This window comes from Apodemus sylvaticus, chromosome 2 (assembly GCF_947179515.1).
Source record: "Apodemus sylvaticus chromosome 2, mApoSyl1.1, whole genome shotgun sequence".
NCBI lineage: Eukaryota > Metazoa > Chordata > Mammalia > Rodentia > Muridae > Apodemus > Apodemus sylvaticus.
Genome location: NC_067473.1, coordinates 143,758,401 through 143,830,489, shown reverse-complemented (window position 1 = coordinate 143,830,489; position 72,089 = coordinate 143,758,401).

Here is a 72,089-nt window from a genome sequence, read left to right as displayed (position 1 = left end):
GGAAACAGTCAGAGCATTGGCTGTTCGAGTCCTGTAGGAGTCATGCATGAAGGGAAGGAGTCAAGAGCTTTAGCTATGTAGCCCAATAGTGTCCTGCTCCACAGTGCTTTGGATATACTGAGAAGTCCCCCGGATGGCTAGGTTTGGAAGGGAATGTTGGAAGCTGGCTTGTGTCATTCTATATCTGCAGTGTCTCTGGATAGTCAAATGGAGATGTTAGGCAGACAGCTGGATGATATACAAGTCTGAGTTCAGAAGCCTGGCCAACACTGAGATGTCAATCTGGTAGCTGTAGACCCACGGATTAGATTTAATGCCAACAGGCTGTTATAGATCATCAGGCATGAGTGCTAATATAAAGGATGAGAGTCCCATGACTGAGCTTTGGGGTACTTCACCATTATGAATTTAGAAAAAGATTCAGAACCTCATTAAAGAAGGAGGATAATAGGTCCTGTCAGTCAGGCAAAGATGTGTTTTTAGGAGTAAAGAGGACTCTCTCTCTCTCTCTCTCTCTCTCTCTCTCTCTCTTTCTCTCTCTCTCTCAATACTTTTTACTGCTCTTATATTAATAGCAATCTACATTCCTTTGCTTAGCAAAAATCATTGGCTTTTATCTCTGTGTTAGAAGATAGAAACTCAGATTTGTTTTTCTTGTGATGACTTACAGTTAGCAGCCATGTCTGGGTAAAGTAAGAGCCCAATTGCTGTTTGCAGTGTGGAAACTATTTGAAAATAAGCAATTTCAGATTCAGAAGGAATTTGTATTGAAGTCAGGCAGTGTATAAGCATCCTGCAGTGATGCAGGACTTTCTCTGATGGATGCACTCCTAATAGAAACCAGTGCAGTGTTCCTGCCCATTGTTCAGCAAATGGACCTTCTGAAATCATTATGCATTGCTGTACATTAAGAGGAACCCAGAGAAAGTAAATAATTGAGTGCTTATAATCTTTAGCCCCAAGCCTGACTTCCTTCTCTCTGGTTTGGAAAAGGTCATCAGATCCAATCACAATTGCCTTTCATGCTCATTAAATATTTCATCATCAATCAGTCAATTATTCTGTAAACATTGACACATGCCCTAGCCTGTATTCAGAGTGGACAGATGTGCTGTGGAGAGTTGGAAGTTCCTGGACTGAATTGCCACCCTCAGTGAGCTATTTCATTGCATCACATATTCTATAGTATCACATCTATAGATATTCCCCTTTTCTTGCCAGTGGCTGACACCACTAATTGATTTTATTCTGCCCTGAGAATTCTGGATGGGATCTAAAAATTTCTCTAGCATTCCATGGGCAATTGGAGTTCATACATGAACTGAGAGCTGGTTCCTAGTCCATCTTCAGGATTATTTAAAGTGGTTACAAAAAGTCAGCTTGAGCAAAGTGAAGCTGAGTTGTAAGAAGTGGAAGCCCACTGCCTTTCCCTGGTAGAAAGGAGGCTAGAGAAGAAGTGAGGAGGCCTGGGGGTCAAGTGTTTGTAGTGATAATATGATGTGGGTCAGGTCACTTTAATTTTAGGGCACTTTCCTTTTGGAGAGTCTTTGTGGACATAACATTTTACAACAATGCTCTCTCTGTATGTCAAGGGTTATTCTACATCCAGAAGCAAGTGCTTCCTCTCTCCAAATATCTGCTGTTAATCCGCTATTAAACACTTATTATATGACTGGCTGGTGTGCTGCTATGTCATCAAGCACACTAATCTTCCAAAAACAAGTATGTTAAGATATGCCCTAGATACTCTGCTGTTTAGGTGACTCCAAAGTCTACTTACAAAGTTGCTACATTATATAGAGGGTATTGCAGCTTCTTCCCCACTGTGTGTGTGTGTGTGTGTGTGTGTGTGTGTGTGTGTGTGTGTGTGTGTGTATGTTTGTTCAGGTACATATGTGTGGATATTTATGTGTGCATGTGCATGTGAAGGTCAGATAGCAACCTGGCTGCCATTCCTTGGGCTGTATCTATTATATGTATAGACATAGTTTCTTACTGTCATAGCTAATTCAGTTAGGCTACCTTGCCAGAAAGTTACAGGAATCTTTTACTTTCCAGTGCTGAGATTTCAAGTGTGCATCACCATGCCTGACATTTTAAATAAAGCTTTCTGAGGCTAGACCTCAGTCTCTCACATTTGTACAGCAAGTACTTTACTGAAAGAATCATCTCCTGAGCCTTAGTTTTTAAGTTCTTTTTGAGAAACCCCATTTCAGGGTGTCTCATGGGCTCCATCACCTTTGAGGTATCTCTGTCAGCATGGAGGGACCCAAGACACAGCCAGAGGACCTCAGAACTGGAGACCAGTCTGCCTTTTTATTTTTCTCTTTTCCTTGCATGTGACTAAGAAGGTCCTTTGAAATATCAGCATCAAGTCCTCAATCCCCAAGGAGAACACTTAAATTATAGATGATGCCAACTCAAATCCTGGCTTTACAAAACATAGCAATTAGGAAGCAATTCTTCAAGGCTGCTTTGAAAGCTGACAAGGATGTGTTAGTGAACTTATTCAGAATCCTTTCTCTAAAGCCCTGGGGAGGCATCTTTCTCTGGCCTGTGTGTGAAGGGCTTCTCTGGAGCACTGGTGTATGTTAGCCTCATGGACCCCATACATCTCAGAAGTCTCTCTGGATTTCTTGACATACTGACTCTTAGAAAATCCAGGGCAGAGTTAGTAGCATTGTCCGGAAGTACTCATGGACAGCTTACAAGGCCAAATTACTTTCTTATCCATGTTTCTTACACATTTTCTAGTCTTTTTAGTTTTAATTGATTTTTTTCCCTTTTACATGTATACTTTTAGAAGCCATCTTATATACCTTTCATAAGAGAATGAACCATCAGTAAAGACAAATGAGTCTCTTAAAAAAGGAACTCCCTACAAATAACTATAATGATCCCGGACTCCCTTAATTGGCTTTAAGACTCAAAGGAATGAGAATAATACTGCCTGTGACAGTTCTTTAAAGCTTGGTGGAAATGGGAACCTTAGTCTTGCTAGAGGTAGAAGGAAATGACATCTAACGACTTCCTGCTCAGCACAATGTAGAGCAGCCAAAGTAGACTGTGAGAGTCAACACTTCAAGATGAATGCAGGACAGTGAGGCAGGAGGAACGTACAATCTCAAGAAGAAGATTCCTTGGGACTACATCTCTTTTATGTCAAGAGTCAGTGATGGGTTTGTCAGAGCTTTTCATCATTAAGCATATGGGTATGTGTATATGTATGTGGGGGCGAGTTGTATGAGCTTATGTGTCTACAAGAGCATGTGCATGCATGTGCATTCATGTAGAGGTCAGAGGACACCTTTGGGTGCTGTTTCTCAGAGCACTGGCCATCTTGTTTTAAGATAGGGTCTTGTACTGACCTAAAGCTTACCAGTTAGTAGGCCCCAGGGGTCTGCTGGTCTTTTTTTCTCCAGTGCTTAGAGTCTAAAAATGTTCCACAATGCCTGGATATTGAGAAAAATACTTCAAAAAATACTTTTTGTATGTTCATATGATGTATTTGATCATACTCCTTGTTACCTCCTATCCCTAAGACCCTGAAGAGCCACCCATACTCTGCTTCCAACTCAATGTCTTTTTAAAAAAATTTTATCACCCACCGAGCCCAATTTGTGCTTCCCATATATTCATGGGTGTTGGGACAACCACTGGAGCATAGTGAATCAACCAGGGGCCATATGCTGATTCTTCATCATACAGTACTCATCAATTGTCAGTAGACTTTTATCAAGGGGTAAAGGCTTATGATGCATGTTAGCTGGACTTTTTTTTAATTTTAATTTATTTATTTTATTTTCTTTGTAGTTATGTAAATGGGTGTTCACAGGTTTAGATTTGTGTTCTAATAAAGTATGTAGGAGTTCCAGACCATTACAAAAATAAATTAAATTAATTTATGTATGCTGAACATAGCAATTTGTCTATTATATTGTTGTTCATAGGAAAGACGAAGAAGAGAATAAGGAAAATGTCAGTCATTATGAATAATGATTTAGGTGGTCTCATATCCCCAATTTAAGACAGTTCACATTTACTGCAAATAAATTATATGTAGTTTTATTCTTGACAGCAATATAATTAAAAATAAAAAATGAGCTGCTTTTGTACTTTGAACTCTATTATGTGTTTATCTTAAGTCTTTTTTTAATATTTTTATTTTCTATATTCTTTGTTTACATTCCAAATGATTTCTCCTTTCCCACATACCCCCTCCCCATATGTCCCATAAACCTTCTTCTCTCCACCCATTCTCCAATCACCTCTCTCCTTTTTCTGTATCCTGATATTCCCCTCCAACGGTAGATCAATCCTTTCCAGGATCAGGACCGTCTCCATACTTCTTCATGGGAGTCATTTGTTATGGGATTTGTGCCTTCGGTATTCAGAGCTTCTGGGCTAATTAATATTCACTTATAAGAGATTGCATTCCATGTGTATTCTTTTGTGATTGGGTTACCTCACTTAGGATAATATTTTCCAGATCAAACCACTTGCGTAAAAATTTTGTGAATTCATTGTTTCTAATTGCTGAGTAGTATTCCATTGTGTAAATATACCACATTTTCTGTATCCATTCCTATTTTGAGGGGCATCTGGGTTCTTTCCAGCTTCTGGTTATTATAAATAAGGCTGCTATGAACATAATGGAGCATGTGTCTTTATTGCATGCCAGGGAATCCTTTGGGTATATGCCCAGGAGAGGTATAGCAGGGTCCTCTGGAAGTGTCATGTCCAGTTTTCTGAGGAACCACCAAACTGATTTCCAAAGTGGTTGTACCATCTTACAGCCCCACCAGCCCTGGAGGACTGTTCCTCTTTCTCCACATCCTCGCCAACACCTGCTGTCTCCTGAGTTTTTGACCTTAGCCATTCGAACTGGTGTAAGGTGAAATCTCAGGGTTGTTTTGATTTGCATTTCCCTAATGACTAATGATGTTGAGCACTTCTTAAGGTGCCTCTCAGCCATCTGAATTTCTTCAGGTGAAAAATCTTTGTTTAGACCTGTACCCCATTTTTAATAGGGTTATTTGGTTCCCTGGGGTCTAACTTCTTGAGTTCTTTGTATATATTGGATATTAGCCCTCTATCAGATGTAGGGTTGGTGAATATCCTTTCCCAATTTGTTGGTTGCCGTTTTGTCCTTTTAACAGTGTCCTTTGCCTTACGGAAACTTTGTAATTTTATGAGGTCCCATTTGTCAATTCTTGATCTTAGAGCATAAGCTATTGGTGTTCTGTTCAGGAACTTTTCCCCTGTGCCCATGTCCTCAAGGGTTTTCCCCAGTTTCTTTTCTATTAGTTTCAGTGTGTCTGGTTTTACGTGGAGGTCCTTGATCCACTTGGAGTGGAGTTTAGTACATGGAGATAAGAATGGATCAATTTGCATTCTTCTGCATGCTGACCTCCAATTGAACCAGCACCATTTGTTGAAAAGGCTATCTTTTTTTCAACAGCATGTTTTCTGTTCCTTTGTCGAAGATCAAGTGACCATAGGTGTGTGGATTCATTTCTGGGTCTTCAATTCTATTCCATTGGTCCACTTCTCTGTTACTGTGCCAATACTATGCAGTTTTTAACACTATTGCTCTGTAATATTGCTTGAAGTCAGGGATACTGATTTCCCCAGAATTTCTTTTGTTGTTGAGAATAGTTTTAGCTATCCTGGGTTTTTTGTTATTCCAGATGAGTTTGAGAATTGCTTTTTCTAACTCTGTGAAGAACTGAGTTGGGATTTTGATGGGGATTGCTTTGAATCTGTAGATTGCTTTTGGCAAGATGACCATTTTAACTATATTAATCCTTCCAATCCATTAGCATGGCAGATTTTTCCATTTTCTGAGGTCTTCTTCGATTTCCTTCTTCAGAGATCTGAAGTTCTTGTCATATAGATCTTTCACTTGTTTGGTTAGAGTTACACCAAGATACTTTATATCATTTGTGGCTATTGTAAAGGGTGTCATTTCCCTAACTTCTTTCTCAGCGTGCTTATCCTTTGAGTATAGGAAGGCAACTGATTTGCTTGAGTTGATTTTATAACCAGCCACTTTGCTGAAGTTTATCAGCTGTAGGAGTTCTCTGGTGGAGGTTTTTGGGTCACTTAAGTAGACTATCCATTTTAGTGGGATTGCTTCAAGTTTCTCTCCATTTAGTTTGATGTTGGCTACAGGTTTGCTGTATATTGTTTTAATGATGTTTAGCTATGGGCCTTGAATTCCTGTTCTGTCCAAGCATGAAAGAATGCTAAATTTTGTCTAATGATTTTTCTGCATCTAATGAGACAATCATATGGTTTTTTTCTTTGAGTTTGTTTATGTAGTGGATTGCATTTATGGATTTCCTTATATTGAACCATCCCTGCATCCCTGGGATGAAGCCTATTTGATCATGGTGGATGATCGTTTTGATGTGTTCTTGGATTCGGTTGGCAAGAATTTTATTAAGTATTTTTGCATCAATATTCCTAAGGGAAATTGGCCTGAATTTCTCTTTCTTTGTTGGATCTTTGTGTGGTTTTGGTATCAGTGTAATTGTGGCTTCATAGAGCGAGTTAAGTAGAGATCCTTCTGTTTCTATTTTGTGGAATACTTTGAAGAGTATTGGTGTTAGGTCTTCTATGAAGGTCTGATAGAATTCTGCACTGAAGCCATCTGGTCCTGTGCTTTTTTTTGGTTGGGAGACTTTCTATGACCCTTTTTATTTCTTCAGGTGTTATGGGACCGTTTAGATGATCTATTTGATCCTGATTTAGTTTTGGTGTCAGATATCTGTCTAGGAAACTGTCCATTTCCTCCAGATTCTCCAGTTGTGTTGAGTATAGGCTTTTGTAGTAGGATCTAATGATTTTTTGAATTTCCTCAGTTTCTGTTGTTATATCTCCCTTTTCATTTCTAAGTTTGTTAATCTGTGTACTGTCTCTGTGCCCTTTGCTTAGTCTGGCTAAGGGTTTATCTATCTTGTTGATTTTCTCAAAGAACCAGCTCCTGGTTTTGTTGGTTCTTTGTATGGTTCTCTTTGTTTCTACTTGATTGATTTCAGCCCTGAGTTTGATGATTTACTGTCTTCTACTCCCCCCGGGTGAAATAGCTTCTTTTTGTTCCAGGGCTTTCAGGTGTGTCATTAAGTTGTTAGTGTATGCTCTCTCCATTTTCTTTTTGGAGGCACTCAGGTCTATGAGTTTTCCTCTTAGCACTGCTTTCATTGTGTCCCATAGATTTGGGTATGTTGTGTTTTCATTTTCATTGTGTTCTAAAAAGTCTTTAATTTCTTTCTTTATTTCTTCCTTGACCAAGGTATCATTGAGTAGAGTATTGTTCAGTTTCCACGTGTATGTGGGTTTTCTGTTGTTTCTGTTGCTATTGAAGACCACTTTTACTCCATAGTGATCAGATAGGAGGCATGGGATTAGTTCGATCTTCTTATATTTGTTGAGGTCTGTCTTGTGACCAATTATATGGTCGATTTTGGAGAAGGTACCATGAGGTGCTGAGAAAAAGGTATATTCTTTTGCTTTAGGATAAAATGTTCTATATATATCTGTTAAATCTAATTGGTCCAAAGCTTCAATTAGTTTCATTGTGTCCCTGTTCAGTTTCTGTTTTCCTGATTGGTCCATTGAGGAAAGTGCAGTGTTGAAGTCACCCACAATGATTGTGTTAGGTGCAATGTGTGTTTTGAGCTTTAGTAAAGTTTCTTTTATGAATGAGAGTGCCCTTGCATTTGGAGCATAGATGTTCAGGATTGAGAGTTCTTGTTGTATTTTTCCTTTGACCAGCAAGAAGTGTCCCTTAGAGTCTCTTTGATGTCTTTGGGTTGAAAGTCATTTTTATCTGATATTAGAATGGCTACTCCAGCTTGTTTCCTGAGACCATTTGCTTGTAAAATTGTCTTCCAGCCTTTTACTCTAAGGTAATGTTTGTCTTTGACCCTGAGGTGTGTTTCCTGTATGCAGCAAAATGTAGGGTCCTATTTCCTTATCCAGTCGGTTAGTCTATGTCTTTTTATTGGGGCATTGAGCCCATTGATGTTAAGAGATATTAAGGAATAGTGATTATTACTTCCTGTCATTTTTGATGTTATTTTTTAAAATTTGATTGGTTATCTTCTTTTGGGTTTGATGAAAGAAGGTTACTATCTTGCTTTTTCCAGTGTGAAGTTTCCCTCCTTGTATTGGTGTTTTCTTCCTATTATCCTTTGTGGGGCTAGGTTTGTGGATAGATATTGGGTAAACTTTGTTTTGTCATGTAATATCTTAGTTTCTCCATCTTTGGTGATTGAGAGTTTTGCTGGGTATAGTAGTTTTGGCTGGCATTTGTGTTTTCTTAGAGTCTGCATGAGATCTGCCCAGGATCTTCTAGCTTTCATAGTCTCAGGTGAGAAGTCTGGTGTGATTCTGATAGGTCTTCCTTTATATGTTATTTGGCCATTTTCTCTTATTGCCTTTAATATTCTTTCTTTGTTTAGTACATTTGGGGTTTTGATTATTATGTGACGGGAGGTATACCTGTTCTGGTTCAGTCTGTTTGGAGTTCTGTAGGTTTCTTGTATATTCATGGGCATCTCTTTCTTTAGGTTAGGGAAGTTTTCTTCCATAATTTTATTGAAGATATTTGCTGGCCCTTTAAGTTGTAAATCTTCACTCTAATCTATGCCTATAATCCTTAGGTTTGGTCTTCTCATTGTGTCCTGGATTTCCTGGATGTTTTGGGTTACAAGCTTTTTTCATTTTGCATTTTCTTTAACTGTTGAATCCATGGTTTCTATGGTATCTTCAGCATCTGAGCTTCTTTTTTCTATCTCTTGTATTCTGTTGTTGATATTTGCATCTATGTCCCCTGATTTCTTCCCAAGATTTTCTATCTCCAAAGTTGTCTCCCTTTGAGTTTTCTTAGTTGTTTCTACTTCTGATTTTAGATCCTGGATGGTTTTGCTTAGCTCCTTCACTTGCTTGTTTGTGTTTTCCTGTAATTCTTTAAGAGCTTTTTGTATTTCCTCTTTCATGACCTCAGCCTGGTGACCAAAGTTCTCCTGTATTTCTTTAAGTGATTTTTGCATTTCCTTCTTATTGGCTTTTGTATTGTCCTGAATTTCTTTCAATGATTTTTGTGTTTCCCTTTTAAGGGCTTCTAACTTTTGATCCATTTTCTCCTGAATTTCTTTAAGTATGTCCTTCATGTGTTCCTGTACCAGCATCATGGCCAGTGATTTTAAATCCAAATCTTGTTTTTCTGGTGTGATCTGGGGTTTCCAGGACATGCTGTTAAAGGAGAATTGGGTTCAGATTCTGCCATATTGCCTTGATTTCTGTTAGTGACGTTCCTGTGTTTGCCTTTTGCCATCTAGTTCTCACTGGTGTTAGTTGGTTTTGTTGTCAATGCTGGACTCACCAGTGCAAGCTGCCTCTTCCCAACTGGCCTCTGGTACACAGCTGACCTCCTGCACTGCCTGGAGACAGGGTGCTGTGGCCCAGGCTGTTCAGATCCCGAAGCAGAGTCCTGAAGGTTCCAGCCCGGGGCCTGCTGAACTCACCAGAGCACACTAACACCTCCCAGCTGGCCTCCAGTGCGCCCCTCTGGCCTCTTGCAGGGCCTGGAGATGTGGTGTTGTAGTCCAGGTTGTTCTGGATCCCGAAGCGGAGATCTGAAGGCTTCAGCTAGAGGCCTCAAGACTGTAACCTAAGCTCTGTGGGGCCGGACCCACCGGAGCAAGCTGTGTCCTCCCAGCCTGCCTCCGGGTGCACCTGGACATTTTTTTTTTTAAGAAAACATTGCTTTGTGTAACTCTGGCTGTCCTGGAACTCACTCTGTACAACAGGTTGGCCTCAAACTCAGAGATCACCTAGCTTCTGCCTCCTCAGTGCTGGGATTAAAGGTGCATACTGCCTAACAAGGATTGGTCTTATACAGCCATGTGATTTTGAGTGTAGCTGCTGTTTTTTTATGTTCAGAAGACACTGTTGTGCCCTAGTCCTCCCCAGTCTCCAGCTCTTATAGTCTTTCTGCCCCCTCTTCCATAACAATTCCTGAGCCTTGAGATGAGGAGAAGGAGAGATGTTCCATTTATTGTTGAACGTTTCACACAAATTTACTTTCTGCAGTTTGATCAGTTGTGAGTTTCTGTTAACAGCTCTTCATTTCATAAAGAAACTTGTCAGATAAAGCTTAATAATTGCCCTAATTTCTGGTATAGAGATATGAACTTAGAGCGCAGTTTGACAGTGATAGTAGGTTTATTCCTGGAACCCATGATTAGCCAGATTTACCAACACTATAGATGCATTTCTTCCTTGAAGCTGACCTTAAATCCAATAAGATAGTAATTGGTTAGTCTCATAAAATTGTGCCAATACTGTTGGAACGAGTGTTTATTGCCGGGCTGATCCTTATTGTTCAGGGATTTTGTGTGGGTTCTGGGGATCAATTAAAATTAGGTCCCTATGCTTGCATGGCAAGAATTTTTATCAATAGAGCAATCTCACAAGTCCTATATTTTATTTTTGAATCTTTATCATGAATGTGGGGGATTTTATCCTTATTTTACTGATAAGGAAACTGGTGTTCAGAGAGCTTAGAGAAGAGACAAGAGAATATGGTTGATGGATGTTTTGGTTGGCTTCCTGATGCTATCTTTATGGATAGCTATTTGAATCACCTGCAGTTTTCAAACTTAACATCCCTCTTAAGATCTGCATGTCGCATTAGCTGTGATAAAATACCATGGCCAAAGCAACTTATAAAAGAGAAAAGTAGATTGTTTACTTGGGTGTATAGTCTGAGAGAGATGGAGTCTGTGAAAACAGAGCAAAGGCATTGAAGTAGGAGTCTGGAGCAAAACTCCCATCTTAATTTATAAGCAGGAGGCAGAGGGCATACACTTAGAATGACTTGAGTCTTTTGGAACCTCAAAGCCTGCCCCTAGTGACACACCACCTCCAATGAAGCCATACTTCCTAATCCTTCCAAAATAATTCTACTAACTGGGGACCAAGGATTCAAACATATGAGCTTCTGGGGGGGCATTCTCATTCAAACCCCTACAGATGTGGAATGTCCTCTGTGGGCACATGTGTTTTTAACACTTGGTCCCCAGGTGCATTGCTGTTTTGGGTGGTTAGAGAAACTTCTAAAGGTAGAGCCTAGCTAGAGAAATGGCTTTCTGTGTGATATGCCTTGGGGATTATAGCCTAGACACAATTCCTGTTCGGTATCTGCCTCTTTGCCTCTGTCTGCTGAAATCTGAGCAAACAGCTGTCCTGCTTCCACTGCTCCAGAGCTTCCATGCATATCCTTCTATGATGGACTGTATCCCCACCAGGGAATAAGGTGAAATAAACATCTTTCCCTCAAGTTGTTTCTGATGAGTTTTATGGTGACAGTAACACAATTTACATCTAGGAAGCTACAGCTTTCCGGCTGATGTTGCTGTCTTGCTCTAGCACTTACTTCAGCTTATTCTTCACACCAGGGCAAGAGGGACAGGAAACTTAATTGTGTACACATGAATTGCTTACATAAGACACTTCACAATAGCTTACTTTATATTTTATGAATAACTGGAAGCGAGACACTCAAAGAATGCTAACACAAAATAACAATAAGGAGATGGGGATGCTAATTTCCCTGATGTGATTTGTGTAGATTATGCTCATTTATTAAAATATAGCACTCAACCCTATAAATATTTATAGTGATTTGATGTTAATAAAAGTTATTAAAAAGGCTTGGGAGATGTAAAAATTAACTGCACTAATGATCATTACACATTACGTGAATGTTTTGAATTATCTTTGCCATTTATAATCTCAGAATTTAGGAGGCTACGATAGGAGTATTGGCACAAGTTCTAGGCCATTCTATGCTATATAGTAATTACAAGCTAGGTAAGAATACAGTGTGAGATTCTGTCTTAATAAAATCTCCAAATAGTCCCTCCAAAAATCATTGTATCGTACTCCAAAAATATATATAATTAAAATAATATTTTTGAGACAGTTTTGTGTGACTCTCAATGTAGTCTTGATCTTGTTAGGTAGCTAAGAATGGCCCTAAACTTGCCTCTAGATTCCATGTGCTGGGATTACAGTTGTGCACAGCCACACCCAATTGATTAAAAAATAAAAAATTACAAAAAACATAGAATGATTTGATGGATGGTTTCTTTATGTGTTTAAAGGTGGACTTTTGCTGATAACTTCTTCAATCTCATTGCTGGTTACATTTGTGTTTTCTCTTACCCTCTACTATGGTGAATAATATACACTAACATTTTCTAGAGAGTTTGTTAAAATCCAAAATCCAAAATACTGCACCTTACAGATTCTGAGTTAGAGGGTTTTCCCAGGTTTAATGTTCCATTGCAACATTGGTCAAATGTTGCTCATCTCAACAAGACAACAGCCTGGTGGAGACTTCCATAATTGAGATTCAGATTTAATGAGTCACCCAGTGTTGTGGTTTGAATTAAAATGGCCACTATAGGCTCATATATTTTAATTCTTGGTTCCCAATTGGTAGTGCTTTTTAGGAAGGATTAGAAGGTGTTGCCTTGTTGGAGGAAGTATGTCACTGGGCATGGGTTTTGAGGTTTCAAACAACTCTACCATTCCCAGTTAGATCACTGCCTCTCTCTGCCTCCTGCTTGTGGATCAGATGTAAGCTATCAGCCACTGCTCTGCCTGCCTGCCATTATGCTCCCTGCTATGATGATCTGAAACTGTAAGTCCGAATAAGCACTTTCTTTTATAAATTACCTTGGTCATGGAATCTCTTATTGACAATAGAAAAGTAACCAAAGGTACCTTTAGAGCTGTTTGTTTTATTTTTCATAAATCATTTCATCTGCACCTATATTCTCTGCAAGAGGTGAAGATGTTTAAGTTTGTTTGCTTAATTTATTGCATCACTGTTTATTGAATACTTAATTTGTATTAGGCTATACTCTAAATCAAGGAGTAACAAAGATTGTCTAAAGCAAAGAAAGGTCACAGCCCTCAAGAGTTTTAATCTTCTAGTTGAGAGTAGAGATGGCACAGGCAGTAGGCACTTGAAACATGTATGACATTAGACATAAATTAATGTAAATGGCAAAAATAAATTAGAAGCCAGGAGGTAAAGATGACTGTCTAGAATGCAGGCAACTGCAACTTTCAGTAGACTGGGCTACGAAGATCTTGATGGTGACATAGATTAAAGTGGAGAGCTGAAGGAGGTAGAAGAATTAATCAGTAAGCTAAGGAATTGTCTGTGTGTTTCAACAGGGGCAAAGAAGTTCAAAGCATTGACCTGCCGGTCACCTATAGAACACACAAGAGGTCACGGTGGCTTTACTAAGGGGTGATGAGAGGCCTTCTCTGTTGCGGAAGCGAGGTACACCTCTGAGGTTAGGTCTTGGATGAGACCCAGACAATGACCACTTCAGGTTCTTTGGGTGATTTAACTTTTACATAATCTTATATACAGTTTCTCTAAAGCATGATTCTTTAAAACATGATAATAAAGGGAAAGTAACGATTTTCCAAGTCCTTCTCCACTTGAACAATCCTTCTGGCCATAGTTACAATTGTACCCAAACTTCTTAACAACAACAACAACAAAAACAACAACAATTCAGTGGTATAAGATTGGTGAAAATATCAAGTAACTGAATTATTATGAAATAGTTTCAGATGTTTTCTTATCTGGAGTGGTTTATCTAGAAGAGTTACTAGGTGGAGTTGAACTAGCTCATGCCTTCCCTATGATATTGCATGTATCCCCATATTCATATATATTCTCATACTTAATAGAACTCACATTTTTTGTTCTATATATTCTTTATTTACATTTCAAATGATTTCCCTTTTCCTGGATTCCCCCTCCCCAAAAGTCCCATAAGCCCTCTTCCCTCCCCTGTTCCCCAATCCACCCCCTCCTGCTTCCCTGTCCTGGTATTCCCCTACCCTGATGCACAGAGATTCACATTTTTAGTTCAATATATAGGTGCTTCCAGTGAGTGAAACTGTCTTCCACCCTCACTTGCAGCTATGTGAGAGTCTTGTGGTTAAGAATCTGTTCAACTATAAAATGAAAAAAAAAAATTCAGGAGACAGCAGGTGTTGGCGAGGATGTGGAGAAAGAGGAACACTCCTCCACCGCTGGTGGGGTTGCAAATTGGTACAACCACTCTGGAAGTCAGTCTGGCGGTTCCTCAGAAAACTGGGCACCTCACTTCCAGAAGATCCTGCTATACCACTCCTGGGCATATACTCAAAAGATTCCCCAGCATGTAATAAGGATACATGTTCTACTATGTTCTTAGCAGACCTATTTATAATTGCCAGAAGTTGGAAAGAACACAGGTATCCCTCAACAGAAGAGTGGATGCAAAAAACGTGGTATATATACACAATGGAGTGCTATTCAGTCATTAGAAACAATGAATTCATGAAATTCTTAGGCAAATGGATGGATCTGGAGAACATCATACTAAGTGAGGTAACCCAGACTCAAAAGATGAATCATGGTATGCACTCATTAATAAGTGGATATTAACCTAGAAAACTGGAATACACAAAACATAATCCACACATCAAATGAGGTACAAGAAATTACGGAGGAATGGCCCCTTGTTCTGGAAAGACTCAGTGAAGCAGTATAGAACAAAATCAGAAGAGGGAAGTGGGAAGGGTTGGGTGGGAAAACAGGGGGAGTGCAGGGGACTGATGGGACTTTCGGGGAGTGGGGTCCAGAAAAGGGGAAATCATTTGAAATGTAAATAAATATATCAATAAATTAAAAAAAAAAGAGTTATCTTGTGGCCAGAATTAAAGCAAAAGTGATACACAGGGTCTTTTCCTTTGTCATTTCTCCCACCTACTGACTACATTAAATACTTAATAAAAGAGATTTCTGAAGTGATCTCAGATTTTAAAGAGTAGTAGATCACATGCCAGCAAACTGAATTGGAAGGTTGGATGGTGTCAAAGTTCCTTGGATCATAAGGTGTCCTATTGGCTCTGCACTGTTTGCCTCCAGAAATGCTTTGGGAAAAAAGAAACCTTTTTCAGTCCTAAGGCTTTCTTAATTTGAGTGTGAAGTCACATACAGCAAAACCTAATTATAACTAACACATTTGGATTGAATGGAGCTGCAGAGGTCTGGGAAACTGAGAGCAGTTGCAGGTGCTTATTTCATTTTTTGAGCTTGAAAACTAAATGCAGTTAGAACAAGAGCTATGTAAGTACTTCCAAATGAATTTTATTTTATTGCTTGTTTTTATTACAAAGCAGTGCATGATCATTTTGGAAAGAACACACAGGTAAAACAGAAAGTGGAAGAGTGACCATATTTTTACCAGCTGGAAGGATCAGCTCCAGTCATATTAACATTCATAATTGAGAGCTATTTCAAAATATCTTGCAAAGAGTTTAATAACTTTATTTCCTAGCACTTATTAAATAGCACATTTTTGGAAAGAATTTATTTTATGCATATATGTGAATGCTTGAATGTATGTCTGCACACTACACGTGTGTGTTATGGTACTATTCCTGAGGATATATGAACAAATATTAAGCCTGGATAGAGAAGCAATGAGAGACAAAAGAACTGATGCTTCCAAAGTCCAAATTAGTGAACTAAGGATATTTCTTGGAGACAGTTGCAGAAACATAGACGAGGGGACATCTACATCCAACAGGAACAGAAATGACTCAACATCAACAAGTTCCACCTCAAGCATGGACCACAATGCATGATAGCTGGACCCCTAGAGAACACTGCACAGCTGCAGGCAGCTCAGGACTTCAGAGTATTGTTTCCATGTGGGTCCATTGGTCTTTTCCAGGCAGCTAAGTGTATCTTTGCTTCTTCTGGGGAGCTGGGTTGGTCCAAGCCTCTTTTAGGCAACTCATCTTATCTGAGAGTGTCTCTCAGCAGTCTTTACAGTTTATAGATGATTGGGGAGCGTGGGACCTTATGAATCTAGTCAGTTGTAAGGACTTCCTGATAGATTTGAATTGTTTACTTCCTAAGCATAAAAAGCTTTCCTGCAGGATAGAATATTTCACCTTCTTAAGAACATCCTGTGTCTTTATGAGCTTTCCTTCAAGACAAATTCTTTTTCTTCCTCAGAGGAAATTGCTACATAACAGTGTGCAGTGCTTTCAAGTACCAGAAGAGGGTGTTGGATCCCCTAGAACTGAAATTATAGATGTGTGTGAGCAATCATAACAGTTCTGTGAAAGGAATGTGCTCTGCAGGAGCAAGAACTTTTAACTGCTGAGCCATCTCTCCAGCCTCTAATATATATATATATATATGTATATATATATATATAATTTAATATTATAAATACTATTTAATATTAAATTAAATATTATTTAATTTAATGGCATATATATGCCATTAAAATTTTAAAATATTTGTGGCATACTGTTCTATGATTGTGTCATACTTATTTCATTAAACCCATGATTGAATATTTCCATAGTTAGTAATGCTGCTGTGATGTATTTTTTGTTACTATGTCTTGGCATGGCACTTTAATTCTTTCCTGAAGATAACTTTTTAGAACAAACAAGGCTGTATGTATGCATATGAGAAATGGACTGGTTTACAGAGGAGAGGAACAGGGAGATGGGAAGTCTGAAGTCAGGGCAACCTCAGATGGCATTTATATAGAGCAGTCCTGGAGAACTCAGTAGAGTGGATGATGATGCTTAGTCAGGCTTGCACTGTAGATCCAACATTGATAAACAAAAGTTGGGAGCCTTGGCAATAGTCATAGAATTGAAAGGTAGAGGTCCCATTTGTCAATTCTTGATCTTAGAGCATACGCTATTGGTGTTCTGTTCAGAAACTTTCTCCCTGTACCGATGTCCTCAAGGGTCTTCCCCAGTTTCTTTTCTATTAGCTTCAGAGTGTCTGGCTTTATGTGGAGGTCCTTTATCCATTTGGAGTTGAGCTTAGTACAAGGAGACAAGGATGGATCAATTCGCATTCTTCTGCATGCTGACCTCCAGTTGAACCAGCACCATTTGTTGAAAAGGCTATCTTTTTTCCATTGGATGTTTTCAGCCTCTTTGTCGAGGATCAAGTGGCCATAGGTGTGTGGGTTCATTTCTGGATCTTCAATCCTGTTCCATTGATCCTCCTGCCTGTCACTGTACCAATACCATGCAGTTTTTAACACTATTGCTCTGTAGTATTGCTTGAGGTCAGGGATACTGATTCCCCCAGAATTTCTTTTGTTGCTGAGAATAGTTTTAGCTATCCTGGGTTTTTTGTTATTCCAGATGAATTTGATAATTGCTCTTTCTAACTCTGTGAAGAATTGAGTTGGGATTTTGATGGGTATTGCATTGAAACTGTATATTGCTTAAAATTACAAAGTTTCTATAAGGCAAAGGACACCATCAAGAGGACAAATTGGCAACCAACAAATTGGGAAAAGATCTTCACCAACCCTACATCAGATAGAGGGCTAATATCCAATATATATAAAGAACTCAAGAAGTTAGACTCCAGAAAACCAAACAACCCTATTAAAAAATGGGGTACAGAGTTAAACAAAGAATTCTCAACTGAAGAACTTCGGATGATGGAGAAGCATCTTAAAAAATGCTCAACTTCATTAGTCATTAGGGAAATGCAAATCAAAACAACCCTGAGATTTCACCTTACACCAGTCAGAATGGCTAAGATTAAAAATTCAGGAGACAGCAGGTGTTGGAGAGGGTGTGGAGAAAGAGGAACACTCCTCCCCTGCTGGTGGGGTTGCAAATTGGTACAACCACTCTGGAAATCAGTCTGGCGGTTCCTCCGAAAACTGGGCACCTCACTTCCAGAAGATTCTGCTATACCACTCCTGGGCATATACCCAGAGGATTCTCCACCATGTAATAAGGATACATGCTCTACTATGTTCATAGCAGCCCTATTTATAATTGCCAGATACTGGAAAGAACCCAGGTATCCCTCAACAGAAGAGTGGATGCAAAAAATGTGGTATATCTACACAATGGAGTACTATTCAGCCGTTAGAAACAATGAATTCATGAAATTCTTAGGCAAATGGATGGAGCTGGAGAACATCATACTAAGTGAGGTAACCCTGACTCAAAAGGTGAATCATGGTATGCACTCACTAATAAGTGGATATCAACCTAGAAAACTGGAATACCCAAAACATAATCCACACATCAAATGAGGTACAAGAAGAAAGGAAGAGTGGCCCCCTGTTCTGGAAAGACTCAGTGAAGCAGTATTTGGCAAAACCAGAACGGGGAAGTGGGAAGGGGTGGGTGGGAGGACAGGGGGAGAGAAGGGGGTGCGGGACTTTCGGGGAGTGGGGGGTTATAAAAGGGGAAATCATTTGAAATGTAAATATATATATATACATATATATATGTATATATATATATATATAAATTGAAAGGTAGAAAAGGTATAGCTTCTCAAACGGAAGTTCCTAGGCAACTACAACATCAATATCATCTGTTGAGCTACTAGAAATGATGGCTACCATCAGAAAGGCTTTTTCCTGCAGAATATGGGAACCAATACAGTTACCCACATACAGACATGAGAGAGAGGGGGGGCTAGGAACACACAGCTTTAGGTGGGATGTCTCCATCAAGTTCCTTTCTTCAGAGCTCAGGGTACCTCACAGAAGAAGAGGTAGATAGAATTTAAGAGCCAAAGAGAATGGAGGATATCAGAATAAGTGCCTCAACTGGGTAAGGCTCATATAAATGCATAGAAATGGAAAGAGCAAGGATCTACACAGCATTCTACCAAGTTCTTTGTGTATGTGTGTGTATACATATATGTATGTATGTATATGTACATGTATATATGCATATATATGTACATATAAACTAGTTTCCAGTTTAGTATTTTTATGGGACTCTTGAGTGCATGAACAAGTGAGTCTCTAATCTTCATGCCTACCCATGGGCATTTTTTCCTTCTGTTGGCTTGCCTTGTCCAGCTTCAGTGTAATGGTTTGGATTTTCTCTTCTTACATTTTATTTTGTCACCTTTGGTTGTTATATTCTATAAGCCTGTTCTTTCCTAACAAGAGACAGAAAAGGAGTATATCCAGAGGAGAGAGAAAATGGAATAGGACTTGGAGAAATACGGGGAGGAGAAACTTTAATCAAGAAATTTTCAATAAATAAAAAATAATAAAGGGAATAATGGCTAATCCTACAAATCTGTGTTTGTAAAGGGTTTTTGGAGAATTATGTAAGTGCACAAGTCTAAGAATGACTACCAAATGAGAAGGACTCCCACACAGGTAAGAAATATAGATGCTAATGTAACAATTGTCTTTATTTATAATCCTTCTGTGAAAATAGGAAAATAATTCATATTTCATTTATATTTTTGATCACATGTGTACACATACACACATACACTTGATTATAAATGCTAGAGGTTTTTATCAGGTGTCTTCCTTAACTGCTGTCCACCTTATACTTTGAAACAGGGCCTGGAACTAGGGTCCACCATTCTGTAAGACTTTAAGGTCCCAAGTCCCAGGAATCCACTTCTCTGCCTTCCCAGAGCTGGCATTACAAGTCCATGATACTATAGTGTGTATTTTCAAACATAGATACTGGGAATCTAAAATTAGGATTTCATGCTTTTGTGGCAAGCACTTACCTGACTGAGATATCTTCCCAGACTCTATGTTTCAGTTATTTAAATTTCAGTAGTTTTTCAAAACTAGAATGTAGTCTTCCCAAGGACAGACTGGAACTTTAGTCATTTTTGTGTCCTTATACAATACTAAGCACAGCATCTTGAATTTGGTAGGTGAGCTGACCTCTGACCTTTCTACTGCATTAGTCACCTTTCTCCACTTACTGCCTGTATCCAAAGGCCAAACACTATAGCTCATATTAATACGCTGTCACCTTCTCTGGGTTCCCATCTGAATAGCCTACATTCCTGAACAAAAATTAAAATAAGATAAACAAAAAATAAAGAATAAGGAGGCAAAGGAGCAAGATCAAGTTTTTATTCTCTTGCTTTTCCATGGTGATGAGTCAACGTTCCATTGTTCATTGACCCTGGAAGAACTCTTACTAGGGGATTATCTCCTTATGGGATTTGGAACAGTCTCCTTATGTTGGTCTCCTGGTCTCAGTTGTCTTTAGGTTCTGAGCTGTCTATGAACACCCCTGTCTCTCCTTTGTAAGCTGTACAGACTTTCAAAGGAATGAATATATATAATATATATATATATGTATATGTATATATGTACATATATATGTACATATATATGCATATATACTGTGTTGCGTATTTTCTGTTGAGATAATGACTGATAGACTCAACATCTGGCCCATATACTAATGAAATCAGTACTCTTCCAAAGGTTTTATTTGTTTGAAAACAAAGAATACCTAAAATGTCCATCACATTAAACCCTCTGGCAAATTCTTTTAAGATAAATAACTTAAACCTGTCCTTAGGATTTTTAACAAAAGCAGTCCAAAACATTTTTTAATCAATTTAGAGAAATAACTTTTTATGCGTATTTTAAATCTGTAGGAAGAATAGGGTAGGATCTCCTCCATTCAGAATTTATGGTGATAACTCAAGCCCTTCTTTTCCAGATTTTCTCCAAGCCTAATGCCTATTTGTGAAGGTGGACAATGGCTTAATTTATTTTCAAAGATAATTTTTCAAAATTATAATGGCATAAATTGGAGGTAATTTGACTTATATTGTAAGCCAAATAAATTAGTTCCTGTCTTGACATATGTAAATTAAACCTTGATATTTAAGAAGAGAAATGTCCCCCATGGCCATTGGTGAGCCCTCACTCTGTGGTTTATAAATCAAGGGTACAATGTGAGAATAAAATATTTCTTATAAAATAGGATGTCAAGAGCTCCTTGTTAAGTTCACTGTAGCAATTAAGGTCTTCGGTGAGAAAATGCCTCTTGCCCAGTGGTTTATTAACTCTGCCATTTATAGGAACTGCTTCTCATGCTAAGGAGACGTTAGGACAACTTTTCATCTCATTCCAATGACGAGTTTGAGAAGAGAGATGGCTTGCTGTCCCCCTCTTTCAATCGTTGGGGAGACTAGGTCTGTACCAGTTTATAAGTGAAAAGAAGAGGAAGGATGGGGGAATGACTAGTGTTACTAGGTCATTGGCATGGAGGTAACGGTCCCCTGGGGTTGTATGTTATTTGGGGCAAGTGACTCCCACAGGCCATGGTTATTTTCTCTTAAGAGTTCTTAAGAGAACTTAAAGTCCGCTCTAGCTTTATACCTTCACTGCTCACAATTTTCCATTAAAATGCATAATCAGTTTTATATTATTACTTTTACTTTTGAAGTAATAATAATAATAATAATAATAATAATAATAAATAATGAGGAGGAAGAGGAGGACTTTATTTGTGCCAGAATTTAGGGGGAGAATTCAGTGACTATTTAAGCCACTGTAGGTTTATCAGAATGAATAAGCATAGCGAGTAGAAGATAGGCCCAACATCCCTGGTCTAAGTGATGCCACTCCTAAAAACAGACTTCAGTCTGGCACTTACATGGCCCTAGCTGCTCTGAGTAGCTCTTTCTATAAACACAAACACCAGCTGTACTCCCATTCTTCAGATGTGGGTCTTGCCACGGCTCAGAACAGTTCAGGCACTGGTGCAAGAACCCAAGGGACTCGGAGGTAGGAGAGATGCACAGAGTGGAAGTGAACTTCGCTCACACTTAGCTGTTTTTACCCAGGACCAACTTTTCATGCCCAGGAACATTGAGATAAAGGGCACGCTCTTCATCTCGCCGTGAGTGTAATTCTTCTCTGTCTGGCTTAATGTCAGCAGCCTGCTTAGCGCCAATGTCTGGGCGATCACCTGCTTGTCATGCATCCAGCTTCCCGATTCATCTCTGTCTCTTTGGGCGACTAGAAGAATGGCAGCAGAGGCCAGAGAACATCCAGGTGCTGGTGGCCCCCACGGGGCTGGCTGCACCTGCTGTCAGCAGAGCTAGGGGTCTTAGCTGCTATACTTTCTGCAGCTACCTGTGAGGTTGGTTTGAAAGCTTCTTTCAGAAGCTTGGGCAGTGTGAACTTCGATTACTTTCTAGAAGACTCGTTCAAAGCAGTGGATTCTGGGTGTGTGGAATTTGGTTGCTACTTTAGCATAGAGTAAGGAACAGCTGGATTTGGGAGGCAGGCTGGTTGCTGAATACAGTCAGGCGGCTCATTCAGCCTGACAGCTGCACTCTGGTAGGGAGAGGGCTATCTTTTAATAAAGAAGGGCTTTAAGAAATCAGCTACGTGAACTGAATGATGGGATTTTTCAAGATTTTCCCCTATTTGGAAAGTCACTCTGGGCATACTTTTAAAGCGGTCACACTTAAGATATTTAGTTTGATCAAACTATTTTTATTCGATGCGAAATTTACTTAAGGGAAAATAATCACTCATTTGAATTTTCATTCGAGACTTTGCTTAAGGCCGCCAGAACTTAATTAAAACAAATTTGGGGGTCATTTCTTTTTGGGTCAAGTGCCTGGATCTTCTTATATATCCACTGCTGCTTTTAAAAATAAAGAACAAAACTTCAACTACAGTTGGATATACATTTCATATTCATAATACTTGCATGTGAGTTTGAGACTGTATAAAAGCATAACTACTAAAAATCAAATTCAAGGTGGGCAGTGCATGCCTATTTGCATGCATTTCAGACTGATCAAGACAGTCCAACCACATTGATGCATTTAGAGTCATGCAGTATTCTCGGACCAATGGAGTAGCTTCCCTGGGGACTTGAATCCTGGAACTCCATGTGGAACCAATACCTGAGACTTGTCCTGTGACACTTGTGGCAAAGCACATTATTTGTCCTCTCAATATACAATAATGATAAATAAAATTAAAACACTAGGTACTTTAAAGATGAAAACCCTTCTAAGAATAATTCTTCTAGAAAAAAAGTTATTTGAAAAAAAATCACAACTAATTATGTCTGAGAGAATTAACTTCCTCAATTTTTTAAAGGTGCTTTCTGATGTTTACAAAAATGTACAGCTTTTATATAGATGCGGGGTATATGGATAAGTGTATTTCTGCCAGAGGTCAAAAGTGGCTTGAGCAGTTTTGAACTGACTTCATATCCTATCAGAATTTTCTCTATACTACAGAGACTCATTTAACACAAACAATTCAACTCTCTTCTCCTGGTTTGCAGTCACTAATCTTTGTTTCACAAAATCAAGCCGGACAATTGCATGGTATCTTTGTGATATTAACAGAATAGATTCTCCCCAGTAACTGGCTTTCATTCTCTCTTTTAAACGAGACTCTTTGTCTTGCCAACATGGCCTTCGTTTCTGCCTATGATTATGTGAGAAATAGCCTTTGTTATTCTTTGAAACTTTCCCACTCTCGGTGGCTTCCAGTGAATTCATCATTGTTCAGACATTTAGCTTTGCTCTCTTAGAGGTATAGAAGTATTTTATTTTATTTTCTTTAGCAAGGTTCGATGTACTTGCCAAAATACAATAGCAATTGTTAGCTAATCATTACTGTGTGTGAGGCAGACAAAACCTCTTTAAAATGAATGTAGGTTTGTTCTGCAGCAACAGCAATTCTGACTCACTTTTTCCTATCATTTTATGGCACTGGCTGAAGCTAAAGCTTGACTTAAACCTTTGTTAAGAGGTAATAGAAAAGCGACCACATCCTGAGAACCTCTTTCCTAGCTGGCACTAGTATGAGATCTACAGAGCTTGTGTGTCTTGTCTATGCCATGGTTAGTTCTAATCCTTCCCTACCGCAAGCATCTGGATGCAATGTTGGACAGAGCTGGCTGAGACCAGTGTGGGATTTTATTTTGTATCTTTCAAAGATAAGTTCTTATGTAAAATATGCTAGTCTTAAACTCACTATGTAGCTGAAGATAATCTTGAACTTTCCATCCTCCTGTTTCCTCCCCCAGAGTGATGGGGTTACAGGGCATGCCACCACACACAGTTCGAGTGGTGCTAGGGATTGACTCCAGGGCTTGATGCATGCTAGGCAAGCACTTTTCCAATGTAGCCACATTTACATCCACAGTGTGGACATTTCTAATGTGCTATGACCATAATGAATTTTCTAAAATGTCTTTCATTGTGAAGAAACTTTTGAAGAATTGTCCTTAATTCAAGGTAGAAACCAGATGATAATTTTTTTCAGCTTCCCTTGTTATTAAGTAAAGTCATGTGACTCAGGGATTACTAGTCAGATAGAATTACAAAAGAGATTATTAGTGAGAAGGGATAGTCTATGGAGGGCACAGAACTTCAGGAGTGAGGTGGAGGGGTTAGACTTTTGGGAAGAACCTTTGGGAAGGATATTCTTGGTGATCAGAGTTTGACTTGTGTCTAAGCTTCTGTGTTTGTGACAAGCAGCAGTAGGACCCCTACTATTGTGGTTGCAAAGTACAGTTTAGGGTCATTCTTTGGGTACACAGTCCTTCAGCCACACTGGAGACATCAAGGCGACCCAAATCCTTTGCTCTGTATTTTGTTTCTTCAGAATACTGTGGTCAGTCCAATATACTTAGGCTGCTTCCATTTCTTAGCTATTGAGAATTGAACTGCAGAGAACACGGGCATGCAAATGTCTCTGCTGTAGGATGTAAAGGTCTTTGTGTATATGCCTAGGAGTGATGCCTGGTAGGATCAGAGGGTAGTTCTATTTCTGGTCTGATTAGCAGCAGACTCAACTTACCTACTGCGCCATCTCATCAGCCCCTTGGCCATGTTGCTGCTCTGTAGGAATCCTTTCTTGATGCCTGCCTTTTTATGTGAGACATCTCTAGGTTGATTTCCATGGTGACTGTACTAGGTTACATTCCCATCAACAGTGGATAAGAGTTTCCTTTTCAGTACATCCCTGCCAACTTTAGTCATCATTGGCTATTCTGACTGAGGTGAAACAGAATCTGTATGTAGGTTTAAACTGCATTTCCTTAACAGCTCAGAATACTGAACACTTTTAAGAGTATTTACCTGTTACTTGTATTTCTTGTTTGGGGAAGGTTTTGTTCCATGGCACATTTTGTAAATCGAGATGTTTGTGTTTTAATGTTTAGTTGTATATGTTCTTTGTGTGTTTTAGGTATCAATCCTCTAACAGACTACATTTTTATCACATCTTAATAATTTAGTGTGTCTACTCATGCATGATTGCTATAGCTTACATGTAGAGGTCAGAGTGAAACTTGTGCAGATGGTTCTCTCTTACCACTTTGTGAGTCCCAGGATTCAAATTCAAGGTTGGCAGGCTGGCAGTGCACATAGTTTATCTGTGCAGCCATTTCATCAGCTCCTTCTCTGTGTTGTTACTCCACTTGAAACATCTCCAGGTACCTAGTTTTCTATATGGCTACCCACAGTTGTTTTTTGTCATTTCTTATAAACTAGTATTTTGCAATTAATGGGACCCTTAATACTTTTGATTTTATATGACAACATTGTATGCATTCATTCCCTCTGGGCATACCTTTTGTTTTTCTTTATCCTGTTAAATGACCCAGAAATTCAATAAGAGTGAGGAAGTGAAGAAAAACAGCCTTGTCTGTTGGAAACAAGTCGCCCAATGAAATTATAGCTTTAATTTTCAGCCTGACCTTTCTTGTAATTTATTTGGAATTTCATGATTTCAAAGAAAATAGAGTGTTTACTGAGGAATGCGTTGTCCACCTTTCCCATGGGAAATTTTGAAAACCAAAGCTTGAATTGAATAACCTAATGACAACAGAAATGTTTGCTGTTCCTCTCTATGCCCCTGAAGGTTAAGGGCTGGCCATGTAGTTTTCAGACATTATTATTAGCAAAGAAATTTCATGATATTTCGATGATTTAAAAACCACAAAAACCATAACAATAATTTTCATGACTTGTGGCACTGGTCATTGATTCTCAACCTGTAACATATATGCAAATTGCCTGGGATTCTTGTCAAAAGACACCTTCTAATTCAACAGGTCTGAGGTAGGGCTTGATTTCTGAAAGGTTCATAGACGATGCTAGTCCACAGGCTACACTCTGCAAGCAAGGGCATGGAAAGCACACACACACACACACACACACACACACACTCTCACGCACACACACGCACACACACACACTCACACATGAGAGAGAGAGAGAGAGAGAGAGAGAGAGAGAGAGAGAACAGCCATCCCTCATAGTTTTTAACCTTTAAATTCAATCTGTTCAGAAATAGAAACTTAGCAGATGGTCTGGAAGAACTTTCAAAATATTAATGACTAGTTTTTAAGATTAGTAGTCATCACTGACCCTCTTGTCTAATGTTCTTCTAGATTGTGAAGAGATCTAAGGAATAGATTCAAATCAAGGACCAGAAGTAGACAAAGAAGTGTTAAGATAACCTCTTCACGCTTTTCGGCATACAGTAGCAAGACTGTGTAGAAGGATGTCTGGGTGGTATTTTAGAACCTTATCTCAGTTTTCAAGTCTCTTTACATCTATCTTTTGTTTCTGGTAGCTTTTAGTAAAATAGAAATAGTCCTGTGCTGGACAGTTTTATGTTAACTGATGCAAGCTAGAGTTATCAGAGGGGAAGAAGCCTCAATGAAGAAAATGCCTCTATAAGATTAGGCTGTAGTCCAGCCTGTAGGGCATTTTATTAATTAGTGATTGATGTAGGAGGGCCATGCCCATTGTAGGCAGCGCCATCCCTGAGCTAGTGGTCCTGGGTTCAGTAAGAAAGCTGGCTTAGCAAGTCATACTTAGCAAGCCAGTAAGGAACACCTCTCTATGGCCCCTGCATCAGCTCTTGCCTCCAGGTTCCTGCCCTGTGTGAGTTTCTCCTCTCATTGCTATATGATAATGAACTGTTATATGAAACTGTAAGCAAAATAAACACTTTCTTCTACAATTTGCTATGTTCATCTCAGCAAAAGTAGCTATAACTAAGACACATCCTAATGTTTGACTCTGTACATGACCATGTGACTGACTTCAGCTGATGAAGGGAAGTCAGCAGATAAAACAATCAGCTGTTTAATTTGCACTTCAGTGTTGGTGTTTTCCCCTTCTTCATCTTTACTGTTGCCATGAGAACAACACACCTAGGAGAGCTTACCATTTTTAGGAGAAAGATGAGAAGGGAGCAGGACACTACTACCTCTGGCTATATTCTCCTTGACTCCGCCTGCTCAGTCAGCCTTCAGACGCTTGGGAAACATAAGGGGCTTTTGCTTTCAGCTACTCCAGTTTGAAATGGCTTATCATATATCAAAAACAACTCGATTCAATTGAGAAGGCTATCTAATGCAGCAAGATGGGAAGAACTGAATAGGGAGATACTGGATGGTGGGGAGATCAGGAGTTGAACACAGGGCAACAAAAGCTGGAAGTCAAAAGAGGGAAAATAGAATGGAGTTCAAGCTGATAAAGTCTATTGTCCTTTAAAATAGTTTTCATTATGGTTGACACAAAGGTGGCCTGAGATGGAGTAGATGGATAAATAGAAACACACTAACATATTATAGATGTGTTTTTCTTATCACATTTTTGGCTGCTTACATTGTGGAGCAAAGACAGAAAATGAGATCTGCGGGAAACACACAGATGATGAATTAGTTAAAGGTAAGAATGAATTAATGGAATGTGTGTGGCCTATCAGGCAGGTTACCTACCTGTGAAGAGAAAACCAGGGTTGGCATGCATTTTGGTTGAAAATGCACAAGAGAACTCAGCCAGGAAGGAGGCTTGTGGTTTCTTTAGACTGTGGCTCACATGTTATCCTCCACGCATATCATGGAATTTTTGAAGTTCTTGTAATTGCCAATTCACTCAGTCATTTGTCATTCCAAGGAACATGTCCAGCATTTGTGCATCCCATGGCACTCATATTTCTGCATGAGAATCATATGTGGAACATGTGATTCCAGTTATTATAAAGGATAGAAACAGGAAAGGAATTGTGCTTCTGTGAAAGAAGGGATGCTTATGTTTTGTTGGTCAGTGAGTATGTCTCTGGAAAGGAAGTATCAAGGAGGAAATATGAATGGAGTATGAAGAGAAATATAGGCAACAAGGAAATTCAAGATGTGAACCCCATCCTGCCAACCCTTCCCCCACTCCCTGGGAAAATAATAGTTTGATCAAAGGACAAGAATGTCAGTTTGCTGAGCAGTGAAGGCAAAGAGGAAAAGACCTTGTTAGGTTGGTTCTGATAAGAGTATGCATTTGAATCTAAGAGTTATGAAGGTTTCAAATAGGAGAATAACATTATCAGATTCCTGTTCTTAATGATCACCCTGGTATAATGCTGAAAGTGAGAATATACCAGCAAAGGGTAAAAGTATAAGATGTTCTTGCAGTGATCCAGGAGAAAAAGAAACATTCCTGTGAACTCCAATAGGGAAGCATGTTTGAGAGTTTGGATCAGTCCTAGACCTGAGAAACAGAATTAGTGTTACACTGAGATTATTTTAGGTTTTTCTGAGATTGAGAGACAATGGATAAGAAAACAGAAAGATTGTCTCTAAAATTTCTGGTTGTGATTCACTGTTGGTGCTCTTAAAAGGAAAAGGAAACTTTGAGGGAAATGAGCTTGGTAGTTAGATTCAGAATTTAATAAAGCATGTTAGTACACTCTAGTAATCCAAGCTACTCAGAGGCAGAATCAGAAGGATTTCTTGAGCCCAGGAGTTCCAAGATAGCTTGAGCATCATAAAGATACTACCTTCAAACATGAGCTTAGTTTCATAAATGTTTATTTCAAAGTATTTATGGTCTATCTCATGGAATATGGCCAGGAAAGAAGAGATCATAACTCTTTGAGTTCTTTAACTCAAACGTGGGGGGAGGTCCTGAATTGGACACATGCACAGTTCACTTGTGTATCATTAGAATGCGTAATAGAAACTAGGAGAAAGGATGGGATTCTGTGAGCAAAGGATATAAGCCATTCTTGAAGATGATTAATATTTATTTAAAGGATTAGTGGGCAAAAGAGTCCCCTACAGAAAAGTAAAAAAATGAAAAATAGAAGACAGAAAGAAAACATTATAAAAGAAAAGCACAAGAATGTAGTGCTATCTTAAGAAATGTTCAATATCATTAATCATTAGGGAAATGCAAATCAAAACAACCCTGAGATTTTACCTCACACCAGTCAGAATGGCTAAGGTCAAAAACTCAGGAGACAGCAGGTGTTGGCGAGGATGTGGAGAAAGAGGAACACTCCTCCACTGCTGGTGGGGTTGCAAGATGGTGCAACTACTTTGGAAATCAGTCTGGTGGTTCCTCAGAAAACTGGGCATGACACTTTCTGAGGACCCTGTTATACCACTCCTGGGCATATACCTAGATGATTCTTCAGCATGCAATAAGGACACATGCTCCACTATGTTCATAGCAGCCCTATTTGTAGTAGCCAGAAGCTGGAAAGAACCCAGGTGTCCTTCAATGGAGGAATGAATACAAAAAATGTGGTATATTTACACAATGGAATATTATTCAGCCATTAGAAACAATGAGTTCATGAAATTCTTAGACAAATGGATGGAGCTGGAGAACCTCATACTAAGTGAGGTAACCCAGTTTCAAAAGATCAGTCATGGTATGCACTCACTGACAAGTGGATATTAGCCTAGAAACTTTGAATACCCAAGACATAATCCACATTTTAAATGATGTCCAAAAAGAATGGAGTGGCCCCTGGTTCTGGAAAGACTCAGTGCAACAGTATAGGGGAATTCCAGAAGAGAGAAGCAGGAAGGGGTAGATGGAGGAACAGGGGGAGGGAAGAGGGATTATGGGACTTGCGGGGAGTGCGGACCCAGAAAAGGGGAAATCATTTGAAATTTAAACAAAAAATATATCAATAATAAAAAAAAAAGAATGTAGTGCTATGGATCCGACCAAGGGATAAAGCTAAGGAGGCTGGGGTAGGAGCCAACAACATGGAAGTCTTCAATGAACCTGAAAACCCCACCCTGCAACATGGAGGCATAAGGTATTCTGGAGAGGGTTAAGGTAGGAACACAATGCGGGGAGTAAAGATATTACTGACTGGTTAGACTGGGCATCTATACTGTAAGCATCTTCCATTTGCTTTGCAGAGAGAAGCAAGCTAATGCGTGGCAGTAGAGAAAATTAAAACCAAACCAAACCAAACAAAAACCATGGCATGAACGCAATGCTTATGCTTAATGCAGGAGGTAGAGGTGTGCATTTATATATGCAATTAGGAATTTAGTTTCATTGGCTTCCATGATGGTTAATCTTGATTGACAAGTTGATGGGCTCTAGAATAATCTAGGAGGGAAGCCTAGAGATATGCCTGTGAGGAATTATCTAGATGAGTTTAGCATACCTGAAAGAGATCTAGATTAAGTTAGCTGGGGTGGGAAGACCTGTTGGTGTGGGTGCAACCATCCTGTGGAAGGGGGTCCTGGAGTCAATGACAAGGAGCCAGCAACCCTTGGATATGATTAACTAATCATGTTTTTGCCACCATGCCTTTTCAACTATGATGGGCTTTCCCTGGAACTGAGTGGCCAAAATAAAGCCTTTGTCCCTAATGTGGTTTTGTTTTTGTTACAGAAATCAATAGAAATGAATGCAGTTCACATTTCATGTATTTGTGACTTGGATAATGTTTTTGTTTAAAACTACCTTGACTTTTGTTAGGAAAAAAGTGTATGGTTGTCATCTTTTCACTACCTTAATAAAGAGGCTGATACAATCTGTTTAGGAAGAACAGGGATCAAGTCAAAATTATAGTCTTCTGAGAGCAGAAGGAGGCTCAGAAGACTCAGAAATCCAGGGGAAACAATGACACTCAAGGAGGTCACAAAACATACACGATTAAGGAAACTCACATAGTTACAGGACCCATGAGCACCCATGCTCAGGTTTTATACACAATGGATGTTTGTCCGGGAGAGGAGGCTGTTTGGTTGAATTACCTGTAAGTTAGGCAGAGGGTTCATTAGCTCCAGGGATGGAATGACTGGGGCAGGCTTTGCAGTGATGCAGCTTCATGAGTCGCCAAGGCCTCTATAAGTAGCTTATCATGTGTGCTTAGACGTGGGTGGGGGCTGTTGTTTTTGCTCTTTTATTGACATGCTGTTTAGGGATAAATAGATATTTAACTCTCCCCAGAAGAAATCAGGCAACAAAAGTCTAAACGGCACAATTGAAACCTGAACAAATTTATGCCAGATTGGGGGTGTGGGGAGTCCCATAGCTGAGAGGGGGAAGGAGACACAGATTCCCATCCCTAACCAAGAAGCTATGTGCAATTGATAACCTGCTGGCAAAGGGAAAATCAGTTTTCTCTAATGGAGTGTCCCTAGGTCTATCAACTGCACTCCAGGGTGGGACTCACACCTAGAAATGCTTAGCTAACACAGAAGTAGCTCAGAAGTATTTTTTCGTGAACTTTCGATTTTCATTTTGTTTTTGGTGTTTTTTGTCTGAATTATTATTGTTTTTATTTTTATTTTTATATTTTGAAAGAGAAAGAACATGAAGTGAGAGGCTAAGGGAGAGAAAACAATCAAAATAGATGGCATGAAAATTTTTTAACTTAAAAAATTCCTATAGATCTAACAATAACAAAAGTCTCCATGGCTGATCAGGGCTAGTGAGGCCTGTCTCTTGAGTGTAGTGTCTCAGGACAGATAGTGATAGCAAAGCAGGGGTAGCAGCAAGCAGACAACATCTCAAAACCAGGAAAAAGAAAGTGGGCAGCCAGACTTGCTCCTTTTATAGTAATCCTCTCAAAAATACTAACAGGTCACATAAAAACTGTGTGACTCCTTAATGGTTTACGAATCTTCAGCTAGGTCTCCCTCTTATAGGTTGCCCCAGAACTCCCACCACATTTAAACAGTAACATGGAGTAAATAACATTTGCTCTTGTAATAATAAAATCCTGGTGGTAATCATCACATGCCAGGAGCAAATAGGTTTAAGATTTTATTTATTCCTTTTTAAATTATGCATGCGTGTGTGTGTGTGTGTGTGTGTGTGTGTGTGTGTGTGTTGGGGGGTAAATACACATGCATATGGGTGTGCCTATGGAATCAGAAGTGGATTTTAGGTTCTCTAGAACTGGAGTTATTAGGAATTGTCAGATGTGGGTCCTTGGATCCAAAGTCTGGTTCTATGTCAGAGCTGAAAGTACTCTTAACTGCTGAGCCATCGCCCATGCCCAGGGAAACAGGTTCAGAAATGTATTTACATGAGGCCACTGCTCTGATGTTTGCAGTATTTCCCATCTCTGATGCACACAAAGTTCCAAGAAGAAAGAATCACGATTGCTAGCTTCACAGTTGGGTCTTCAGCACCTGGACCACCATCTGGTACAGAAAAGGGCTCAGTTTCCCATTTGTTTAGTGAATGAATCCTAGATGTTCCTTTCATGTTCTTAGTCACTGTAGTGCTCCAAAGTAATGCATTCACACCAAAACATACTCAGTATCCCTCACCTTTGCAACTGTAACTCTGAGCTTGATACTCTGCCAACAAGCCCAAGCAAGAGAGGCTCATACTGCTTAGAAAATGTGCCATGTACCAAGCTCAGCACGATTTAGACTAGGCCAGATGGAGTCGTGCTTTCCGGAAGCCTCAGCTAAATGGCAAGTGAGTGCAGTGTTGCAAGGTAGAATTGTTTACGTTTTCTGGCAGCCCTTCCTGTTAGCCAGCCATGAAATGGAGAGAGGGAGTGTGCTCAGCATGTGAGCTGCAGATAGGTATCACTCTGCAGACTCAGCCTCAATGCCCAGAAGAACATGAGCCATGTTGGGTTGGGCTGTGGCAAGCATTTTCACTTTTCACTTACTCAGACTTGCATTGCTTTCCCACTACATTTATGACGTGCCCTTTTCTTTAATGTGTCCCAGAATGAGCCAAGCGCTGCAACAGTTGGCTTCATTTCCAGCACCTTCCGCCTTAGAATCTCGTAGGACTTCATAAGCTGTAATGGTCCTTCCAAATGAGCTCTTTTGTAATCACACTCCACATGATGGTTTAAAATGATTATTATAGTTTCACCTTAATATAAGAAGATTTATTGGCCAATAGAAAAATCCAGTCCATTCAGGAAGGCTCCTGTTAACTGCCTCTGGGCTCATCAAGGTCTGTGGGAATCTAGAGAATCAGAAATGCAGGTATTAGTCTCTGGTAATGTACATTTGAAGAAAGCCAGGAGCAGAAATTCCATATTTTACCTTTGTGGGGTATGATATAGACAGAGGAATAGAAGGAGCAGAAGGACATGTGCCTGGGGGAAGATGTGGCTGGGAGAACATGTGTGATCCAAGGATGCCACCCTTCCCTTCCCTTTCCTGAGTGTTTAGAACAGGTCCAGCTCCCCAAAGGCTGCATCTTGTTTGGATTTCTGAAGGCCCACTACATTCTGGCACCAGATTTTGTTTTGTTTGTATCACTTTCTGAGCACACGTAACCCTCTGTCTAGTGGTAGAATGAACCCCACCCCCTATCACATATCCTGAATCCCTACCTGGAAACTTCATGGTACCTTTCTGACAACATTCAATAGCCTCTAAGTGAGAAATTCTGTTTTAGTCTTATTACCCTTGTGTTTATTCATCCTGAAACCACGTTTGAGGTTGATGAGATAGCTCAGTGGATAAAGGTACTTGTTATGCAGCCTGAACAACTGTGTTGGATCTCCTGAATACAAATGGTGTAAAGAGAGAACTGACCCCCTCAAGTTTTCCTCTGACATATGTCCAACCCAATTCCCCAGTAAAAGAAATCTCAACTCAATCAGTTAACAAAACAAACTACAAGCCTAGATTGGGCAGATCTCTGACTATATTATTCTATTTCCATCTATATTATCCCATATAACTTGCGGTTTCTTCAGGCTACAAACTTCTCTCACTCCATGCCTCTCCTTTCCTCCCTGATAGCTCCTTCCCCTCCTGTTTATTCCTGTTGCTCCTCCCCTCAACTCTCAGCTCCTCCCACTTCCTCCTGCCCAATCATTGGCTCAAGCCTTTATTTGAAAAGTTAAGGTAGGAAGAAGATTCACAAGGCAACTCCTCATCTACAGCCCCTCTGAGGAGTGGAATTAGCATCAAAATACAAGCCCATGGCTATCCACTACAGACATAGGCATAGGTACACGCACATGTGAATGCACACACAAATATAAACAAATGTTTTAAGAACACTACTGTATTTTATAAATAAAAAGCTATATTTTTGCTATACATATAATTTCCTCTCTGTTCTAAAATTAAATCCATTTGTGAATGGAGTATTGGAATTAGATGTAGCCTGGGGTCTAGCAAAGCTAACCAGCTTGGCTGGACCACTCATATACAACATGACTAAAAAATCTGAATATTAGCGTAAAAAAAGGGAAAAGATACTAATTCAATGAACCCAAATTTTAAAAGGGACAAATAGAGAGGTTCAGTGACCCCAACATTCAGGGTCCTAATACGAGGTTTTAGTTAAAATAAAAGGCAAAAACAAAGCATATAACACATGTATGTAACAAAGCAGGTGTGGTCAAGGTATAGTCTTGCCTGTTATTGATTTATCATTATTCCGGCTCCAATCTCTACTGCAAAATTTTCCTGTGGGGCAAATTCTTCCTCTTTCTGGCCCCAGTCTTTTAGATATTTTGGCATGAGATTCCTGGGAAAATTCCAAGTTCTTGGGGACCACTGTTGAAAAGTCTGATAGCCAAGACAATACACATTTCTCTTTAAAGCTTCACTCTTGACAGGACGGTGACAACATTATCTCAGAGATAACTGTAAAGGATGGCCAATGATGCTTCTTTTTAAAAGAACTGGTTAAAGAGATATTTCAGGCTGTGTGGTTTATATGATCTATGTCGCAGTGACTTGACTCTCATCAGGACTGTAGAAGTAAAACATTGCCACATGCAGCAAACAGATGAATGGCTATGGCTATGGCTATGGCTATGTGCCAATAAAACTTTATGGATTTGGGTTGTGGACCATCAATTGCCAATGCGTGCCATAAATAAATATGAGTTACAATAAGGCCTTTATTTTCATAGTGTGTGAACAGACTCGGATGATTCTATAGGTTCTGTTATTCTCTCGTCATTGCGATGCTTCTGCTTGGTGAGCTGTTTCTCTCCTTTTCCATGTAGCCAGTGGAGGAAGGATATGTACAGTTCCAGGGGTTGGTGATAATCTCCACGTTCTGCAAGGCTATCATGGTCTAACTATTTTGTTCTGTTTCTTCCCTCTTTCCTGTGCTTAGTTCCCCACACTCCTTGTTGCTCCTGAGTATACTAGGCACATGCTTTCCTTAAGACCTTGACCCTATCTTTTCTGAGGGGGTGGATAGACTTCTCTATATTCATTTTATATTCTCCAGCGCTGCTCTGGCCTGAAGTTACCTTCTCAGTGAGACTGAGTGTTATGTGCACACCCACAGACCTGTGTATGTTTTTTGGGGCAAGGAGGACAACAGGTGTCCTTCTTTATCACTTTCTACTTCTCTTTGATCCTGGAGCTAGGCAGGCAGCCAGCGAGCTACAGCAGCCCTTATGGTTCTTCTGCCATCATCAGTACTTTGGATTGGGACATGTATTGAGCCCACAACCAGCCTTTTATATACGTGTTAGGAAATTGAACTTAGATCTTCGTGCTTTCGTAGCAAATGGTCTGACTTGCTGAACCACCTCTCCAATCCTTCAGTTAGACCTTTTGATTGTCTGAATCAGCTAATCTGATAGAGGACTGGTTAAAATAATGAAAGGATGTAGGTGAGGTTACAGAGGACAGTGATAATAGACTGGCTGGAGGAGAAAGAGAAAATGAAACAGCCCAGATTTTGTTCTCTGAGTCATAGAGATGGATGCCAACAGATCTATTCCCCTCCATTGGGAATTGGGACAGAGGCCTCTGATGTCAACAGAGCCAGAGACACAAGTATTATATGACTACTGCCATTGATGTAACTATTGGAAGAGAGATCCAAGAGCCTGCCTTGATAGCTGCAGTTGCTTGTAGCATCATCAGAAACTTCACAACTGTTGCTTCCATTTCCCTTTTGTATATTGCTGTCTTACTTTGTTGCTAAGAGATAGTGTCTGGACCAAGTATTTCCAGGTTCTTGGTATCTTATTCAAGGAGCTTAAAGAAGGCATACAAGACTTCAAAGTACCAAGGACATTTTATTCAAAACAAGGTGACAATACTATCAGAAGTATTCTGTCTTGAATGACAGCAGGCCCCATGAGTGGCAAAACTCAAGGACACCAAATATTGTTTTGAGCTCCTGCTCATGGGGTTCAAGAGAAAGGAGTTTTGATGCTAAGGCATGTAGGAGAGCTGGCCCTCTGTTTTGATTTGTCAGGCTTAGGTTATGGATGGCTTTGTTTACTATGCATGGGTCTCTTCCCATAATGCATCTGATTTTTATCATATGCATACTCAATTATACACAGGCCTAAGAAGATACATAGGGCAATTCCCCTAAAAGCTCCCCAAGAGGACCATGTTTATGTAATTATGTACACACATGAGCATCTCTCTCTCTGCATATAGAAGGAACCCTACATACAAATCTTCAGTCATGGTCCTGATGCTTGCGTAGGAGGGTATGGGTATCCTGGTTCCACACTTCCTTGTCTTTATTTTTATTTATTTAGTTTCTATTGTTTGAAAATTTTGTATATGTTTGTAATATATTTTAATCAAACCTACCCCCTATTTCCTCTCTTTCAATTTCTCCCCTATCACCCTGGAAGGCAGGTGGGTTATCCTGCCAGTCAGGCATAAGAACTGGTAAGGCTGAGTGAGCTCAAACCCCAGGGATCTCAGAGATGTGAGAACAGCAGGAGTGGAGCTGCTTCATACTTGTCTCTGCACCTGCTCTGGAACACATAACCATGACAAGTATCAGAGAGGACCATGATTACTCAGTCTCATAGCATAGGATCTGGAGTTCTTCTCCATGTTAATGGGCCATTTAGATAGCCTTCACCTTCAGTCAACGGCCTTCCTTTCCTTGGTATTCTCATACCCTTCCTCCAAGTGCTATAATCCCATGTTCCCCCTAAATAAAGTATATGAATTCATATCTATCCCTAATAAAGCAATAAGACCAGGCATGGACTGTCTGCTTTCCCCCACCATGTTTTCCCATGTTCCCCCTAAATAAAGTATATGAATTCATATCTATCCCTAATAAAGCAATAAGACCAGGCATGGACTGTCTGCTTCATCAAAGATCTTCAATAAAAATCACCATGAGGAAGACTTTGGCCTAAAAGAGTCATGCCTAAGACTGCTGAAGAAGGCTTTTCTTTCCTCCTGACCCCCTGGTACTCAGCACTTGCTTCCAGTGTGACCATACTCTGTTCCACTCAGGCTCCACTTCTCCCGGCCTGCCTGGCATGTAGATACCTGGAGGGGAAACACAGACTATGGACCTCAGTTCCTGACTTTCTCTCCAGGCACTGGAGGCACCTGGGTCCCCAGAGAGCAGACAAGGAACCACAGCATTCATTGTAAACCCGCTGTTCCCCCTTCTTATCTAGCAGGTAGGCATCTGGCACCTCAGTGGGGAAGGTGGGCTATGAACTCCCTATTCCAGCCATTGCTCCACCTTCTCCCTCTCAATGGTGTGGATATCTCCAGCAGAGAGGTAGAATGTGGTATGACATTTTCCCCACCATGTTTCCCTTTCAACTCCATTAATTTTTTATTTAATTTTAAAAATTCATTGCATTTTCTTTGTGCTACCCATATTGTACAAATGTAGGACAATCTAAGCTCTAAGGGATTATTGTGGAAAAAGGAGCAGAAGGATTATAAGAGTCAAAGGTAGTGAGTGTCTACAGTAAAACAATTCTTGACAAATTGCTCACATGACCTTATGGTGACTATGACTGCAGGCACAAGACCTGCCCAAGATCAATCAAATTAAAATAGCAGCATAGATGGGGGAGGGGTTCTGAGTAGAAGAGCTGTGGCCAATTGATGGCTTTTAGGGGAAAGAAAATAGATTTTCATCAGGATGTGGCCCCTTAGAGGCTATATATGCTGTTTCTTCTTGTAAGGACACAAACCATCTTAGGTTGGGATTCATCATGCCCATGGTCTCAGATTTGACTTTATCACCTCTGTATAGACCTTAGTTCTAAGGGACTAGTGTTTGGGATATTAGCACATTGAATAGGAAAAGCAGAAGCATTTCCTAAATGTTACATGCAACAGACTAGATTATCTCATTTGTGTGTGTGTGTGTGTGTGTGTGTGTGTGTGTAGGCCAGAGGCCAGTTTCTTCTGTCCTTACTAAGGACTTATCTACCTTGTTTTAGAAACCCCTATGTATTTTGTTTTAGAGACAAGATCACTGACCTGGATCTTTCCAAACCTAAGTGATACTTCTAGCCAATGGGTCCCATGACTCAACCTGTCTTACCCTTCTTAGCACTCAGGTTAGTTGTATATGTCAATGTCACTATGTACTGGGGATCTGAACTTAGTTCCTCATGCTTATACAGCAAGCACTTTGTAGACTCATCTATTTCCTCAGCCCAGATTTCATGTCTGTATTGACCAAATAGCCTTCCATGTTTTACTCTTTGCATTTCTTCCCAGATAATTGAGAGAGGATTGTTTTCCTGAACCAGAAAACTAGTCTGTAGGTATTTAGAGGTATAGTCTGGACAGACTCTCTCTCTCTCTCTCTCTCTCTCTCTCTCTCTCTCTCTCTCTCTCTCTCTCTCTCTTCTCTCTCTCTCTCTCTCTCTCTCTCTCCCTCCCCCCCTTTCTCTCTCCCCTAAAAGCATTCTGTGAAGAATACTGGCTAGACAATAGGCCCTATCAAGACAACAGATCAGATGTCAGATATTACAATAAAGCATCAGCATTCCACTGGCAAAGAAAGGGGCTATGTGTTCTGTCTTGCTCTTCACCTCAGTGATGAGTGTGGTATCACACTGATAACACTGATTGCATAGATCATAGGATGACATGACACCTCTCAACTTGCAGGTCTCATATTTGTAAGTTGGTATTCCACTCAGAGGACCCCCCACTAGGTAGCTGATAGACAAGCTAGCAACTCTCAGGTGGGAAAGGTTCAGAAAGAAAACATACCCTCTCTGACCTTGATGTAAATCGAATCTGTCATGGAACACACAGTAAATGCTCTTCTTGTCTGTTTGTGCTGTTGTTCTATGGACAGCCCACTAGATATCTTTTCATTCTCTCCCCGAATATTGAGTGACCTTGGAAATAGCCTAATCTGTCTTGGCAGATTGAAGATAGAGAAAACAAGCAGGGCAGACAGACCTGCTGGTTCCTGCTATTGATCAGTAGCTTGAATGAAAGATCATTATGAGCTGGAGAGATGTGTCAGACACGGTGTCAAGGGTGGAAAAACTCAAAGCATATCCTGACAGCCAGAAGTGATACACACACACACACACACACACACACACACACACACACACATTTGTACATATGAATGCCTATGTAGGCACACACACACACACATGAGCACACACATATGCAACACACAGATCCACGTGCATACACATACAAACATACACATATGCATTATAATACACACATACTCATCATAACACCCCTCACACACACACACGCACCAAAGAAACTTTTGTTCCTTCCTTGGCTTGGTTTATTTCTTGTCCTGGGCCATTTGTCTCTAAGACAAAATTTTGGAGTCCTTGCCCATTTGTTTGAGGATGCATAAGGCCCAGAGAGATTAAATGAATACCTAAGATTACTTCTTTCTCCTCTTTCCTCTTTCTTCATTTTTTGTGTGTCTTATATAGGGTGCTGCCAGTACATTTAAAACATTCAGCTCAGATTTCACTCAGTTAAGTTCATGCTCTTCCTATATCTTGCATCTTACCCTCTTAAATTTATCAGGTTCCTAGCATAAGACTATAACATCAAATTTGTGGTTTAAGGTAGATCTGTGGAGGAGCCAAGAACTAAGGGTGAGCCCACATGGGTCTGTGCTGACTGATATTCAATAAGTAAATGCATCTGGAAACTTTATTTTGCCTCTACTAGCTTCTCTGCAAACATATACACTGGTGCTTGCTCTCCCTGCTTTTCTTGGAGGAAGTAAGGTTTCATTCAGTCCTTTGTTCTAGGTTGTATTCCCTGAGAGGGTTTATGTCTGTTTATGTCTAATGATACTATAGGCAGAAATAACCATATGATTGTTTATCCTAGGAAGGCAAAGACATGTCTAAATCTGGATACTAGTGATAGGCAAAAGAAAGAGGAGTATATTAGCTAGGGATCACGGGAAGAACATATGATCTGGGCAAGCTTGATGCCCCAGCAAAGGGAAGTGCTAGGGCGATGAGGTGGGAGTGGGTGGGTGGGTGGGAAAGCACTCTTATAGACGCATGGGGAAAGGGGTGGGACAGGGGCTTTTTGAAGGGGAAACTAGGAAGGGGGATAACATTTGAAATATAAATAAATAAATAAATAAATAAATAAATAAATAAATACAACTTAAAAATAAAAGAGGGGAGAGAAGCAAGCTAACAAGTCTGTAATCTAAAGGGTGGGCCACAGGTTGGCTTTGTAAGAAGCTGAGTTGCAACTTTGGTCTTAAGGCATACTTTAGAAATTCTCCTCCCTTAGGGATCCATCTTCTTAAGGCTGCAACTGATTGAATAAGGTCCCATCTTGCTATTGAGTGTAACCTCCTTTATTCAAAGCCTAGTCTCTTAAATATTTATCTCATATATATATATATTTCTTCATAGCAATCTACAGACTAGTGTTTGGGCTAAAATTAGGTATCACAGTAAAGCCATGTTGAACCCCCAAATTACCCATCACAATGGAAATTTCCAGAAGTATGGAGCGAGTAAGAGGTGAAGTTGGGGTTTTCTAAATAGGAACACAGGAAGAGGAGAATGGTGGTTAGCCTTTATTTGGAATCACCTAGAAGTGACATCCCTGGTCTATGACAGTGCTTAATTTAGAAGGAAGAGATGTCCTGAATGTGCACAGCACCATCTCATAAGCTAGATCAAATAAGAAGAAATGTAGGAAGAAAACTGAGGTCCAGCATTCACTCTCTGCTTCCTTACTGCAGAAGCAACATGACCAACTGATAAATTGGAGCTGCCATACGTTTCCATTATGATGGCTTATGTCTCTCCAAACCATGAGCTAAAATAAATTTCTTCTCTCTTAGGTTGCTTCTTATCTGGTATTTGCTCATAGAATAAGGAGGATAATCAGTATGTGTACTATGTAAGTCAAAGAGGCAGGGCAGGTAACATTCAACTCCATCAGGACTATCAGAGCTCATATGTCTTTCTGGAAACCAGGTGCAGCTACATAGTCTGGTTATTTCTGAGCCCCTTCCTTTTGCGCAGTTTGACTAGGAAACCATGAAGGAAAAAAGAGCTTTGTCTCCTCTCTCCACTTCTACAATCCTGCTACAGCCTGACTGTAGACAGGCATCAGCAGAGGAAGCCTGGTTTATCTGTAGAGGTGCTGAGGTTGTGGATGACTCCAAGTATGCCACACTGCTGCCCTTGTGTCTCAAGAAATGTCATTTCCTTTAATGGTAACAACCCCTATCAATTTCTGAGTCTACTCTCTTGAACAAGCAAGGACAAGGTTGTATTCTTTGATCTTTCACTTTCTTTGGTTAGTTTTTGAATAAGGTGAAAGATACGGTTAAAATTCTACTCTATGTTTGTGTGCACACATGCACTACGGCTTATATGTGGAGAGAGTTTCCCCAGTACTACTATTATGAGGTCATCTTTTGATATATATTTTCCAGGCATTTGTGGGACTCAGAAGGTTATACTGTATGGAGTCATTTTTGGACCGACTCTTCTATTTCATTAGTGGATGTACCTATTTTCATACCAATACTATATTGTTTTTGTCACTCTGGCTTCATAGGGCATTTTGAAGTCAGATATTGTGATACTTTCAGGATGCTTCTTTCTGATCAGACTTCTCTTCGATATTTTGCTATCTTTTGTGATTCCATCTGCATTTTGGAATTTTAATGATTACTTGAAGAATATATTGGTGTTTTGATGGTAGAATGAATCTACAAACCGTTTTGATTATGATACCCATTTTAACAATATTATTTTTTCCAATTGCTGAAAATGAGAAGAATTTCCATTTTTATTTTCTAGAAAATATTAGCTCAAAGGTGTCTTTTTTGATAAGGACACAGGTAATTTGTCAGAGTTCTGTAAAGGAGAGGACAGGGAAGCTGTTTTGTAAGAGAGGCAATGAGATCAATTGTATTTCAGGGTAAGAGATATATGAATTCTGCATATTCTGAAGGGCCAGGGGCCAGCCCCAGGAGGGATCTTCTTTCTTTTTGGTTCTTCTTGAGGCAGTGGAAGGGGAAGACCATCAGCGGTAAGACTTTGTCTTAAGATATTTAGGGTTCCTGTATAATAAAACGTTTACTTATCTAAATCTAAGTCACCTTGGAACTGAAGTCGACCTGCCTTCTGTGATCCTCTTTGGTCAGAAACTGCAGTTTCTGACATGTAGCACCTCTTCCTAAAAACAGCAAAAGATTAAGTAAATAGCCTTTGTTCTATCTCAGCAGGAACTGTGCTCCTCTAACTTTCAACCTGCTAGTTGGAAGTCTCAGGAAGAAAAGGGGACACTAAGGGGAAAAGTTCCTGAACAGAACACCAATAGCTTATGCTCTAAGATGAAGAATTGACAAATGGGACCTCATAAAATTACAAAGTTTCTGTAAGGCAAAGGATACTATTAAAAGGACAAATCAGCAACCAACAAATTGGGAAAAGATCTTCACCAACCCTACATCTGACAGAGGGCTAATACCCAATATATACAAAGAACTCAAGAAGTTAGATCCCAGAAAACCAAATAACCTATTAAAAATGGGTACAGAGCTAAACAAAGAATTTTCACCTGAAGAAATTCAGATGGTGGAAAAGTACCTTAAAAATGTTCAGCATCATTAGTCATTAGGGAAATTCAAATCAAAACAACCCTGAGATTTCACCTCACACCAGTCAGAATGGCCAAGATCAAAAACTCAGGAGAAAACAGGTGCTGGCGAGGATGTGGAGAAAGAGGAACACTCCTCCACTGCTGGTGGGTTGCAAATTGGCACAACAACTCTGGAAATCAGTCTGGCGGTTCCTCAGAAAACTGGGCTTGTCACTTCCGGAGAACCCTGCTATACCACTCCTGGGCATATACCCAGAGGATTCTCTAGCATGTAATAAGGATACATGCTCCACTATGTTCATAGCAGCCCTATTTATAATGGCCAGAAGCTGGAAAGAACCCAGGTGTCCCTCAACGGAGGAATGGATACAAAAAAAATGTGGTATATATACACAATGGAGTACTATTCAGCCATTAGAAACAATGAATTCATGAAATTCTTAGACAAATGGATGGAGCTGGATAAACATCATATTAAGTGAGGTAACCCAGTCTCAAAAGATCACTCATGGTATGCACTCACTGATAAGCGGATATTAGCCTAGAAACTTGGATTACCCAAGTCATAATCCACATATCAAATGATGTCCAAGAAGAATGGCGGAGTGACCCCTGGTTCTGGAAAGGCTCAGTGCAGCAGTGTAGGGCAATGCCAGAACAGGGAAGTGGGAAGGGGTAAATGGGGGAACAGGGGGAGGGAAGAGGGCTTATGGGACTTTCGGTGAGTGGGGATCCAGGAAAGGGGAAATCATTTGAAATGTAAATAAAAAATGTATTGAATAAAAAAAAAAGAAGGAAAAAATAAAAATATGTGAAATAAAATCCAGTGGAAAAAAAAAGACAAATGATTATAGAGTTTATTACTAAGTTGTAAAACGTTTCCTATGAAAGCTATCTAAGGGGAAAAGCAGAAAGATCCTAAGTAGGGAAAGGGAAAAAATTCTAGCAAGGGAAAAATCTTCTAAGGGAAAAAATTCTTCTAGGTTAGGGAAAAGGAAAAAAAAACTATAGTCTATGTGCTTCTCATCCTTTTGTCCTCAGTACTTATACTTCTTTCAGAATATATGATCACATGTTACAAAGTTCATCACAATATCACAATTTCACACAAAAAAAATCAAATCATAAATTGAAATAGAAGTTTGCAACAGAGAATGCATATCCACTAGGAGTAATTATCTGGCCAAAGTATCCATCACCTTTCTCAGCATCTCAGGTTCACTGAAGGTTTAAAACCATAACTACATTATTAGTGAAGTTTTGTATAGATAAACCCAGTCAATATTTTATATTCTGTCTTAGCACCTTTTTATGGACCATTGGTTAATTGTTTTACAACCTCTTGGAATGAGCTCTGAGTAGGAGAAAGTCTGGTTACTATCTAAGAGCAATTAACTGATGACACTTGGGAGACTGGCAGAGTTCTCATTGCAGTTTTAACTATCAGAAAAGGTGCTAATAGCAGTCTCACTATAAAAGAGCTTAATAATCACAGTTATAATTTTAGGAATTCTTAAGAATCATCATTAAGACTTAAGAAGTCATCTATTTTTTTTTTTATATATAGCATCACTGCAAGACAGTACATCTTCGTGGATCTGCAGAGATCTGCTCCAAAGGGGTCTGCTATTATTTAGTGATTGTTATATATGTTTAGTAATAACAGGAAAAGCATATTAATAGCAGGAATCTTTCCTAAAATGAATCCCTTATAGCCTTCCTTAATAAGGGCTCACCTGTTGAAGAAGATTATATATTAATCCAAAGCAGGCCATCTCAGAATGACCACCTACTAGTTATTAGCTTGTTCCATTATGGCTCCTCACACTGAAGAGAGCCTTCAGGACCACTAACCAGAGTGGGGTTCCATGTCTTAAAAGTTTCTAAGGGAGGCAAGGTCCCATCCCATGTAGTTGATAAGAAACCCATAGTAAGTGCTTGTTGCCACATTTCTGCTGACTTCCATGTGTCATTAGAGAGGGAATGCTGTAAAGGGACGCTTCATAACTGTAGGTGGTCTTTCAGCTTTTTGCAGGCATGTCTTGGCAGAGACGGAGAGAGGGAGAGGGGGAGGGAGAGGGAGAGGGAGAGGAAGAGGGAGGCTGCAGGGAGGGGCAGCACATTTGTTCAGAACAGCTTCCTCTAGAATCTCTGTCACTAACACTCTTATGCTACTAGACCTTGATTATTTCCCTAGAGGCCTCACCTGCAAATATATTCACATAGTAGATTAAGACCTTAATCCAAAACACAAACCTTCAGGCTACAACTCAGCACATGAAATCGTTAGCATTATAGATTAGTGAAAGTTCAGGTAAAATCTCATGGATGTGCAACCTGAGTCTGGGGTCTGGGCTTCAGGGCACCAGACCTTATATCCCTGTCTCGAACCTAGCCTACACAGTGTTAACTCACTGGGCTCAGACTCTCATCTTCACCATACTGATTCTGACTATAAAGAAGATCCACTAGCACGAACACAACATGAGTCTCTCCCCATCACTGGCATATACTAATGAAGTGGACAAAACTCAGCATCAAACCTATGTTCCACTTGAGGCATACCTTTAACTTCTATACTATGAGCCCACGTAAACCTCTTTATTAGTCACCATCTCAGAGGTTTATTATAAAAACAATGAACTGTATATACCCATGTAATAATATTCAGTAAAGTACACATTTTCCTAGATAGGTCAAGGGAAGAAAACTAAGATCCTGTATTCCTAACATGCTGCTAGAAGTCATAAGATACTAACCTCTGCCCTCTTACTAGGTGTCAAAGATATAGACTGAATTTGACTCTTGTGTTAGGCTCCTAAAGTCAAGTGGTCAAAGATTCAGAGCCAACCTTACTGCCTTTACTATATGTTTTTCTAGTCCCCAGACTTCTGTCTCAAGTCTTAAGTGATGCTGAAATCAGATGTGACAGCAATGTTCATAAACATCCAACCTATCATTTGACATATCATTAATCTTCCATGACTATAAGCTTCTCATTATGTTATTAATAATAAATCCTGCTAATTCAATGCAAGTTAGTCACAGACATTTGTTCAATAATCCTTGTCATCTTATTTCACTCATTTCAGTTCATTGAGAAGTGAGACAATGTGGCACCTATCTCTTACAGAATTTGATGAAAAATGGTCTCTTTCCAGGTCACATGATTCCATCTCATAAGATACTAAATTCTGAACAAACAGAAAGAAAACTCAATGATTCAAGATAACCTTAAGAGCACATATTTGCCACCCCAGCCCCTATTTTACATTCTCTCACTTACGTTTCTGTGTTGTGATGAATATGAACATGGTTACCCATGAAGGTTTGTATGTAGGCAAGAGGTTGACTTCATAGTTTCCTTAATGCTCTCCACTACTTTTTGAGACATGTTTTCTTAGTGCATCTAGACCTGGTCATTTCAGAATTTCAGATAGACTGCTTCGGTATCAAGACCCAATGATCTGTCTGTGTGTACATTCCCCAATACTAGAGTTATCAATGTGCACTGCTAGGTCTGGCTTTTATGTGGATGCTGGGGATTTGAACTTAGGGCCCCATGCTTGTGCAGTGAACACCTTACCACACCAAACCATTTCATCAGCCCACAAATTTATCTTTTAATGGGCAGCAATTTTATGAATTAAAAATTGTGTTCAGCAAATAGTAGTATTTATGTTTGATGCATATAGATATTATTGGCATAACAGTGTGATTACAGTGATCATGTATTGTCTTGATTTGCAAACACCCTCATCAACATAAAAAGCCTTATAATTCTAACAGTAAGAGGACTGGTAATCTAGGTAATAAACAAAACTACGAAGTGCCTCAGCTTGTGTGGCTGAGGGCCAGCAGAAGTACCAGCAGCCCTTGCCTCACCCCCTGCCTCAGAGTCTCAGAGTGCAACTTGGATGAATGATGAACCCATTCAGTTGCATTGGGGATTTTTTTCCCCTCATTAGACAGATCTCATTTTAATTTTTTTGTGTTGTCCATAAATATCTTCAGCTTGAATGACTGGATGATTACTAACTTCCACACCCAGGAAACTTGCATGCACCCTGGGCCCATGTTTCTGTTCCTGTGTGGCACACAGCTGGTCATGCTGACTGACAGCAGGTGGATGCATTGGAATGAGGTTGCATTTAGTAAATATTCACTGGAGTTTTTACTCTATGGTGGGGCCATGTTTCTTAGGGAAATATAGATATGAATGTAAAGACAGGAGCTGGGGATATAGCTCAGTGGAAGACTGTGTGCTTATCTCCCTGGGTTCTATGTTTTGTGTATGTATGTGCATGTTTGCATGTGTATATGTGTACATATATATGCACATGGAGAGGCTAGAGGTCAACACTAGTTCCCTTCTCTATTGCTCTTGACCTGTTACTTTGAGACAAGATCTTTTAAAGTACTATTTAGGCTAGAGTGGGATCTACCCATCTCTCTACACTCTTTAGCATTGGGGTTATAGATGTGCTCCATAGTATCTGATTTGTATGTGTGATGGAGATCTGAATTCAGGTACTCATGTTTGCTCAGCAAGGACTTTATCCACTGTGCCCTCTATCGGCCCTTGTGTTATGAAATGGGTGATATACACATTGGCAAAGTGACCTCTCCCGCACCTCTCAAACTAAGCTGGACCAGAGCTGTCCTTTAAGATATTTTGCCTCAATATCTTAAAAAGTCCATAAAAGGAGATGCTGAAACCACAAAGAAAATCACAATATAATGAAACCAGGGTCTTTGAGGATTTAGAGCCTTCATTGGTGTGCATGTGTGGCCATCAGAAAAGTTCTCGGTGCCTAGACTTCTGATATAGTTTGAGCATCAGGGATTTTAAGCTGCAATGGGTCATTCCAACCACCAGGAGGCATAGCCTCTAAGACATAGCTGTTGATTTCCTTGATTGTATCATATATCTAATACCTTGTCTACCAGTTTCATGAGAACACAGTAAGAAAGTAACTATAAACAAGGAAGAACTTCCTCACTAGGAATCAACCAACCCTATTGGTCACTTGATCTTAGACCTCTTGCCTTTAGAAAAGTCTGTCATTTTAAACTAACCAGTCTATGGTGTTTCATTATAGCATCCTAGGCCATGTACTTTGGCAGCTGTATCAGCTAATGTACTATGAGACTCTGACTAAGAAATGGCTAGCCTCTAAGCTGTGGTGATCCATGATCCTGATTAACACACTATGTATTCAGGGAGGTGAGCCTAAGTTCAGGTTATAGAATATATAGCAAGTGAAGCTTCATGGTAAATAGATGTGGAGGTTTGACTGGTAAATTTTCCTTTAGGTTTCAGTATGCAAACACTTGGTCCTCACTGGATGATGCTGTTTGAAGAAGTTTAGGATATATAGTCTGTCTGGGCATCCAACGGTGCTGTGTAACATGGCCAGGAGCCCAGGCTTTGATTTAGATAGAGGAGAGTGATGAATCCTATAACCTTCACTTAGCATCTCTGTGGTTTTTCATCAGGCATGGGACTTCTTGGTATTCCAGTAACTGAGACAGAAATGTGATCTAGGAGTCAGTATAAAGTGACATAGTTCAGGAAATGTTCCCCTGTGCCCATGTGCTTGAGGCTCTTCCACACTTTCTTTTCTAATACTTTCAGTGTATCTGGTTTTTTGTGGAGGTCCTTGATCCATTTGGACTTGAGCTTTGTACATGGAGATAGAAATGGATGGATTTGCATTCTTCTACATGCTAACCACCAGTTGAACCCCATTTGCCGAACTGCTGTCTTATTCCATTGGATAGTTTTAGCTCCTTTACCACAGATGACGTGACCAGAGGTGTGTTGGTTCATTTCTGTGTCTTCTAAGATCAAGAATTGACAAATGGGACCTCATAAAATTGCAAAGCTCCTGTAAGACAAAGGACACTGTCAATAGGACAAAACAGCAACCAACAGATTGGGAAAAGATCTTTACCAATCCTTTATCTGATAGAGGGCTAATATCCAATATATACAAAGAACTCAGGAAGTTAGGTTTCAAAGAACCAAATAATCCTATTGAAAATGGGGTACAGAGCTAAACAGAGAATTCTCAACTGGGGAAATACCAAATGGCTGAGAAGCACCTAAAGAACTGTTCAACGTCCTTAATCATCAGGGAAACGCAAATCAAAAACAACCCTGAGATTCCACCTCACAATAGTCAGAATGGCTAAAATCAAAAACTTAGGTGGCAGCAGGGGCTGGAGAGGATGTGGAGAAAGAGGAACACTCCTCCATTGCTGGGAGGATTGCAAGGTGGTACAACCACTCTGGAAATCAGTTTGGTGGTTCCTCAGAAAATTGGACATAGTACTACCTGAGACCCCAGCTATATCACTCTGTGCATATACCCAGAAGATGCTCCAACATATAATAAGGACACATGCTCCACTATGTTCATTGCAGCCTTATTTATAATTGCCAGAAGCTGGAAGAACTCAGATGTCCCTCAACAGAGGAATAGATACAAAAAAAATGTGGTACATTTACACAATGGAGTACTACTCAGCTATTAAGTCAATGAATTCATGAAATTCTTAGGCAAATGGATGGAATTAGAAAATATGTGAGTGAGGTAATCCAATCACAAAAATGCACACATGGTATGCACTCACTGATAAGTGGATATTAGCCCAGAAGCTTGGAATACCCAAGATACAATTCATAGACCACATGAAGTTCAAGAAGAAGGAAGACCAAAGTGTGGATACTTGGGTCCTTCTAAGAAGGGGGATCAAAATACCCATGGGAGAAGACACAGAGACAAAGTGTGGATCAGAGACTGAAGGAAAGGCAATCCAGAGACTGCCCCACCTGGGGATCCATCCCATATACAGTTAATAAACCCAGACACTATTGTGGATGCCAACAAGTGCCTGCTGACAGGAGCCTGATATAGCTGTCTCCTGAGAGGCCTGACCAGTACCTGGCAAATATGGAAGTGGATGCTCAGAATGGACCAGTGGACTGAGCACAAAGTCCCCAATGGAGGAGCTAGAGAAAGGACCCAAGGAGCTGAAGGGGTTTGCAGTTCCATAGGAGGAACAGCAATATGAACCAACCAGTACCCCCAGAGCTCCCAGGGACTAAACCACCAACCAAAGAGTACACATGGAGGGACCCATGGCTCCAGATACATGGATAGCAGTTGGACATCAATAAGAGGAGAGGCCCTTGGACCTGTGAAGGCTCGATGCCCCAGTGCAGGGGAGTTCCAGGACAGGGAGGCAGGAGTGGGTGGGTTGGTGAGAAGGGGGAGGGAGGAATGGCATAGGGGGTTTTCAGAGGGGAAAGGGGATAACATTTAAAATATACATAAAGAAAATACCTCATTTTAAAAAGTGACATGCTGCAAGCAAAAGAAATGTTGGGCACAGATCTTTGCATAAGGTAACAGTTTAAGATATTATTATAATCTAGGCATGGTTGTCTAACCTGTTATTAATGATATGCAGCCACTGTGACTTAGACTCTGAAACATATCAATTTGCTACCCATTTGAAGATGGCAATGTCCATTGTATACAAGGGCACAATGCAGCACCATGGGTTCATGTCTGAGTCCAGACTGCGCTTGGGGATTGCTCATTTCCTTATTCCTTGTGTCACTAACTTGAGAGGATATAGTTGATCATCAGGGACTGGAATAGTGACAGGAGCAGGACGCTGGCTGGTCACACTGCATCCAAAGTCAGGAAACAGTGAACATAGACTGGATGTGGACTATGACATCTCCTTGTCTGTTCTAGTGTCGCACTTCCTTCAGCAAGGCTCCACAACCTTCCTAGACAGTAGCACCAAAGAGGACAGCATTCAATCATATAAACTTATATGGATTATTTCACATTATAACCAAAGCACTCCTTATTGTGAGTATATTTTATCCATGTCTTCGAAGCCTGTCCATGTATTCTGGCCTACCTTTACATCCTCAGAATAGGTAAGAAAAAAATCAAAATATCAAAATAGTTTCTAGGTGCTATAGAGATTACAAGAGCAGTTGCTGCTCTTGCAGAGGACCCAGGTTATAGTTCCAGCATTCACTGTGACTCACAACTGTTTGTAACTCCTGTTTCATGGGTCTAATATTATCTCCTGGCCTCTGCATGTACCATGCACATAAGTAAGTGCACAGATATCCATGCAGGCAGAACACTCATACACATAAAACACAATAAAATTTAAAGATAATTTTGAATATGATGCCAAATTTTATTTTTATTAGATATTTTCTTTACTTACATTTCAAATGTTATCCCCTTTCTATGTTTCCCCTCTGAAAACCACCTATCCCATTTCCCCTAACCCCCTGCTCACTAACCCACCCACTCCTGCTTCCCTGTCCTGGCATTCCCCTACACTGGGGCATTGAGCCTTCACAGGTCCAAGGGCCTCTCCTCTTACTGATATCCAACAAGCCATCCTCTGCTACCCATGCAGCTGGAGCCATGGGTCCCTCCATGTGCACTCTTTGTTTGGTGTTTAAGTCCCTGGGAGCTCTGGAGGTACTGGTTTGTTCATATTGTTCCTTCTATGGGGCTGCAAACCCCTTAACCTCCTTGGGTCCTTTCTCTAGCTCCTCCAAGATGCCAAATTTAAAATTACTAACATTCTAGTTGTTGTTAAATCAGAGCGAAGTTGCTGACAATGCAACTGATACAAGTTCATAGTATCTTTTCTAGATTCACACACACACACACACACACACACACACACACACACACACACACACAAACACACAGAGCACAGGTAGCCCTTGTGCTCTGTTTAAATACCTCCATTTAACAGTACATAGATGGATCATGATTGTCAACTTGACAGGATTTAAAAATCACCTTAGAAATATGCCCTTGGTATCTCCAGGGAGGCATTTCTAGAAAGTCTTAACCCAGGATGAAAAACCCACTGGGCATGTCAGCAACCTCAACCTAAGTGCTGGAGTCCTAAAATAAAAAGGAGAGAGCAAGCAGGCTGAGAATCTTTATTCCCCCGTCTCTACTTCCTGACTGCAGGGCAATGTGACAAGCCGCTTCCTGCTGCCACTGACATGCCTCCTCAGCCATGATGGACTGGACTCCTTATGCTGCCATTGAAGGTATTTTGTCACGGCAAAGAAGAGAGCAACTGATACTCAGGAGTCCCTGGGGTGAGCTGCAGCTCCTGTCCTTAAAACAAACTCTCAGAAGCAGGCAAGTAAAAGCACAGACTGAAACCGGAACAGTTGATCCTGTGTCTTAGTTATTTAATATTTTAAGTATGGATGCAATTATGTATGTATGTATGTATGTATGCATGTATGTATGTATGACACAGTCCAGAGAACTATTTATCTTTCAGTTGGACCTCAACACCAGCTCAGAAAACAAGTTTTCCTCAGCTTTCCTGGGTTCCCATCCTTACAGCATGACTTCCACATGTACATGGTTAAAGTCCCTGCTGTATACACACATAGGATTCTGCAGGGGTTTTTTTCCCCTTTCACTGATTTGTATTTACTTGTTTACTGTTGTATTCCGAGTGCTAAGCAGTTTGGCACACAGTAGGTGTTCAGTACAGGCTGGTGCCTCATTAGCTGCATTTTTCAGACCAGGGCAAGTCACACTGAATTATAATAGTAGCTTCTTTAGAATTGCAGCTGGTTTGAGCAGGTATTGCTTGTCTTCTAGTTGATGTAATGGTCAAAGAAATGGTTTGTGCCCAGTAGGGGGAACTCCATTCCTCAAAAGTTTCCAGGACAACTTGATTTAAGTTTGTGTGAGTCTCTGCCTACTTAGAATATGGGAGGCCACTGGGGCTGATATGGAAGGGGTAGAAGGGAAGAGAAGGAAGGAGGAAGTGATGTAATTATATTTTAATTAACCTTTTAAAATATTAGTGGGAAAAAATAGAGGAATGTAGAGTATTTAGATCAGGTACTTTGTCCCAAACAGAAGCAGGAGGAGCAGAAGAAGAAGCAGAAACAGAAGCAGAAGCAGAAGCAGAAACAGAGATTGTTAACCCATGGCTTCCCTTTCCACTTCATTCCTTTTCCTTCCCAACTTCACTCATTCTGTCTTTCAGGAGTCAGGCGGTGCTTAGCCACAAAGATGTGTTCTGAGGAATGTGTTGTCAGACATTTTTGTCTGCGTGCAAACATCATGGGAAGGAACACACATTCCCAGTCCTGGACAGTGTGGATCAGTCACTCTCTGTGGCCTTTGATGCAGTCTAGAGACAGTTCAGGCTGAGGAGATGGGATAGGCAGGAAGACAGAAGGGAGGGAAGAAAGCTTGCTCATACCTGGGCCTGGCTCCTGGCTCTTCCTCCATTACAAATTAATGCTGAATTTGAATGTGTGAACCAATGAACTGCTTAACCCTTTTCAAAATTCCTGATCTTGATAAATTGTCCATACATTCCTTTGATACCCTCTGAAGATAAATGGAAATGAAAGAAAAGCTGTGTGAGATGATGAACAAATTGAATGATGGAAGTAGTTTTAGGGATTATCAGATTTGGGGTAATGAGGCTAATGTCTTGCAAATTCTGTTTTCTTAATAGTTTGTCTATTAAGAAGAATTGAGCTATTTTGTTTTGCTTATTTGAAAGTGATTAGTAATATCTGCCTTAGGTCCAGTAGTGGACAGTTGCACACCAATACAAATTTTGCAATCCCTGTGTAATCTAATGACCTCTCTTTTTGAAGAAGTGAAGAACTGTCCTGTCTTTAAAGTTATACAGAAAATTAGTGGCAAGGTACAGCCTAGCAGTCAGATGTCATGACTCAGCAAAAATGCATATTACCATCATGTCCTCCACTTCTATTTTTGATTTTTCAGTGTGTTCTTGTTCAAGCTTTCTTCGGGAGGGGAGTAGAAACATCAAGAGGGAGATTCCCAAGAAAGGGTGGCCTTAATATGGGCATTGATTGCGGGCAGTCAGCTTAGCCTGTGGGCATGTTTGCATATGAATTAGAAACTAGCCTGGGCTGGATAGTGAAACTATATGTGCATGGTTTTGACTGTTTGGACCCTGGAGAAGGCTATGCAGGAGAGAAAAGAAGGTGAATTGGTGAGCATTGGAAAGATCAGATCATAGAGCAGAATAGAGGAGTCAGAGGGGCATAGAGAAGTGGGTGGGGCATAAACATGTTGAGGGTGTGGGACATGAGGACCCCTTTTCCATCTGGTTTTCAAGAACGCGTGCGCACGAATGCGCGCACGCGCGCACGCGCACACACACACACACACACACACACACACACGGAGAGAGAGAGAAATTTCACTGTGTAAGCTAGGCTGTGAGGGTCTTTCCAGAGTCTGCATGACTATGGGGGCACTGTTGGTCCCTTATGTTTCCTTTTCTCCATCTGGAACACTAATAACTGCTTTGCCAGAGTTGACCTGGTCACTGGCTCACTGAGGCAGAAGTGGGAGCTATTGTTTATACTATGCCTCCATGAGAGTTCTGAGAACTTTAAGGACACCTTGTTCCATTGAATTCTTACTTAATAGGTGTTTGTGGAGGGAGCCTGACCCACCATTGAGTTCTTATAGCAGTTAACAGAGGACAGTGATAGGATTGAGGCTTCTCAGAATCTTTCTTACCATACGCTCACTGGCTCTGTTTACTTTGGATAAATTACCTCCTTTTTTAAGTGCCTCAGTTTCTCAATCTGTAAAAGTGGTTGTTCTCTATGGGGAAGGGTTGCTATGGAACACAATAAGTAGAATTATAGAAATTGCTTAATGTGATACTTAAAGTTCATAGGCATCTATACACACACGTACATGTGTGCACCCACAAACAAGTACAATGCAAGTCTTAACTTTTCCATTTGTTTGAGATTTGTTTCACTGTGTAGGCTAGGTTAGGCTCAAACTCATAATTCTGCTTTATCTTACCCACTGTTGGAATTATAAGCAGGTAGCAATACACTAGATTAAAGCAATTTTTAAATTCACAAGTATAAAATCTATCATCTGTCAGTCTGTTGCTACATGTATGTGTGATGTATGTGCACATGAGTGTGGGTGTTTGCCTCTTTGTGCATGTCAGGCTAGAAGATGAAGTTGGATGTCCCGTTTCATTTCTCTGCCAGGATCTGGAGCTCAGCTGAAGCTCGTGAGCCCCCAGAATCCTTCTGCCCCTGCCCGCCACAGCTCTTGATTCTGCAACTGTGCTTAGCTTTTTATGCATGTGTTGTTAATTTGAATTCAGGGCCTCATGCTTGTAAAATAAGTTTTTTGTACATTCAGCTATCTATCCAGCCCAAATTATCCTTATTTAAAATTCTGTGACTTATATTTTGATACATATGTAAAATTTATAAATATATGTATTTATTTATATTTTTATATAATGGCTAAATCAAATCAATCGGCATATGCATTGCATCTCACAGTTTTTTAATTTTTTTTAAACTAGGGAGAATGCTTCAAATCTGTTCCCTTACCATGTATTATTGATTATTGTCCTAAAAACCTGAGTTATCATAGCTAACTCTATGTTTATTTTCCTTCCCATTTTATATATATTTTTAAATAATTTATATCATGGCATGCCCCTTGGAGGCCATGCATATACCAAATAGATACAGATGCACAGGGAAGAAGAAATATCTTCTCTTAAGCTCAAGGTTCAGGACTGTTAAGATGAACTATCTGAGTCAAGAATACAGATATTCAATTTCTTGGTAGTGCAGTCACAAATCTAAGTAACTACTTTGCAAAACAGAATCAATTGAACTTTGAAGTTCTAAGAGTCCAAACTCAGCTTGAATGACTTGGCACCTGCCTTGATGCATCAATTGTGATGTCATTGAATTCTCCACCTGGTAGATAATGAGTTGATAAGAGATCTTTTCTGATCAGTGCCCTTGTGGGTTATCAGAAAGGGCCAGGTTACCCTTCTGGTCTGTGGTAGGTCAGTAGCGATGGATTGCATAGAGGGGTGGCAGCTTGCCAGTGGGGTCTGTTGAGATGGCCTCTGCTGATGGAATATTGATCTCAGGTCTGTTGGTAACAATGGGATTCAGGAGTGAGCCGTAATAAAACAAGCCCTTATTTAGTTTGCTGGGTAGCTGCCACCCTGTTAACTCTTCTTTGTATGTAACTGGACCTTCCAGTCCCAGGAGAAACATGCATTGTCTTTCTTTTCTTTTCCTTTCTTTTCCTTTCCTTTCCTTTTTCCTTTCTCTCTTTCTTTCTCTTCCCCCCTCTCTTTCTTTTTTGCTCTCTTTTTTCTTTTTCTTTTTCTTTCTTTCATTTTACTGGTTTGCTAATTGAACTCAGCTTTTTTTTCTTTTCTCTCTCTTTTTTTTGGCTCATTATTTTTCTTTTATTGGATATTTTCTTTACTTACATTTCAAATGTTATCCCCTTTCCAGACCTTCCCTCTGGAAACACCCTATCCCATCGTCCTCCCCTGCATCTATGAGGGTGCTCCCCACCCCCTCCTGCCTTCCTGCCCTGGAATTCCCCTTCACTGGGGCATCAAACTCCCTCAGGCCCAAGGGCTGCTCCTCCCACTGATGTCCAGCAAGGCCATGCTCTGCCATATATGCATCCAGAGCCACAGGTCCCTCCATGTTTATTCTTTGGTTGGTGTTTCTGTCCCTGTTAGCTGGGAGAGGGGAGGTTCTGCCTGGTAGACACTGTTGCTCCTTCCATGGGGCTGCAAACCACTCAGTTCCTTCAGGCCCTTCTCTAACTCCTCCATCTGGGACCCCTGTGCTCAGTCCAATGGTTGGCTGTGAGCATATGTCTCTGTATTTGTCAGGCTCTGGCAGAGCCTTTCAGGAGACAGCCATATCAGGCATCTGTTAGCAAGCACTTTCAGGCATCAGCAATAGTATCCAGGTTTGGTACTGTATACAGGATGGAACCCTAGGTGTGTCAGTCTCTGGATGGCCTTTCCTTCAGGCTCTGCTCTATACTTTGTCTCTGGATCTCCTTCCATGGGTATTTTGATCCCCCTTCTAAGAAGGACTGAAGTATCCATACTTCGGTCTTCCTTCTTCTTGAGCTTCATGTGGTCTGTGAATTTGTATCTTGGGTATTCCAAGCTTCTGGGCTAATATCCACTTATCAGTGAGTGTATATCATATGGTTTTTTTGTGATTGGATTACCTCACTCAGGATGATATTTTCTAATTCTATCCATTTGCCTAATAATTTCATGAATTTATTGACTTAATAGCTGAGTAGTACTTCGTTGTGTAAATGTACCACATTTTTTGTATCCATTCCTCTGTTGAGGGACATCTGGGTTTTTCTAGCTTCTGGCAATTATTAAGAAGGCTGCTATGGGCATAGTGGAGCATCTTATTATATGTTGGAGCATCTTCTGGGTATATGCACAGGAGTGGTATAGCTGGGGCCTCAGGTAGTACTATGTTCAATTTTCTGAGGAACCACCAAACTGATTTTCAGAGTGATTGTACCACCTTGCAATCCCCCCAGCAATGGAGGAGTGTTCCTCTTTCTCCACATCCTCTCCAACACCTGCTGTCACCTGAGTTTTTGATTTTAGCCATTCTGACTGTTGTGAGGTGGAATCTCGGGGTTGTTTTTGATTTGCATTTCCCTGATGGTTAAGGATGTTGAACAGTTCTTTAGGTGCTTCTCAGCTATTTGGTATTCCTCAGTTGAGAATTCTCTGTTTAGCTCTGTATCCCATTTTCATTAGGATTATTTGGTTCTTTGAAGCCTAACTTCTTGAGTTCTTTATACTGGAATCATAAATATATATTGGATATATATTGCATAGTAGCCCTCTATCAGATATAGGATTGGTAAAGATCAACAGTTCTTTACCAATTGGGTAAAGTTTTCCCAATCTGTTGGTTGCTGTTTTGTCCTATTGACAGTGTCCTTTGTCTTACAGAAGCTTTGCAATTTTATGAGGTCCCATTTGATAAATCTTAGAGTGTAAGCCATTGGTATTCTCTTCAGGAAATTTTCCTCTGTGCCCATGTGTTCAAGACTTTTCCCCACTTTCTCTTTTATTGGATTCAGTGTATCTGGTTTTATGTGGAAGTCCTTGTTTTACTTGAAGTTTGTACAGGGAGATAAGAATGGATCAATTAGCATTCTTCTACTTGTTGACCACCAGTTGATGCAGGACCATTTGTTGAAAAGGCTATCTTTTTTCCATTGAATGGTTTTAGCTCCTTTGTCAAAGATCATGTGACCATAGGTATGTGGGTTCATTTTGGGGTCTTCAGTCTATTCCATTGATTTACCTGTCTGTTACTGTAGTAAAATCATGCAGTTTTTTTTTTTTTATCATTATTGCACTGTAGTATATCTTAAGGTCAGGAACGGTAATTCCCCCAGAAGTACTTTTATTGTTGAGAATAGTTTTTCTTATCCTGCATTTTTTGTTATTCCAAATGAATTTCGGAATTGCTCTTTCTAAGTCTATGTAGAACTGAGTTCTTTCTAACTCTATATTGGAATTTTGATGGGGATTGAATTGAATCTGTAGATTGCTTTTGGCAATATGGCTATTTTTTACTATCATAATCCTGCCAATCCATGAACATAGGAGATCTTTCCATCTTCTGAGATCTTTGATTTCTTTTTTCAGAGACTTGAAGTTCTTGTTGTATAGCTCTTTCACTTGTTTGGTTAGAGTCATACCAAGTTTCTGACTATTGTGAAGGGTCTCATTTTCCTAACATCTTTCTCCGTCTGTTTATTCTTTGAGTATAGGAAGGTTACTGATTTGTTTGGGTTAATTTTATATCCAGCCCCTTTGCTGAAGTTCTTATGTGTTGTCTTTCTTATAAAATGGGTTTTGATGGAACTTAGGAAAAATGTGTTAAGAGAAAAACAGCAGAAGGGATTAAGTGTAGCCACCAGTGATCCTTGACCATCATTAGAAACAGAATCACTTCAAATGCATACATCTAGGAAGATAGCAAAGTTTGTAAAGGGCTTGCCATAGGAGCAGGAAGACATAGTGTTGATTACCCAGAACCCACATAATAAAACCTGAGTGTGGTAGCCTGTTCCTTGTTGTCTTATTCCTGGGAGGTAGGGCAGGGGGATGGGCATTAGGTAAAGGCATCATAGAGCTTGCTAGCCAGTGATGGGTCATTTTTTCAAAATTAAAAAAAAGGTAGATGAAACTTAAAGTTGTCTTCTGGGCTTACACATATGCATACATGTATCCATGCATACACACACAGGCATACTCACGCAAGTAAAATTTTTCAAAGGGCTCAAAGCAAAGATGATTTTCAAGCCATGTTGTAACTGAGGCTTCCAATATTGGCTCCTAACATTGGTGAGAGAGGTGATGGTGGGCCATCAAGTCTGATGCAGGAAGAGGGCCTTAAACTTGCAGATGAGGTTCGGAATCCACCGATCACATCTCTGAGACAGACCCTGAGGTAGGGTGGAGCTGTGCAAATTAAAAGCCAGCTAGCTCCTCTGGTTTCCTGGAGTACTTTCAATTAAGCTATTTCCAGAAGCCATGGCACAGATGGCATTTTTTCACTTGGTTTTTTAACTTCCAGTCCTTTTTTACACAGATGAGAATAGGAGGCAGTGCACTTTCTTTATTGCCCTTCTGGTGCTTTCTTCATGGGCTTGCTTTATTTCAGTTGTCTTTTCTTGTGTACAGGAGAGCAGAAGCACATTCCCCTGCCGGGATCTATGCTCAGCCTACTAGTTCTATCTTTTTTTTTTATTAGAAGGTACATAAGCAAAGCCATGTGGAGTGTTTTCTTCTTAAGAACAAATCCTCAAACTAGACCCACAGTGGCTAATTAGATCTGTTTGATGTTATTAAGTGTGTATGGATTTTATATGATATGACTTAACATGCACATGCAGACACACACACACACATACACACACACACACACACATTGTGGACTGAATCCTGTGTCTTGTGCATCTTGTTTTAGATATTGTTTTGTTTTGTGTTTTTTTGTGTGTATATTTTTGTTTTTGTTTGTTGTTTGTTGTTTTGTTTTGTTTTTTTGAGGAAAAATGGTCTTTTTTGCTGGCTTGGAGCTAAATTGACCTTGAGCTTGCTGTAATCCTCCTGCCTCTGCCTTCTAAATGCTGGAATTGTAGGCATGAAAATAGCAGCCAGTAGAGAATGTCTCCTCTGACTATAGCCCTTGAAAGGTCCAGGTTATTTCCTTAGAATGAACCAGGACTACCAAACTCCTCATGTGACTTTCAACTGGCGTTCTTATGCATGTCTCTAGACTTGGTGCATTTAATATCTCTCTGAAGTTCATGTGTTGAATTAAGGTTTAGCCTTCAATAGGGAGCTACTGCAATGTGGTGGGACTTTCTGGAGTAGGGCTCTTAGGTCACTGGGGATATGTCTTTAAAAGAAACTATGAGAACTCAGATCTCTTTTTCCATCCCCCACCCCAAATTTTCTTAACCAAAGTCCAAAGCAATGATACTAATCATTTGTGAACTGGAACCTTAATACTGTGAGCATAAACCTTACAATCTCAGTTATTTTACTACAGCCATAGAAAGCTGACTAATACAACTATATGGAAGCTATCTGTGTATTATATGCATGTGGTGTGTGTGTGTGTGTTTGTGTGTGTGTGTTCCTGAAGGGATTTGTTTGCATGTGGAAGCCAGAAGTCAATGCTATGGATCTTCCTCAATATATTCAATATCTTCTCCACCCCATTGTTTTATTATTATTATTATTATTATTATTGTTGTTGTTGTTGTTGTTGATATTTAACTCAGTTTCTTACAGAACTTGGAACTCACTAACTTGGCTAAGCTGGCTGGTCAACATGCTTCAGGTATCCTCCTGTCTCCACTTCCTCAGCTCTGGGATCACAGATGTACACTGCCTTGGCTCCGTTGTATCTGTGGTAAGACTGAGCATAGTGAAAGGTCTAATGTGGAGAAACAGCTGCTTAGTGTATGGTAGAGAGGAAAGGGAGAGAGAGAGAGAGAGACAGAGAGACAGAGAGACAGAGAGACAGAGAGAGAGAGAGGGGAGAGAGGCACAGAGTCCTTTGAAGTCCTTCCTTTAGTGACTTACTCCAGCTAAGTCATTACCTCTCAAAATGGCGGTCCTAGTAAAGACTTTAGGTACCTTCAACATCAAAACCTCTGAAGGACATTTTAGATTCAGATTTAACAATGGTTTCTGAATGAATTGCTCCGTGGGAAAAACCTTATCCAGACTTCAATACGCTCATCTATGGGAAGATTCCCAGATCTACTTACTCTCAAATCTTGTAGGAGAGAAAATCATTCATTTTTTAAAATTCCTTTAGTATCATTAATAATTTCTATTAATAGTTATTAACTATTGTTAATAGTTATTATTATCATTGTTATTAGTTGTTGTTATTTTGTTATTATTTGAGACAAGGTCTCACTATGTAGCTCTGGCTATCCTGGAACTCACTATGCAAACAGGGATGGTTTTGAACTCAGAAAAATCGGCCTCCATCTGCTTTCTAAGTGCTTAGATTAAAGGTGAATGCCACCACAACTAGCTGAAAAAACTATTCTTTGCATGGCTCCCCCTCTGTAACTAAAATTGATCTAGACTTTCAACATGGGCAATGGAGATCTGAACTTAGGTCCTCACAGTTGAGTGGCAAACCTTACCCACCAAACCATCTCCTCAGGCCCTTTTAGGTTTTTTTTTGTTTTGGTTTGGTTTGGTTTTTTTTGGTACACATACATACATACATACTATAGTTTGTGTTTTAAATCTTGCCAGCTCTTAGACAAATGGATGGAGCTGGAGAACATCATACTAAGTGAGGTAACCCAGTCTCAAAAGATTAATCATGGTATGCACTCACTGATAAGTGGATATTAGCCTAGAAACTTTGAATACCCAAGACATAATCCACATATTAAATGATGTCCAAAAAGAATGGAGGAGTGGCCCCTGGTTCTGGAGAGACTCCGTGCAAAAGTATAGGGGAATACCAGAACAGGGAAGTGGGAAGGGGTGGATGGAAGAACAGGGGGATGGAGAGGGCTTATGGGACTTGCGGGGAGTGGGGACCCAGAAAGGGGGAAATCATTTGCAATGTAAATAAAAATATATCAATAAAAAAAACTCTTGCCGGCACTATTAAATCTAGTCACTCTGATGTTGTAGTCAATCTCAACCTAAGCGGTATCATGGCATAAAAGTGTAGCTAAGTAATGTCAACTACAAACCTGAAGTTTTCTTGATGGTGGCCAATATGAACTATGTCAGCATCATGGAATCCTTTGGTAAAATTCCAGTTATATCTCATGAGAATCACTTGGCTGGACTTTTTCTTCATTTTTGGTTCACTTAAATGCCATCTCCTTAGGGAATTCATCCCTAACTATTCTTTCTAAAGTGTTTTTTCCAACAGCCCAAACTAGAAAGATGATCATAGCTTCAAACACCCTTTCCTGCTGTTAATGCTATAGAGGCAAAATCAATTCTTGCTTCTGCCAATATGAACATATCTGATAACACAGATGAGAATTTTCGTCAAAGGGCTTGTCCTTCCTATGCTGCCTTGCACAGTCAACAGCATGCTAGCTGGACCCTAAGGCCTGTGAAGAGAGTCTCTGGGTCTTACTTGCTTTTCCTAGTCCAGGCTCCTGGGAAACATCTGTTAAATAAGTCAGAGAACACAGGATTCGACATAAATCCAGGATGGGACTTTGAATGTGTTCTTGCCTTAACCCTCTCAGGTTTAGTGCTGTCCCCTCTGAGAACATGCATTACACTTATAAAGGTTTCTCAGAGGCAACGTGTAAGGAAGCCACTGTGGGTGCGGCTTGTGTTCCTGTTCCTTGCTGTGGCTTTTATTTCCATGGTTGTAAAGTACCAGCTGTGATTCAGCCCTGAACAAGATCTCAAGGGAAGAAGAGAGGCTCAAACAGCGACTTCTCCTCCTGTGCTTCTCACAGCTGCAGTTTCTGCAGAATCTGGCCAGGGTTTTGCATCATAGTGGGATTAGCCAAGTACTTGCTTTGTGTTTGAGAAAATGAAGGTCTCTGATTTTCCCCAGGGGTTCCAGTAGGGCCAGGAGGTATGTTAGATGACAGATAACCCCAAGTGAAACAATTTACTTGGGGAAGCATTTATTTTGGCTCTCTGCCAGAAAGCTTTCCGAACACAGTTGGTTGGCTTGGTTGTATCAGAAGCTGAACATCCTGGAGGGGAGAGTGGCAGATCAAAGCTGTTCAGCTTATGGTAAACAGGACTTAGACAACATTAGGAAGGATTGGGGAATTCAAAATTCCCCTTAAAGCTTTTCTCTTAAAAAACCTATTTATACCAGCTAAGACATCACCTCTGCAGATAGTGCCATCATCTGAGGAACATGCCCTGAAATTAGAGATCTCCAAGGACATTTTAGGTCCAAACCTAGCAATGGTTTTTCAATGAACCTACCCAGGGCAAGATCCTTATCTAAGCTTCCACACACAAATCTCTGGGATGACTCCTGGTCAGTCAGTCACATTTGGATTTGATCCTGTGAGAGTGAAAATTATTCTTTGCATGGTTCCCATCTATAAGGAAAATTTATCAAAGAAAAGTTTTTATTAATCTTATATCCAGTTATGGCTTCCTTAGCCTGACTGGGATTGAACTGAAGGCCTCAGCAGTGTTGGGTAAGTTTGCTGTTATTGAGTATCCCGGTCTTTATCTTTCCTCATGGAGATATCTTTATATTTCCCCCATTTCTCACTAATATTCTCTCCACTACTGTCTCCTCCAAATGAATTCAAATTTCTTTGAAATTCTGAAGCAATTAAGAGATTTTCCAGCCTATAGTGAGTAGATCACCTCAAATATATGGGTTTTGTTTATTTTGCTCTGTTGAAATTTTGTTGGCTATATTTAAGCAGAAGGCCTTTTCAGAAAGTTGCACCTCTGATTTATTTTTACTGAGTTCAATAGTAACTTCATGTCTCCATAAAATTACTTTTCTTACATTGCCAATGATTGAGATGAGTAAAAGCAACCTCCCTGTTGTAAGTAGACTGTAATATGTTAGAAGTCCTCAGGGTGATGGTACTGGGTAGTGTTGGAACCTGTAGAAAGACCCAGTGGAAGATCTTTATGTCACTGGAGATCCCATTGAGAGGACTGTGAACTGGCCTTTTCCTCTTTGGCTTAGTGGCTCTTAAGAAAACTGTTTAGTCCACCACATACCCTCTGTTATTGTCATCCAGAGCTCCCATCAAAGGTCCAAGGCAGTAGGTCTGCCTGACCTTGGACTAGAACTTCTAAAACCACGAGCTACAATACTGTCTTTCTCTTAAACTGTTTCAGATGTTTTGATATAGTAGTGTAAAGCAAACTGATGCATGGATTCCAAATCTGCCCATCATAACTGGTATGGGACTCTAGCCAGAAAGAGACATACTGCTATGTATTTTGCATATTGCCTTCTTGAAAATTATTTTCTTTATTTCTGAGAGAATAAGCAAATTGAGTGAAATGGTTTCTAAACTCTTCATAATAGTAAATGACCCTAAATTATTCAAATCTTCCCTGCTGGAGAAAGAATATATTATTTTAATTTATTATGATGGCCATAATTTGGAAGCTCAATCCTTGCAAGAAGTGAAACAATTAAGACTGTGCAAAACCAAAGCCAAATAATATGGTTAAATGGATAGCAGAAGTGTTGCATGGAATGCCAGCATGAGGACTTAGGCACTGTGGTACCCTGGCCACATTTGCAACCGATAGTTATATGGGACACATCTATTAGGTCCTGAGTTTGCACATGTATCTGTTCAGTTTAAAGATTTATTTTCATATTTAAAAATATATTTATGTTTGTATGTCTTCATGTGGATATGTGTGAATGCAGGGATTCCTGGAGGCCAGAAGATAGACTTGGATTCCCTAAAGCTAGAGGTACCAGCTGTTGTGAGTTTCCAAATTGTAGAGAATATTTTTTATATTGCATGGATTCATTGCCTGTCAATTAAAAAGCCAATGGCCTATAGGAAAGAGTAGAATAGAAGGTGGGCCATTCAGGAAGGCAGAAAAAATTCTGGCATAAAGCCAGGCATGGGATATTCACTTGGGAAGATGTAACAGGACAAACACATGGTACATGAGCACAGCTATCCAGCTACCCAACAGAATGTAGACTGGAATAAGTGAGTTATTATAAGTTATGATATTGTCAAAAAAGAGCCTAGCTATATGGACAAGGTTTCTGTAAATATATTTTGAATCTGAATCTTATTTCTGGAAGCATGGGGTTGGGAGGAAGAACCAGGATCAAACTTCTATACCAAATGTGGGTGCTGGAAATCAAACTGGAATTCTCCGCAAGAGCAGCAACTCAGTTAACTGCTAAGTCATCTCTCTAGCCCTATGGATCCACTCTCCTACAGTTTATTTATTTAAATTAGTCATATGTGCATATTTGTGTTTTGTGTGTATTTATGTTTTTTTGTGTGTGTATGTGTGTGTATGCATATGTGCATGTGTATTTGTATATGTGTGGAGGCCAGCCAGAGGTCAACTATTTCAGGTGTCCTACTAGGAACTGTGTTTGCTGAGAGACTCTCAGGGGCCTATAACTCAATGATTAGGCTAGAGTGGCTGGCTAGGGTACCCCAGGGATTCCCCTGTCCCTACATTCTTTCTCAGCATTGAAATTACAGACATGTGCCACCATGACTGGCTTTTATTTCATATATGTGCTATGGCTCCGACTCAGGGTCTCATGCAGTTAGCAAGCCTCTTACCAATTGAGCCATTTTCCCAGCTCTTGTTCTTACATATTTTAAATCAGTAATTCTAGCAGGATTTTGGGACCATGGAGCATCTGACTTTCTGATCTCAGGCATGCTAGATAGTATAAAGCAGCAGAGATATGGACTTTAAATCTTTTCCTTCTATCCTTGAGTCTATGGAGTTGTGAGGAATGGGAAGGGGTTTGTTAGTTCTCCAGACAATGGGGGCAGGCATGCGAGAGTTCACACAGGGGTGTGGCATGTGTCAGCTGGAGGTGAATATAGTGTGGTGTGTGATGCTACTCTTATCATTGTACATCAGGAGGGGACTGATGTGGTTTGCAAATCAGAAAGGTCTGAGAGATGATGGAGAAAGGCTACAACTGCAGAGAAAGGATGAGCCTGCTAGAAACCTCTCAGAGACTTCACATCAAATGTGAAGCTGCTAGATGCCCAGAGGCCAGATGCATCACTTCCCTCATGCATGCTGTACAAAAGACAATCTGTAGGACTGAGTTAGAATGACTCCATAGATTCTAATTCTTACCATGGCACCTGGGCTTGACTTCTCCTCATCTCATTTGGCTTAAATCTTTAAGGTGATGATTCATTGCTTACTAACCAAAGAAGTTTAGAAGTCCGTGCCTTATGCTAGGCATTGCCTGAAGACTAGAGAGATAATGGGGAAGAAGGCAAACATTATTTCCTCTGCTCACAGGGCTGCCTTGCTCCTGCCCTGTTGGAGTCTCCTGTTTTTGACATTTGATTTCTTTTTGGTAGAAGAGGAAAATATAATCATTTCTACCCACCACTCTTATTTTCCTCAAAAGCTGTTAAGAGCTAACCCGATTGAAGAAGAAATCTCAACCCAAGTCATTTTTCTTTGGATGGCTCCTGAAGAGCCTCATTTATCATATTCAAGACTCACAGTCCTTCTGTAGCCTTTTATGTTCATAACTATATGGAATTGGCTCAGAGTCCCCACAAAGAACACAGTTGCATTTGTGGTCCCTTATTTCTGTCATAGGAGGTGGGATTCCTTCTCCTATTGGGTTCAGAATTGTCTTTCATTTCTTCTTCCACTCAATTAGGAAAGCATTTTGTTTTGGTTGAAAGATGGTTTTGTTTTAAAAGTGCTCAGTTTTCAAAAAAGCCTTTGAGTACAGAACCAACCTGGGTCCCAGATAATGTTTATTCTAAACTTGGGAGGATTAGTGTATTTGCCAGTGGCAGAAAGGACATTGGAAGCTAGGAGTGGGATTTGTGTGCCTTCATATTTTATGTGTCCAGGATCCTTGGATGTTTTGTAAGAGTATAAACTGGGGGGCTTTTTGATGTCTCTGGAGTCTGATGAACTTGGACAACAACAGTTTTCTCTCTCCCTTAATGTTTTTCTGGAAAGTTCCATCTCATTTCTTGCTTTAATGAGGACATTCTTTATGCCTAAATAAAACCCCTGCTGTTAGAACTCTAGTATATTACCTCCTTTGGAGCTCCAGGCTAGGATTCCAGTAAAGGAAGAGCTCCTACCTAGGAAGCTCAGAACTACCACCAACCTGTAGGGAGTCCCACCATGACTCACAGCTTTTGCTTCCTCTACAGGATGGAGACCATGTTTTCCGCCCTTGCATCCTTAGGATACTACATCATGCCAGTTCAATGGAAGTACCAATGAAGTTTATGTTATTTTGTTTGCTACACACTGTTAGCCATTGACTTGGGAGCAAATATAGAGTTGTCTAGTCTGTGTGTTAGGCCAGGACAAAAGCTATATAGCCAAAGGGGGATGTGTAAAGTCCAACTGCAAGGCATCAGAATGGAGGTGATATGTAAATAAGAGCTCTATGACTGAGTGGACTTGCCAGGGTGGGTAATGTAGGCAGAGAGAATACAAACCAGTGCTCAGGGGTCTGGCAGTGCTTCAACAGGCAACACTGTGGGTTATTGCGGAAGCTGGTCTGTCATAGATGGTGCAACAGAGAGAGGGATGAAAACCTGGGAGCTGGGCTCTGAACTGGTATAGGATTTTGTATTTAAAGGGAAAGCAGATGTTTTTAGGCAGCTGAAACATGGAATTGATTCTGGCTTTAGAAATTGCTATTTTAATAGCGACTGTGGAGGACAGTTACAGAAAGAAGAGATTGGAGGCTAGGAACTCATTGGTATGATTTCTTTAAACTGATTTGATCAGTGATGGGGGGGGTGCCTGGGGCTGCAACTGGAGTCTATCTCTCTCTTCAATTCCAGCTTCTCTTATTCACCTGTCTTCTTGGCATCTCTTTTCAGCTGTCTCTCAGTGCTCTCAACCATAGTATGTCCTAGATGGAGGTCCTCACCTTCCCTTCCACCGACTTGTACTGAACCCAGCCTTCTTCATTTAACTCACTGCCCATAGTTGTTCAAAATAAACCTTCACAGTTGCCTCTGATTTTTCTCTTTCATATTCCTCCAAATTAGCATGTCATTAAATTCTAATATCATTTGTTCCTCTCTTTGCCCTTTGTGTATGTCCCCTCCCCACTCCAGTGTTCTGCAGACACTGTGGAGTGAAGCCTTCCTTTACACTTCTGCTTCTGCTCTATTTACATATGTTCCTGCTGTGTCCCCACCAGGAACCTTCCACCAGATAACAGCCTTGTTCACCCCCATCTACTGAGGGTAGGCTGTGTCTGCTCCCTGTGTCTAATCCTGAGGTCTGTCTTTCCTCAGAAAGCTCTTTCATTCGCTCAACTCTCTTTATATTTTCCTTGTAACGTACTGTATATAATCGTCATATGTAATTTGTCATTGTTCATTGTCTGTCTTTGCATACTCAGATTCAGACCTGAAGGGATGGAGTTCTTTGTTGACTCAATTTTGTGTCTCAGATCACCTCAGGTGGTGCCTGACATGACTCGATACAAAGGTCAATGAATAAATGACTGGGCAGGTTATTAATTACTTTTCTTGTTGATAAAATCAATACTGGGGGAGGGGACAATGACAACAACACAAACAAATCCCAAACAATGTAAGGAGTGGAGTTCACATTTACACAGTTTGAGAGGATAGTCCATCATGATGAGGAAGGCAGGGTGACATTAGCATGAGGCAGTTGGTAACATTGCAGCCACAGCAGTCAGGAAGCTGAGAGCAAGGAATTCTGGTTCTCAGCTATGCTTCTCCTTTTCATTTTGTCTGGGACTCCCATCCCATAGAATGGAGCTGCCCCATGTTTAATATGAGTCTTTTCATCTAAATTAACCTAAGTTAGAAACTTCCTTACAGGCAGTTAAGAGGTTTGTCTCCTAGGTGATTCTAGAATATGGTTAAGATGACAATATTAATCATCACAGATAGTTTGCTGGAAAGAACAACAGATGTAGGTAGAAGTTTTATTTTTCTAAATGGCACTGAGTGGATAGAGAAAAGAGTAAGGAATTCCTCTGTGACCTGGCCTGACCTGTTGCCTTACCTGACATGTGAAGGGCTGGGTTGAAATAAAAAGACCGTTAGTCACTAACTTTGGGGTGCATGAAATCTCCTAGAGAGGCAGCAATGTAAACAGACACATAAAGATGTCCATGGATATCCACTTTCATGGACATACCAAGAGAAAGTCACCATGTGCCTGCCCACAATTATCCTGGTTGCAGTTTAGTCCATTTAGCACACTTGGCCATGTATGATGACTGTTAGATAAAGAGGCAAATGTGTGAGGAAAATAGAGTCATCAGAACAGATTTTGTCATATGGTCTTGGTGTCATTCTTGGATTGCTTCCTCTGCTTACTGCTCTCCATTTATTCTTGTTCATTCCCAGCTTCTTGAATCATACCTTCAGCATCTCCACCAATCTGGGAATATTTCTATATCTATATGTCAAATGTGGCTTGGAGAGATGGCTAGATAGTTAATACCGCTTTCCTCTCATGCAGATAACCTGAGTTTGATTTCTAGGACCAGTGTTAGGTGATTCACACCTTCCTGTAATCATAGTTCCAGAGTTTTTGATCTCCTTTTCTGGCCTCCACAGGCACTTGCACTCACAGGTGCATGTGCATATGCTCAAATACACCTGTGCACCCCCCACATGCCCACATAAGCACACATGAGCACACACATGAATGCATACATGGGCACACATGTATCCACATGCACACAAATATTATTTAAAATAAAGTCTTAAAATAGATGGCATGTAGCAGATGCTTGGTCACCATGACAAGAAACTTCATTGAAACCTAAGTTTTGATCACATAATGTATGTACTTTGCACTGTGCAAGTTGTAATGCCACATAAGTCCCAGGAATAAGGCTTCAAACTCCTCCACTCAGAGTTTGCCATTGCCAGTGTTTTTAATGTACTTGTAATGTTTTTTAAAATGCCTTTATAGAAACATATATTTAATTATGAAAGAGAAAAGCATTTAATACATTCCCACTACTATTCCTTAGCATGTAAGTATCAAATTAGTCTACCTTTAGATTCTTTTGTGTTAGATAAACAAGCAGACCCATCTATTACTATATAGATTTCCTTTTGTCTTTAATAAATGGTAGAATTATATATACTAAAGGCATATTTTAAAATAAGTTTATTTTTTTAGTAAGTGTCCACCTTTGTTTTTCAATTTTATTTATCCTGATCAGTCTCCCCTCTCTCCTCGCCCCCAGTCCTCTCCCACATCCACTCCTCCTCTGTTTTTCTTCAGGAATGATTCTCAATGGATATCAACCAGCTGCAGCATATCAACGGTCGACTTAGATTTTAAAAAAGACTCATTTTAATTGTATTATATGTGCCCATCATTTGTGTGTTAGTATGGGCATGTGTGTTTCAGTTGGTGATGGAGGCCAGAAGTGAGGGTGTCAGATGACCTGGAACTGGGGTTGGAGGCAGTTGGGAGTTGCTAGGCTATCTCTACAGCACATTGGTTACCTACTTTATCTAGCAGTCACTGCAGCATTGCTTGAAAGTGTCTTGGGTGCATAGGGGTCATGAGTGGAAAAAGTTTAAGAGGCACTGATCTAAAGCATTAAAGTAAGTTGCAATTGTTGTCTTCACTGAGTTGCAATAAACAATCCTGCATACATCATTTGCACTGCACATTCCATGAGCCCTCTGAGACAATTTGCTGCAAGGTTTCCAATTCCAATTTCTCAAAACTCAGAGATCAGTTAAGTGATTTTGCATGTTTATGTGAGGTTATGATGCTTCTTCAAGCAAATGAGGCTGCGAGGAAATTCAAAGAGCCATTTTCTTTTGCATTCCTATTCTTACTGGTTTTTGTTTTGTTGTAAGACATTCCTTTGGGTTGGGGGCTGGGGAGGTGGCTTAGTGAGTAAAAAAAAAAATGGAGTACAGAGTTAAACAAAGAATTTTCACCTGAAGAACTTTGGATGGCGGAGAAGAATCTTAAAAAATGCTCAACTTCATTAGTCATTAGGGATTTCACTTTATACCAGTCAGAATGGCTAAGATTAAAAATTCAGGAGACAGCAGATGTTGGGGAGGATGTGGAGAAAGAGGAACACTCCTCCACTGCTGGTGGGGCTGCAAATTGGTACAACCACTCTGGAAATCAGTCTGGTGGTTCCTCCGAAAACTGGGCACCTCACTTCCAGAAGATCCTGCTATACCACTCCTGGGCATATACCCAGAAGATTCCCCAGCATGTAATAAGGATACATGTTCCACTATGTTCATAGCAGTCCTATTTATAATTGCCAGAAGCTGGAAAGAACCCAGGTATCCCTCAACAGAAGAGTGGATGCAAAAAATGTGGTATATATACACAATGGAGTACTATTCAGCCATTAGAAACAATGAATTCATGAAATTCTTATGCAAATGGATGGAGCTGGAGAACATCATACTAAGTGAGGTAACCCAGACTTAAAAGATGAATCATGGTATGCACTCACTAATAAGTGGATATTAACCTAGAAAACTGGAATACCCAAAACATAGTCCACACATCAAATGAGGTACAAGAAGAACGGAGAAGTGACCCCTTGTTCTGGAAAGACTCAGTGAAGCAGTATAGGGCAAAACCAGAACAGGGAAGTGGGAAGGGTTGTGTGGAAAAACAGGGGGAGGGAAGGGGGCTGATGGGACTTTCGGGGAGTGGGGGTCTAGAAAAGGGGAAATCATTTGAAATGTAAATAAAATATATCAAATAAAAAAAAGGAAAACAAAAACAAAAACAAAAAAACACGTGCTGCATGGGCATGAGGGCCAACGGTCAGATCTCCAGCAGCCACTGGAGCTTTATTCTCAAGAATAAACTGGAGATGGCTTGTGTGCACCCATGAGACTTTAGTACTGGGTGAGGCAGAGTCAGGAAGATCATTGAGGGTCACTGGCTGTCAGCTTAGCTCAAGGTTCACGGACAGATCT